Genomic DNA, 72089 nt, shown 5'->3' with positions numbered 1-72089 from the left:
GTAAGATATGCTAATCTTTTACATGTGAACGCTAATAGAACTGTTATGATTGTTAAACTAATTATAAAAGTAAGTTAATAAATTACAATAATAAGCACAATAAAGTTAAGGAAAATACATAAGGGTATAACATACTTTTACCAAGTAATTGATTAAAGCCCTCAATATTTTCTTAGCGATTAAACCCTTGGACTTTATTTGTGTTATTATAATGGGTTTAATCAATAAAATAAATAAAATTTAACTACACTTGAATAAGTCAAAAAAAGTATAATGATTTAATCATATTAAGAAATATTGAGGGACTAAACCGGGAAAAAGGAAAAAGTTCATTGTGCTTTTTCTAAATTTGCAGCATACCTAGAGACAAGAGTCTTTGCAAGAAAAAATTCAACATTATTTAACCAATGTTCTTCATCAACAACCATGTAAAATAATTGATTTTTTTTCAAAACTGCTTTGTCTCTCTTTATAAGATCATAGTGAGCGATCAACACATTAAACTCTCCTTCTGACAACTCTTCTCTCATCAAGATATCATAAAGACATACACAAATGCGGCTACAAAAATGAAATTATTTCGTTAAAAAAGTCATTGCTTTTGGATGAAATCCATATAAATTATAAATGATGGTTTTTACCTAGAATCCATAATATAGAAGTTGATAGTTGATACATAGCCAGAGTCTGGACATCTGAAAAGAAAATTGACAAAATGATACATCTTGATTTAGACATTTAGAGTAGAAAAAGAAATACATCTGAAAGCTACAGACACCAAATTATAGGCATCACTTGCAACATATTATTTCATAAACAAAGTATCAGTGTGCAAAAAAGATATTAAATAACACTAACAAGCTTCGGCAAAAGGTACATTAGTTTTCATTTTTACACATTAGGAAAAAAATGGAATAGATTCATCTATAGAATTAACAACTAAACGCAGTCACAAATGACTCTTTTGGTAAATACATCAAATCATGTAGATTATAAGAAACAAAATTCATGGTCCTAATCATATACACACGAAGAACATTTAACAATGGGTTAAATAAAGATAAATCTATGCCGCTTGCACATGAAATTTTTGGGTAAAGAAGATGAGAGAAAACGATGAGAGAAATTTACAGTATTAGGACAAAATTTACATAGAATGTTTTGGGTAAGGAAGACGAGAGAGAACGATGGTAAAGAAGAGGATAGAAAAGGAAGTGATGAGATAAAATGGAAAATGATAACCTCCTTCTTAGTTAAGGTAGGGAGTGGAGGATGTAGAGGGGAGACCTACAACACATAACGAAGCCAACATAAAACCATGTTTATGGTGTTAGAGACTGCTAGGGTTTTCAGAGAGAATAAAAGGAGAAAATGAAGGTCATCAGCTAGTGGAGAGGAGAGAATGAGCAGGTCTTCAAAAAATTACAAGATTTTGTTTCCTGCCGGCCCCTTAGCTATTGACGAGGGATCATGTATTAAAAAACTTATAAAATAAAATCTCTATACGACACCCATTTAATTTAGGTGCCCTTTATGTTTGTAATTTTTTTGTCGTACACTAATTTTAGGTTAGGGCACTCACAAATGTGTGTCCTCTATCCTTCAAATTTTGGAAAACTGATAGTACTTTTAGGACACACAAAATTTGCGTATTGTAAATCAGTGCGTGTCGTTGTTCGCGTGTCATTAAAGAGTTGTTTTTTAGTAGTGTAAGTTCATAACCAAAATATGATGTAACACCCGGAGTCTAGAAAGCCAAATAAGGAAAAATAAATCAGAATATATGAGGCCAACTCTTCGAGTCCAAGAGGGAGAACTCGACGTGTTGGAAATCTTAGGTGCTTGTTTTTGAGAATCAACTTGACGAGTTGGACAGGGTTTGGGAAACCCTAGATCCGAAATTTTGCACCCTATTTAAACTCCATATGCTTTAGGGTTTGGCCTCATTTCCAGCCTCCACTGTCCTAACCCTAGATCTCGAAACCCTAATGCTATTATGAGTGATTGTGAGCCATTTTGAAGTGTTCTTGTGGGTGTTTGAAGTCTTGGAAGGAAGGAAAGTTTGAAGGAAAAAGGAAGAATTACTAGATCCAAAAACCTCACTCCATTTTCGTCACTTTCTGGTAATCAAGTCTCAAACTTGAGTAATGGTTGATTAGATCTCTTTCTTAGCATCTTTTGCTTGTTTTGGTCCAAAATATATGGTTCTTGAGAGTTGGACGTTCCAAATGGAAAACACTTCAGATCTAGAGTCTTGAAGGACTTTCATGGCATAAAGGTGCCAACTTTATGGCCATGGAAGTCTCATGCAACTTCTAAGCCACCATTTTAGCCTTTGGAGCTTCTTATGGCCATGCATGAGGAAAAATCTAGGACTTTACATGATCATTTAGTCCCTAAAGTCCAGATCTATGATCTCATAGTCCATCTTGTAGTTTTGGTGATGTTAGGATTAAGACTTTGGCCTTTTGGGTTAGGGTTTGGACTTATTCCATTTAGGAAAAGGTATTAATGGGTAAATTTGGAAACTTTACCCTTATAGAGGCATTTTGAGTTGAGATCTGAAGTTTAGGGTTCAGATATGAAGGATAATGGCTTAATGAGTTGAGAAGGGTCTAATAGACTGAAGAACTCAACGAGTTGAAGTGGAGTGTCCCGATTCCATTGAAAGGGAGAACTCGATGAGTTCAAGGATGGCCTCGAAGAGTTGGATCGCGAAATCACGATTTTGTGATTCATAGGAACTCGGCGAGTTGAAGAGTAAACCCGACGAGTTGAGTCAACTCAGAGCGTTGTCTTTGACTTTGACTTGGATGTTGACTTTGACCTTGACCAAGGTTGATCTTGGGAGGGTGATGAAGTATGGAATGGATTCAAAAGGATAAGGCCTATTAGAAGGGTTGGGCCCAATTTAGAAATTGGGCCATGGGTGGGCCATGAATAGGCTTGGGAAGTCTACTTAGTATTGGTCCTTTCATGTTCTGGTTTTGGGCCTTGGGACCAATTAGATCAGGGGTAAAATGGTTATTTTAACCTAAGAAGGATTATTGGTTTTAACTAAGTGTTATTTTGGTAATGATAGCTCGGGGAGTCTCCAGAGCAACCGTTAGAGATTCCTCATCATGAGATTCTGCATTCCTCTTTGAGAGGTGAGATTCTTCCCGTTTGAATGGGTCAAAGGCATCAATGTCGGCCCGTATTTATGTTATGTGTTTCTAGATTATGATCCGATGCCGGCCGGGGCTTGAGGAAGGTTTATATGTATGATTCCGGACTATGGTTCGATGTCGGGTGGTACCCGATGACTATGTGCATGATTAGTTATACTTGTTGTCTTTGTGATACTTGTATGTGCCGGGTAGAGAGATGAGTTTGGGTGTGGGGGGGGGGTATCTCACCACTAACAGAGTGTGGACGGAGTTCCATATCTCATCATTAGCAGAGTAAGGGTGGGGGCTATGATAGGCGAGGCTTTAAGGATAGAACATATAATATTGTGTATGATTCTTTATGTGCTAGCATGATTATATGATATTGGTTGTATGTGTTTAACAGGCGGGGCCCAGTGATAGGCGGGGCCTAGGAGAAACATATATGTATACCGAGTGGAGCTCGATGCCAGGCAGAGCCTGATGCCGGACACTGTCCGATGTCGGGTGGGGCCCGATGAAGGGGCGGCGGCCCAGTATATGTGATTATATGTATGGTATGTGGTAGTTTGTGGAGACTCACTAAGATCCGTGCTTACAATGTTTAGTTTTGGTTTCAGATACTTCTGGTAGCAGAGGGAAGACCTCGGGATGACTGTATTGCACACACCACGATGCTTTAGCCTGGGATGTTACTCTGATATACATTTGACATATGTTTTGATATCGATATACTAATTTTGATGTTTTGAGATATTATGGTTCCTGTTTGATAAATGATTTTCAGTAACAATGGTTTATTAAATGATTTAAAAAAGAAGTTTTTGGTTATGATTTTTGGGATGTTACATATGCACTGAAAGAAGAAAATGCATGCATGTAGCTTGGAGCTATTCTTTGCAAGAGAGAAAAGTGAGAGAGGGAGAACTAGATACAGTTCCAGTGCAAGAGCAAAAGAAAGATGAAAGCCTCTTCATCAAGCTTATTCTTGGACCATAAGTCCTTAACACTTAAGCACATCATGTCCCTATACTCTACTTGTCTCCCATGCCCCGTAAGTCATGAATTAGATATATTTAAATAATAAAAAGGCCATGGCATGCACAAGGAATCCATGGTTACGGTTTTCAACAAAAAGAAAGGAAGCTAATTTATAAATTATATAAACTCTTTTAAATTTTATAAACTTTGGCTTTTGGCTAAACGACAAAAGACTTTCTAATCCAAAATAATGTACATGACTTAATAAATCATACCATATGATAAATTATGTTACTTGCCATTGAAAATTAATATTTCCATGAAATAAGTAATTTCCAATTAATTATACGAGTTTATTGAATTTTTATTAAAATCAATTTCTATTAAATAATTGTCACAACCTAGAAATTTTTGTGCCTTGTAGATTACAACAATTAAGCCAAAGTGTGAATCAAAGACTCAAGAGCATGTATGATTCATACTATATGACAATAAAATTTTAATCAAACACATCATACAAGCACTACAAATAGTCAACAAGCAATTGGAAACCCTAGAAGTACTTGTTTAAGTCCATTTTGGACTAGGACTTCCTTATTGGGCCCAATGGACCAATAAGCTTCCAATTTGACCATCTTGAGCTTAGAACTCTTAAATAGGCTCAAATTGGACCCACTTTCAGTTATTTTACCATGTTGGGCCATATTCGGCCTAGAATGAAATAAATTATTTAAATGAACCAAATTGGGCCATTGTAACAGCCTGGAATTTCAGGTATTGTCATAATATTGTTTTTGGGGTGTTTTAGGAGGGGACTCGGTGAGTTGGAGCCAGACTCGCCGAGTAGGACCGCAGACTTGGTCGCGGGTTCGCGACTGGACTCGACGAGTCCATTATGGACTCGGCGAGTCTGCGCTGTTCAGCGAAAACCCTAGCCGTTTGGTTTTGGAACGTATATAATGAACTTATAGGTCGTCATTGTCCGTCTTTAGCCTACTGAGAAGAACTCTAATCGGTTGTGTGCATCTGGAGCAAGGATTGAAGGACATTGGTGATCTTGAAGAAGTTATTATGCAAGGAAGAGAAGGGTTTGGCTAAAGGAACAGCAAGGGAATCAAGTTCTGAGGATTGGGGACACAGAGAGTGCATTATTCAGGTAACAATTCGGATTATAATCTGCTATGTTGAGGTGTGCATGGATTTAGGGTTTATGGAACCCTTTTGTGACTAGATTGATTGTTATCCTTGTTTCCCAAACGATTATAACCCTGTATTAGGACCTTTAGAGGTCCAGAATGTCCCATGCCTTTGTATTTCGGGAATTAAGAGAGGTTTTGGATTGGAATCCTTATGCCTTAGGTCAAAATGTAAATTATAGGCCTTGGGGTGTACCATGAGCACCTAAATGAAGGCCTTACGTGTTGTACCAACTTAGGAGGACCAAACCTATGAATGGTAGGGACAATACTGATCTCAGGAAGCAGTTTGATCGACTGCATGGCATGGACTCGCCGAGTCCAATGAACAGACTCGACGAGTAGCTTGAAGATTAACTGGGACTCGTCGAGCTGTTCTTCAGACTCGGCGAGTGGAGTCGGGGTGGCCCCACGATTCTTCCACGAGGAACTCGTCGAGTCAAGAAGGATACTCGACGAGTAGAAAGGAAACATCAGGATTTGGTGAGGACGTCTAGACTCGCCGAGTCGCCTTAGCACTCGCCGAGTCCGGTCAAGTTGACCGTTGACCGTTGACCGTTGACCTACATGTGATTTCTTAGGGTCAGTTGTCTTGAAAGATAAAATTATTAATAAGGGATATATGATATTATAGGGAGTCTGTAACTCGGCGGATCGAGTACGAGTGATTTCAGGAGTCGCTAGCTTTCATTACCCACGAGGTGAGTCTTCTCACTATACTGTACCCGGAAGGGTTTTACTGTGTGACCGGAAGGTCGGATATGATATGTGTTATAAGTGCTATAAATGGAAAGGTAATTGCTATGCGTGCTATGTATGTTTATGTAGGCCGGAAGGCAATATGTTATGTGACCGAAAGGTCGGATATGATATATGATATATGTGCTATACGTGTTAGGATAAATGTATTATGTGCTGTGTATGTTTATGGGCCGGAAGGCAATATGTTATGGGCCGGAAGGCGTATATGTTATGGGCCGGAAGGCGATTATGTTACGGGCCGGAAGGCGTTGTGTTGTAGACCGGAAGGTCAGGGCCTGGAAAGGCGTATATCTGTAAGTAGTATACTGGGGAACTCACTAAGCATTTATGCTTACAGTTGTTATGTATGTGTTTCAGGTACTAGCGAGGACCGTGGGAAGGTGCCGGCGTGATGAGTACACACTGTTGTTATTTTGAGATCTTGGGGATTTTATGATTGTATTTTGATATGAAACTTCGAATAATTATATTCAGTTGAATAAAATCACTTTATTTTAAATGAAAATTTTGTTTGAAAATTTGCGTTGTTACAATTGGTATCAGAGCCTTGGTTTGAGGGATTCGGGTGTACCTTCGGGTGTAACTGAACTCAAACCGAGGATTTGAGGAAAATCTTTTAAAAATAATAAAGGCATAAACTTTTATGAATGGTAAAGTGGTAAACAAGAAAGAAGCAGTGTGTACGATCAGCCAGCGCCCGAACGGTAAAGATCCCCAGAATACCTTACAATGTTATGTTATGTAATGAATTATGAATTGTTATGCATGCTAGAAGGCTAGGTATTCATAATAGGACTAGAGTGGCCTGATTTGTGATGCCTTAGTCTAGGGAGTTTGCCGATATGAGATATTTGATAGCGTGCAGATAGATAGTGCATATCAAAAGTAGAGTACTCACTTTTCGGGGTTTGGGGAGGAAGGTTTGGGACGAATGCTGATACGGTGTGGTCGGTAGTATTGGGCCCGTACTACCGAAGACACCGGGTCGGTGAGAGACCCAAGTAAGAATCCCTGGATATCGTAGACTGAGTAGGGTTGCGTATCAAGTGCAATTGTACTTGATGGAGTCTCTGATAATTTTATGTTGTATTTCAGAGACATCATGGTTACCACACGCCACGGGGCGAGTTCGAGCGGTGTGAGCGACGAGGATATTCGTCAGATGATTCAGGAGGAGGTAGCTGCAACGATCCGGGCTGAGATCCCGGAGATGTTTGGGTCTATTAAAACCACTCTGATGGAGACGTTCGAAGAGCGGTACGCCGCATTGACTGAGACTGCAGCCGCTGCCGCTACCGCAACCGTGGCCGCTGCTAGGCCGCAAGTGGGCGATTCGTTGCTATTCCGGGAATTCAGCAACACGAAACCCCCTGAGTTCGATGGGACGCAGGATCCGATTGCTGCGATGAGGTGGATCGCCGACATTGAAGGGTGCTTCTACACTTGCTCATGCCCGGAGCACCTGAGGGTACGGTTCGCTTTGAACCAACTCCGTCTGGGAGCGAAGGATTGGTGGAAGTTCGTGACGGCGAACTTCACTCTGGCGGAGATTACAGCAGTGACATGGGAGAGGTTTACTAACATGTTCAGGGATGAGTACGTTCCCCCAGTGGAGAGGGAACGATTGATTAAGGAGTTCTTGACCCTTAAGCAGGGTACTGATTCGGTTGCGGTGGTCACACGGAAGTTTCACGAGAGGGCGATGTTCTGCCCCGAGCTGGTGTCTACAGAGCAGTTACGGATGAGCCGATACTTAGGCATTTTGAGGAGCGATATCCGGGAGTTTGTGTCAAACTCCACCTATCGTACTTTCACTGAGCTTCAGGCGAATGCCAGGAAGCGCGAGATCGAGTTGGAGACCCAGGCCAGGGAGGAGGCCGAGTCTCGGCAGGTGGACCGGCGGCCGGCTCAGTCTCAGCCGGCAGCCAAGCGGACCAAGTCCGCTGATTTGAAGACGGGAGGTCCGAAGGGCCGCACTTGTGGAAAGTGCGGCAAGGGTCATGAAGGGACGTGCCGAGCTGGTGGTTGCTACAAGTGTGGCAAGGAAGGACACATTGCCAGGGATTGTCCTAAGGGATTTATGGTTTGTTTTCATTGCAACCAGACAGGCCATCGGAAGGCCGAGTGCCCGCAGCTTCGTCAGGGATCTACACCTACTACCAGGACTACTGAGACTCGACCGGCGAAGGTCGAGGCCCCGAGGGCTCGCGGGAGAGCCTTTCAGCTGACTGCGGAGGAGGTCCGCGTTGCGCCCGATGTTGTGGCAGGTATGCTGTAATCCATGTATTTATTTAAAGTCGAAATGTTATGCTTATGTTAATATATGTGTAGGTACTTTTCTTGTGAACTCTATGCCTGCTCTAGTGTTATTTGACTCGGGTGCGAGTAGGTCCTTTGTATCTTTAGCTTTTGGTCAGCATATCAGCAGTAGTCGTGAGCCGTTAAGTCGGCCTCTGAGCGTTTCTATAGCGGCCGAGAAGGTGATTTGTGCCACGGAGGTTCTTCGAGGGTGCGTACTAGAGATTTTCGGGGTTGAGTTTCCGATTGACCTAATTCCTATTGCGATGGGTGATGTCTGTGTCATCGTGGGCATGAACTGGTTGAGTCGATTCAGCGCTGTCATCGACTGTGAGCGTCAGCTGGTGACTATACGAGACCCTAGTGGGGGAGTTCTTACGGTGTACGGCGAGGGTACCCGTTCGGGATCAGCTTTTTGTTCGGCCACTAGGGCGAGGCAATGTCTACAGCAGGGATGTAAGGGTTTTGTGGCGTATGTGATGGATACGCGGGAGGCTTCCGAGAGACCAAGGTCAGTGGAGGAGGTTCCAGTGGTGCGTGAGTTTCCAGATGTATTTCCCGAGGAACTGCCGGGAGTACCTCCTGCGAGGCAAGTAGAGTTTGGTATCGACCTGATTCCGGGGGCCGCACCTATTGCGAAGGTGCCTTATCGTCTCGCACCTCCAGAGATGCAAGAGTTGTCCTCGCAACTCCAGGAGTTGCTGGGGAAGGGATTTATTCGGCCGAGCAGCTCGCCGTGGGGAGCACCGATCCTGTTCGTCAAGAAGAAGGATGGTTCACACCGGATGTGCATTGATTACCGGGAGTTGAACAAAGTGACGGTCAAGAATCGCTATCCGTTACCGAGGATCGATGATTTATTCGATCAGTTGCAAGGGGCATCTTGGTTCTCCAAGATCGATCTGAGGTCAGGGTACCATCAGGTAAGAGTGCGGGATGAGGACGTCCAGAAGACAGCATTTAGGATGCGATATGGGCATTACGAGTTTGTGGTGATGCCTTTCGGGCTCACCAATTCCCCGGCGGTGTTCATGGACCTCATGAACAAGGTATGCAGGCCGATGTTGGATTGGTCAGTGATTGTATTTATCGACGACATCTTAGTGTATTCGCGATCTAGAGAGCAGCATGAGGGACATTTGAGGGAGGTCCTTGAAGTACTGAGGTCGGAGAAACTATATGCAGAATTCTCCAAATGTGACTTCTGGTTGCGGGAGGTCCAATTCCTTGGACATGTTGTTAATCAGGCAGGGATATTGGTCGATCCGGCCAAGGTTGAGGCAGTGATGAGTTGGGAGGTACCGAAGTCACCTTCCGAGATCTGGAGTTTCCTGGGGTTGGCAGGGTACTATCGGAGGTTTATTAGGGACTTCTCCAAGATCGCAGTACCGCTCACCAGATTGACCCGGAAGGGTGTTGCATTCTCTTGGGGACCCGAGCAACAGACTTCTTTCGAGACACTTCGCCAGAGATTGTGCGAAGCCCCGGTATTAGCTCTCCCGGAAGGGATGGAGGATTTTGTCGTATATTGTGACGCATCGATTTCGGGACTGGGTGCAGTGTTGATGCAGAGAGGTCATGTGATAGCTTATGCATCGAGGCAGCTAAAGCCTCACGAGGCGAGATATCCCACGCATGACCTAGAGTTGGGGGCAGTAGTGTTCGCTCTCAAGATTTGGCGTCACTACCTGTATGGGGTTCGATGTACGATATACACGGACCATAAGAGTTTGAAGTATTTGATGGATCAACCCAACCTAAATATGCGTCAGAGGAGATGGTTGGATGTGGTCAAGGATTATGACTGTGAAATTCTATACCACCCGGGCAAGGCTAATGTGGTAGCCGATGCATTGAGCCGCAGGGCGGAGAGCACTCCATTGCGAGATGTATGTCTGAGACTGACGGTGATGACTCCGGTATTGGATGCTATTCGTGGGGCGCAGGCCGAGGCTGTGAGATCCGAGATGCAGAAGAAAGAACGGGTCATTGGGTTAATCTCAGAGTTCGTTAAGGATGGACGAGGACTTCTGACGTTTCAGGGTCGGATTTGGGTACCGTTCGTGGGCGGTACGCGTGTTACTTTGATGGAAGAGGCTCACAGATCGAAATTCTCGATTCACCCCGGTGCTACAAAGATGTATTTGGACTTGAGGAAGGAATACTGGTGGCCTTGTATGAAGAGAGACGTCGCCTGGTTCGTTGAGAGGTGTTTGACCTGCCGTAGGGTTAAGGTCGAGCACCAGAGACCGCATGGCAAGTTGTAGCCTTTGCAGATTCCTAAGTGGAAGTGGGAACAGATTACTATGGATTTCATCACCAAATTGCCGAGAACTGCCAGGGGAGTCGATGCAATTTGGGTGATTCTGGATAGGTTGACGAAGAGTGCACATTTCCTTGCCATCAGCGAGAGTTCATCAGCGGAGAAGTTGGCGGAGATATACGTGAGGGAAGTAGTATCTCGGCATGGAGTGCCGATCTAGATTGTTTCGGACCGTGATGTACGCTTCACTTCCAGATTCTGGAAGAAATTCCATGAGGAGCTGGGTACTAAACTGCATTTTAGTACCGCATACCATCCCCAGACAGACGGTCAGAGCGAGCGGACGATTCAGACATTGGAGGACATGCTTCGAGCGTATGTGTTAGACTTCGGGGGTAGCTGGGATGCGCATTTACCCTTGGCAGAGTTTTCCTACAACAACAGCCATCATTCTAGCATTGGTATGCCACCTTTTGAGTTGTTGTATGGTAGGAGGTGTCGGTCCCCCATTTGCTGGGGAGAGGTGGGACAGAGAGTGATGGGCAGTACGGAGATCGTACTTCAGACGACAGAGCAGATTCAGCAGGTTAGGCAGAGGTTATTGACCGCCCAGAGCCGACAGAAGAGTTATGCGGACAGACGCCGGTCCGAGCTTGAATTTCAGGTTGGCGACTTCATTCTCCTGAAGGTTTCTCCTTGGAAAGGAGTGATCCGGTTCAGGAAGAGGGGCAAGTTGGGGCCCCGGTTTATAGGTCCATTTCGTGTGATTGCAAGGGTAGGCCGGGTAGCTTATCGGTTGGAGTTGCGAGCAGAGTTGGGACAGATCCACAATACTTTTCACGTATCGCAGTTGAGGAAGTATATAGCCGATGAAGCGGCAGTGGTTCCATTAGAGGATATTCAGGTGGATGCGAGCCTGAATTACGCCGAGAGACCAGTAGCCATCAGGGATCGGAAGATCAAGGTTCTGAGGAACAAGGAGGTACCTCTGGTGTTGGTTCAGTGGCAACACCGGAAAGGATCGGAGATGACTTGGGAGTCGGAGCGTGAGATGCTGGAGCAACATCCGGAGTTATTTGCAGAGTGAGACTTCGAGGGCGAAGTCTAGTCCTAGTGGGGGAGAGTTGTAACAGCCTGGAATTTCAGGTATTGTCATAATATTGTTTTTGGGGTGTTTTAGGAGGGGACTCGGCGAGTTGGAGCCAGACTCGCCGAGTAGGACCGCAGACTTGGTCGCGGGTTCGCGACTGGACTCGACGAGTCCATTATGGACTCGGCGAGTCTGCGCTGTTCAACGGAAACCCTAGCCGTTTGGTTTTGGAACGTATATAATGAACTTATAGGCCGTCATTGTCCGTCTTTAGCCTACTGAGAAGAACCCTAATCGGTTGTGTGCATCTGGAGCAAGGATTGAAGGCCATTGGTGATCTTGAAGAAGTTATTGTGCAAGGAAGAGAAGGGTTTGGCTAAAGGAACAGCAAGGGAATCAAGTTCTGAGGATTGGGGACACAGAGAGTGCATTATTCAGGTAACAATTCGGATTATAATCTACTATGTTGAGGTGTGCATGGATTTAGGGTTTATGGAACCCTTTTGTGACTAGATTGATTGTTATCCTTGTTTCCCAAACGATTATAACCCTGTATTAGGACCTTTAGAGGTCCAGAATGTCCCATGCCTTTGTATTTCGGGAATTAAGAGAGGTTTTGGATTGGAATCCTTATGCCTTAGGTCAAAATGTAAATTATAGGCCTTGGAGTGTAGCATGAGCACCTAAATGAAGGCCTTACGTGTTGTACCAACTTAGGAGGACCAAACCTATGAATGGTAGGGACAATACTGATCTCAGGAAGCAGTTTGATCGACTGCATGGCATGGACTCGCCGAGTCCAATGAACAGACTCGGCGAGTAGCTTGAAGATTAACTGGGACTCGTCGAGCTGTTCTTCAGACTCGGCGAGTGGAGTCGGGGTGGCCCCGCGATTCTTCCACGAGGAACTCGTCGAGTCAAGAGGGATACTCGACGAGTAGAAAGGGAACATCAGGATTTGGTGAGGACGTCTAGACTCGCCGAGTCGCCTTAGCACTCGCCGAGTCCGGTCAAGTTGACCGTTGACCAGAGTTGACCGACATGTGATTTCTTAGGGTCAGTTGTCTTGAAAGATAAAATTATTAATAAGGGATATATGATATTATAGGGAGTCTGTAGCGCGGCGGATCGAGTGCGAGTGATTTCAGGAGTCGCTAGCTTTCATTACCCACGAGGTGAGTCTTCTCACTATACTGTACCCGGAAGGGTTTTACTGTGTGACCGGAAGGTCGGATATGATATGTGTTATAAGTGCTATAAATGGAAAGGTAATTGTTATGCGTGCTATGTATGTTTATGTGGGCCGGAAGGCAATATGTTATGTGACCGAAAGGTCGGATATGATATATGATATATGTGCTATACGTGTTAGGATAAATGTATTATGTGTTGTGTATGTTTATGGGCCGGAAGACAATATGTTATGGGCCGGAAGGCGTATATGTTATGGGCCGGAAGGCGATTATGTTACGGGCCGGAAGGCGTTGTGTTGTAGACCGGAAGGTCAGGGCCTGGAAAGGCGTATATGTGTAAGTAGTATACTGGGGAACTCACTAAGCATTTATGCTTACAGTTGTTATGTATGTGTTTCAGGTACTAGCGAGGACCGTGGGAAGGCGCCGGCGTGATGAGTACACACTATTGTTATTTTGAGATCTTGGGGATTTTATGATTGTATTTTGATATGAAACTTGGAATAATTATATTCAGTTGAATAAAATCACTTTATTTTAAATAAAAATTTTGTTTGAAAATTTGCGTTGTTACAGCCATGAGGCACCCTAGGAGTCCAATGGGCTGAAAAACAATCAACATGGGCCCATAATTTGGATTTAAGTACCAAAGGCCCAAGTCTCCATCTCTCCCCTTTATCTCTCGGCCTAAGTAAGTAAAAAAAAAAAGAATTTGAGAATTAAGGAGGATTAGCCACCTCCTTAATACCTATGGGATATCCAAGCATATCTCACATGTTTCCATGCATATCCTCTCACTTCTCTCTCTCTTCTTCTTCTATTACTCTCGGCCGAGAGTATCACACACCCACACATAATCATTCACTTAAACACTCTAAGGAACACACCAGAAATCCCTTCACTTTCCCTTCAAAATTTTCGAGATTTAAGGACTTTCCAAGGAGGATTCTTCACAAAAATCATCATCTTAGAACCCTCTAAGTTCGAGATCCATTCAAGAAACTTGCTAGGGCCAAAAATAGCAACAAACTCTTCTCTTTTCTTCTTCAAATCGAAACCACAACTAAAGGTGAGCTTCATACCCCCTCTTTTTCGGTTTTTATAAGTTTTATGGGGGAGAATACAAGCAAATGTGTAGATCTGAGTATATGTATGTCTTGTGTGATTGGTATGCTTATATGTATGATCTTGTGTGATTGTGATGTTTAAACTAGCCACATGAACCTAAAAACCGAGATCTATAATATGAAGAATGAAATAAGTATAACTTATACCATTTCACACTAATCAAGTCAAGAAAAATAATCTAGTTGGTTAATATGAACATTTTTGGACTTAAAAACCCATTTTTGGGCTCAAAATGCTAAAAATACAAAACTAAGGGGGCCAAAATGACAAAATATAAATTCTGAAGGTTGAGATGAGTCTAAACAGTTTCTAATATGTATTTTCTGAATATTAACACTTTTGAAGGGTTAAAAATGTGAATTTTAAACATAATGGGCCAAAATGGACCTTTCGGCCCAATAAAGCCCCAAATTGCAAGAATTTTGATTTGGAGGGGCTGAAACTGCACATTTCTTTAAAACAGAGGATTACTAGTGTACCAAATCTATTTCAAGGGTCAAAAATGCTTTTCAAATTAGAAAGGGACCAAAGATGCAAAAAATTTCCATTTTGGGTCAAAATTGTAAAAATTGTGAAAATGGAGGTTTCAACCGAGAAAATTTCATTTTTGAAGGACTTAAGCTGTTTATCAAGTAAATTTGTGCTAAAAATGTCTTTCCAAAAAGTTTTGATACGAAAGTGTCAAGAAAAATAGTTTACGGACTAAACCGAAAATTCTTTTATACACAAAGGGTTAAAAGTGTAAATTTTATCCGAGAAAAGGGCTTAAGAAGATAAACTCACATTCTTAAAACAATAGACCCCTTCAAATAAAAATACGAGTATTACGTCTACCGGCGAAACGTAATAATAAATACACCTTCAACACCAAAACCGTTACCAAACGAATTGATTCGGTCTCAAATCAATAACGAATCAAAAATCAATAATCAATGATACTTCAATACACACGCGGAAATTTACGAGAAGTCAATACACCATCTTTGGGCTCGAAAGTTTCAAATCGTGCTTGTTGGGCCTAGCTAGCCCAATGACATGATCTTTAGGCCTGAAGGGAACGCGCTTACATGTTATTGGGCTATAAATGACCTAATTCCGTGTAAAAGGACTTTCAATAGCTTTATTGTGCTGTTGGGCCCCAAGGGTCCTTTGGTACTGCTAGCAAAGTCGAGAAGTTAAATGCGAGTCGGGCCAAGTGCCTTTTACATTCACGATAGCCTTGAACGACTTATGGAAATAACGGGGGCTTCGCACCCTCCTTTCTCCTCGGTTGTGGGGCTATGAGAAGTCAGGGTGGTTGGATTAAGTGAGTAGTACGGACGACCCCTAAGGGATCGTTTGTATAGTTGTAAACTAGCCATTTTCATTAATGCGTGATTATAACGCCTCACAACCCATAATTAATCCAATGTCACCTACAATTATAGAAAACAACGTCGTATCGGGATAATACTAACTAAGCCACGTAATTTGATGTATTGGGGAAAACATCGGCTTTTCCCTGGGGAATTCAACACTCTTAACTATGTGATATATACAAAGTCTAAAAATTATTCACGTTTATAATAATCAACAAGCATACTTACGGATCTTCACACATTTTCTTATATACACCACTTTTTTTTTTTAGAAAATATCGGATTTTCTATGGTTTTCAAAATTATACAAATCATTTCTTTTCAAACCATACTTATGAACTCACCAACATTTCATATGTTGACGTTTTTCCAAAATACTTGTATTCTCAGGTAACAGGTAAATCGAAGCCAAATGTATCCAGTGATGTCATAATGTTTGTTTAATTAGTATCGAACGGTTTATGTTTTGGGAATGTAATGCTTTAAACAATGTACTGAATGTAAACAATATCGGTTGTAATATTTCAATGCATGGTGGTGAATGATGTTATGATTCATGTATATTCATTGTGATGGTATTCAATTAAGTCACAATAGCCCTCAGACGTTTCCGCCATCTGGTTCGGGGTGTGACAGGTTGGTATCAGAGCTCTGTTTATAGTGAACTAGCATATCTAACCACACATTGATATGAAACTATAAACCAAAAGAGGGACTAACACAACTCTGAACAAAACAAGTAAAACACAACAATAAAAACAGCCTTGCTTGTATTAGGAAAAAGAACATAATACCGAACCAAACAAGATAATGCTAGTATCTCGGTTGAGCCAGAACTGTTCTAGTCATATCAAGAAGTGGATGTAGCCTGATAAACTACATTCCCTCCAAGGTATAACTATCACACGTTATGAGGAAATCGTGATAGCTAGGGAACCTAAAAACATACCTGTTTATCACCAAAAAGAAAACATTCGTTTAGTCTGTACAATAGTTGTAGCATCCTAGGGGTGATGTTAGCATATTTACACACTCTCGCAGACCGCATGGCTGGTTTTCATCACCCCGGAGATCCTTACTTCCCTAACCAAGGGAATAATGGATGGTTAGACGAAGAGCCTGAGGAAGATCCCGAGGAGGAATCTGAGGGAGAACTGAAGGCAGAAGTTGAGGGCGAGCCTGCCGAACCAGAAGAGGAACAGGAGGAGGAAGAAGATGAAGGAAGCTTTGAGGAGGGACCCGACGACAGTGAAAAGGGTGATTCGGATGTGGAGTCCGAAGTCATCAACCCCCCTTACCCGATTAGGGTGCCTGCTTACCGGGTGGGCCCCACTGGTCCTACACCCCCTGGGGTATTGATCTTTGGAGGTGGAGCAGACAACAGGGATAGCAACCTCGCTCAGAGCACTGGTCCTACACCCCCCTGGGGTATTGATCTTTGACCTGAAGGACGGAGGGCCGACTGATCGAGCCCTTCCAGTCATGGTAAAACGATTACGGAACACTGGCGACCTCGCTCAGAGCACTGCCGATCAGGTACGCCAGCTGTGGACTAGGGTCGAGCGTGCAGAGCAGGAGACACGGGACGTTCTTCGAGAGTTCCATATGAGGCAGGTGAGGTGGGAGTCACGACTCCAGGACGCAGAACGACAGGTGGCTCGTCTTCAGGGAGCATCCACTTCCTCAGCACCACCCCCAGGCACATCTCACCGCAACTAGAGATAGACTTATATTACTAGGTCATTAGGAACTACGCTATGTACCCCCGACTCTATGTTTAAGTGACTACACTACTCATAGAGCCGTTATGCTGTCGAACTAGTACCGCTTATGTATGCTCTTTCGAGCAAAATTTTCATGTATCAAAGTGCGGATAATAGTAATGAAATATTTTATATTTTTTATTATGACGTTATAATCTGTTGTGTTATATCTCCATGATTGTATGCTCAATCGTAGAAGTACTTAAGTTGTGCCACGTACCTAGTCTATAGGATCACAACCTCACGAAAACCATATACACTCAACATCTTTCCGTTCTATGACAGAAAGATGCCTCCACGACCCACTCGCGGAAACCCGGGACCAACCCCACCCGAAGTTGACTCAGCCGCGTTCCAGGCAACTGTATCTGCTGCGGTCACCGCAGCAATGGCACAAATTCACCAAGGGAACAATGGAGGAGTCAACGGGAAAGGGGCCAGAAGTTCGAAAAACGGAATGAATCAAGGACCCACCAAAACATGTTCTTACAAAGACTTCACCAATGCCAAACCACGAACCTTTAACGATATTGGAGGAATGATCACCCTGAAACGATGGATCGAGAAGGTGGAATCGGTGTTCGAGATATACGATTGCCCTGAAGAGATGAAGGTGAAGTTTGCCGCATGCACTTTCGTTGACCAAGCGCTCAATTGGTGGAACGGACACGTGGAAGCCATGACACTCCCCGTAGCCAATTACATGCCATGGGGAGAAATGAAAGAAATGTTGATGGCCGAATACTGTCCTTGTGGCAAAATTCAGAAAATGGAACAAGAGTTGTGGAATCTCACTGTCTGGAACGCCGACATAGATGCCTACATATCCAGGTTCAGCGAACTGTCTCTGTTATGCCATGGCATGATTACCTCAGAGGGTAAGAAGATCGAGCGATTCATCTGGGGACTAACCTCCCCGATCCAGGGAAATGTAATAGCTGCAAATCCTGAAACTTTCAACAGTGCCAAGAGATTGGCCAAGAAGTTATATGACCACAACAACAAGAAGGGTGAGAAGCCAATGGAGACTGAAGTTAAGAAGGAAAATGATAGCAAGAAGGGGAAGAACAACAAGAGAAAGGGGCGTCAAGGCTCCAAATCGTCCAAGAAACAGCAAACAGTGACGGTTAATGCTGCGACCACGCAAGCTCCATCCACACCACATGCTCCAGCCTCAGGTGCACCAAGTGCTCCTAGACCTTATTCCGGTAATCTTCCCAAGTGCAACAAGTGTGGTCTCCATCACAATGGGGAATGCAGAGAGATGCAGTGCACCAGTTGCAATCTGAAGGGGCACACGGCAAAGTACTGCAGGACTTATCCTCCTCAAGATCAACAACAGGGAAGCAACAACAACAACAACCGCAACAACAACAACACCAACACCGGCAGCAACAATGCAGGACCTAGCCACACCTGCTATGGTTGTGAAGGATTGGGCATTTCCGTCGAAACTTCCCCAACAACAACAATCCCGGAAATGGAGGAACCGGAAGAGTGCTGACCATGGGTCAGGGGGAGGCGATTCAGGATCCCGCTGTTGTTACCGGTATGTTTCCCCTAAACTACACATATGCATGCATCCTATTTGACACCGGAGCGGAGTGAAGTTTTGTGAGCAATAAGTTTAAACATTTGTTAATACAACAACCCGAGAAGCTCAATGAAACCTTTACGGTGGAAATGGCCAATGGGAAAACCGAGTCCACTGGGGAAATCTACATCGGATGTACCCTAACTCTAAATCAACACGTCTTTCAAATAGACTTGATGCATGTTTCCATTAGGAGTTTCGATGTGATTATTGGCATGGAATGGTTAAGCCCCCACCATGCTGAAATTATGTGTCACGAGAAGGTCATTCTCCTTCATCTTCCCAATCACGAAAACCTAGTTATTTACGGAGACAAACCTAGCACGAACCTTCGCATCATCTCGTGTGTCCAGGCACAGAAGCATCTACGAAAGAAAATTTTCACATTCTTGGCTCACATAGTGGATAAAACCAAGGAAGAGGTTAACATTCAAGACATCCCAGTAGCACATGAATTCCCATATGTATTTCCTGAAGATCTCCCTGGAGTACCCCCAGAGAGACAAATTGAGTTCCGAATTGACCTCGTTCCAGGAGCAACTCCACTTGCTAAATCACCTTACCGGCTAGCTCCTGCTGAAATGCAGGAATTGTCCAGTCAACTCAGTGAACTCCTGGACAAGGGATTCATCCGACCCAGCTACTCACCATGGGGAGCTCCAGTCCTCTTTGTCAAAAAGAAGGATGGATCTTTTAGGATGCGTATCGATTATAGGGAACTAAACAAACTCACCGTCAAGAATCGCTACCCACTCCCACGAATCGACGATCTATTTAACCAGCTCCAAGGAGCTAGTTACTTCTCTAAGATAGATCTACGGTCCGGGTACCATCAGCTTAGGGTCTGGGAAGAGGATATAACCAAAACCGCTTTCCGAACTCGTTACGGACATTATGAATTTGTCGTAATGCCCTTCGGTCTAACAAATGCCCCTGCCGTATTTATGGACCTGATGAACTATCACACCCCGTTCTTTAAGTGTTTAATAATAAGTCCCTGAGATTTAAGAGGAAGGGTAATTCTGGTTCTTTTTCGAGAAATGAGTTCATCCAAGAAGGTTTCGGACTGGTTTACGTGTTAGAAGCATTTGGGCTTCCGTCACCCACGTATAAATGTAAAGTTATTTGGGAGCGGGTTTAGATTAGAGGAGTTGCGGTGTTTTGAATTTGATCATTGTTGTAGTTCTTGGTGGAATAAGAGGGAAATGGTCCCATGCATGCATGCTTTCAATTGTGAAGTCTGGCTGTGTACGCCCAGCGTAAGCTGGACGTACTCCCAGCGTAATTGGGTGATGATGCGGGTTGGTCGGGTGAGTACGCCCAGCGTACTCTCAGAAACTCCAACCCCTAATTTAGGGTCAGCCACTATATAAAGAACATGTTGGTTCACCTCATAGCCTCCTTATACTCATCCTTAACCTCAGAAAACCCTAGAAGACCCGTATTCCTCCATTGTTGGGTGTGTTTGACCTTGGAAAACTCTTTTTGGCAAAGGAAAGGCTTGAAGGAGAAAAGAGAAGTTGTCAAAGAAGAAGAAGAACGTGTGGGGCTTGTAGATCTGAAGAGATACCATCCTTTGGAGCTTGTTTGAGGTATAAAGCTTCTTGCTTGACCTTCATATTGCATAGATCTATGTATTTTGAAGCTTTGTCTCCATTCTTGTCCTAAAAGTCCTCACCTTGTTGCATATTTCGATTTGGTCAAGATTATCTGTCCTTTCAGACCTTTGGAGAGGTCTTGAGTGATAAAAATGAGGTCCCAAGGGCTGTAGTTGTTCCATGTATGAGATATATAGGTCTTAATGGATTAAGACCTTGGATTAAGAGCTTAAGGACTTCCCAAGTGATAAAGTCTGAGACATTATGAATTCTAATCATATTTGACCTATGGATCTGAAGTTTGGGCTTAAGAGCTTAAGCCATTAAGAGGTTAGAAAGACTTAATGGATCTCACAGTTATGCCCCGCGTAGCGGGCCAGTGTCCCTTTTTCTTTTGGTGATCATTACAGTACGCCCAGCGTACCAAGGAGGGTACGCCCAGCGTACTCCTCCTGTAGACTTTCATTTTGGGCCTTTTAAGTTTGGGCCATTTGTGGGTTGTTGGTGTTAGGGCACAGTCTGGAAATTATGAATAGAGTATTTTGGGCCCAATTAATGTTATGGACATTGGATCTAGGCCCATTTGGTGAGGTGGGCCCAATTTAGTAAATTGGGCTAATGTTGGACTTTATGTGAGATTTGGACTTTGGTCTTGGCCCGATAAATGGAAGTATGTTTGACCTAATGCTTATGCTTGTTATGTTGGTTAGTTCGGGATTTGTGGTGAGTTGGTGGTTCGAGAATCTGCTTCTTAAGTTCAGAGTATCGGCATTCGCGAGGTGAGTTATCCTCACTATATCGACAAAGGTCTAAGGCACCAAGACCGGCCCTTTATTGGATTGAGATTCGGATATGGTTGTTATGTTATTGCTTGATATGTCTGCATCCTGGTAGCTAGGATGGTATATGCTAGAGACCTTGTTAAGGTCGATTTCCCGATATGTAGAGTGATGCTATGCTAGGGACCGGTTAGGTCGGTATCTTGGTTAGAGTAATGATATGCTATGTTATTTGCTCGATCGGATTATGGACTATGACTGTTCTATGAGTGTATGTTATGTGCACATGGTTGTTTGGACTGGAGTTGGGTTGAGGCGGGTCCTGCTTTGTGTTGTAGGCCAAGATACCCAGGGCGGACCGGTTGTTCCGAAGGCCCAGCGAGCGGTCCGGATAGGCTGTAAGCCCCACGAGGGCGGACCAGACGTGCCAAGGCTCGGAGAGTGGACCAGGCGATGTGGAAATTTGGCAACGTGACATGAGAGGAGATACCATAACCTTGACCGACGATGTGGAAATTTGGCGATGTAGTCATCTACCAGAGTATAGATGGCGACCACGGACTATTCTAGATGACCCTGTGGAAACACCAGCAGGCTCATAACCTATAGGTGATGAATTACGAGTCCAGGCGATGTTGTGGCTACGTATTCATGCGATGATACTCTAACCCTTACTATAAATTACGAGTCCAGGCGATGTTGTGGCTATGTATTCATGCGATGATAGTCTAACCCTTATTATGACTTACTAGTCCAGGCGATGTTGTGACTACGTATTCATGCGATGATCCTTAGGAAAAAGTCCTTAGGAACAAACATACAAGGAAATGTGATGTAAGGAGATGAGAGGTAAATATGATGTAGGAGATGACCCTTAGGATAATTCCTTAGGGAAGGTACTTAAGAAATAAATGGAGATAACGGGGATGGGTATTTGGGTTGATTGTTTGATGATTGAATATAATAATTATATTATTGTGGGTTGAAAACCCTATATGCTCACCAGGCTCCCAAGCCTGACCCACTCAGTTTAATTGTATCACAGGTATCGATACGAAGCTGCTTTGCACTGAGAGATTAAAGGAGATGTAAATCATTAGTGTAATTGAATGTAAGTTCTGTTTATGCTTATATGTCTGTATCGGAACATGACATCCCGAGGTTTTATTATTAAATGAAAATACATTCTTTTTGAGAAATGTTTTGATAAGTTATTATCATATCTTGTTTTGGGAACAAATTCCGCAACCGTTTTCTTTAAAAGATTACTCTGATTTTATAAAACAAAGCATAAACAAATCGGTCTTTTCTAGCCGTGAAAATGGGGATGACACAGTTAACATCCCCCTCTGGCACGTATCACAATTTTGTCCGCTTTGGCCCACTCGGCACGAGGACTTCCCAAGGGGTCACCCATCCTGGTACTACTCCCGCCCGAGCACGCTTAACTGCAGAGTTCTTATGGGATCTGCTGCCCTCACGGCTTTAAAACGCGTTGTGATAGGGAAGATATCCACACCCCTTATAAGGAATGTTCTCCTTCCCAGCCGATGTGGGATCAGATCTAACCTACTTTCACCCCCCCCCCCCCCCATTATAGGGTTCGACGTCCCCATCGAACACATCGACCCGTGCCCTAGCTCTGATACCATTTGTAACATCCCCCTCTGGCACGTATCACAATATTGTCCGCTTTGGGCCACTCGGCACGAGGACTTCCCAGGGGGTCACCCATCCTGGTACTACTCCCACCCGAGCACACTTAACTGCAGAGTTCTTATGGGATCTGCTGCCCTCACGACTTTAAAACGCGTTGTGATAGGGAAGATATCCACACCCCTTATAAGGAATGTTTAGTTCTCCTTCCCAGCCGATGTGGGATCATATCTAACCTACTTTCACCCCCCCCCCCATTATAGGGTTCGACGTCCCCATCGAACACATCGACCCGTGCCCTAGCTCTGATACCATTTGTAACATCCCCCTCTGGCACGTATCACAATATTGTCCGCTTTGGGCCACTCGGCACGAGGACTTCCCAGGGGGTCACCCATCCTGGTACTACTCCCACCCGAGCACGCTTAAATGCAGAGTTCTTATGGGATCTGCCGCCCTCACAACTTTAAAACGCGTTGTGATAGGGAAGGTATCCACACCCCTTATAAGGAATGCTTAGTTCTCCTTATAAGGATTACGCGGGGCGTAATCTCAAATTACGCAGGGCGTACTCAGTACGCTGGGCGTACTCGAGTTACGTTGGGCGTAATTTGATGTCATTGCGTGCGTCGACTGGTGGCACTCGAGTATTGGTCAGACAAGTTGCATCCGACTGAGTACGTTGGGCGTACTCAAATTACGTTGGGCGTAATTGACTCGTCGAACTTCTAAATTGCGTAACTTTTGCATACGAGCTCCATTTTCGACGTTCTTTATATCCACGCGAAGGTGAGACTACGCTCTACAACTTTCATTTAGACTCTGTTGGCTAATTTTGAATTTTATTTTTATTATTTATTTTTAGTAGGCCGGGACAGGAAAACTCCGTTATAAAATCATAACTTCTTCATCCGACGTCCGTTTTTGCCTATCTTTTTATCGTTTTACTATAATTAATGAGATCTTCAATTCTCATTTAGATTGTTTCGGCTAAAAACCGCTCGGTCTCAAATCGAGCATTCGGGCTGCATACTACTAAGTCGAAACTTCAAAAAATCATAACTTCCTCATACGAAGTCAGATTTGGGCGTTCTTTTTATGCACGCTCATGGTTTAACATATTCTACGACTTTCATTTAGATTGCTAAGGATAAATATCGCTCTAACGTAAATTCACTTTTTACGTCGCGCTGTGTTGTGCCGGTTCTGTCGCGAAACTTCCACAGGTCATAACTTCTTCGTTATAACTCGGATTTCGGCGTTTTTTATATGTACGGAAACCTTGTAACATATACTATAACTTAGTTAAGATTATTCATTATAAATAATCATTCATCAAAAATTCATTTTTGATGCCTATCGTCTCTAAATTGACTAGCCCGAATCTACGGGCGTTACAATTATCTCCCCCTTAGGATGATTACGTCTCGGAATCATCAACGAAATAGGATTCGTATACTGACTCCATAAGTTATCTCTCCATCCTAAGTAATAACCTTGATGCTCAATCCTGCATCTACTCTTCGTACTATGTTGGACTTTCAATCGAAATCTTAAAGTTACAAAAATAAATCCTTATTGTGGACTCCTTCTTCTTCTTAGGGTAAATACATTCATTTATCAATTTTAACTAACCGATGGGTCGAGTCCCGATGACCTCTCATCGTAGTCGGACTCAATTTAATATGACCACTAGGGTCGGAATAACCATCATCCCACTAGCCATTACCGAAACAACGGTAATGATAAACTTGAATAAAACGAAATCAATTACTAGCTTCTTGGTAACCTTGTGAATTTCCCTGATCCAAGTGCGAGTCCTGTGCTTCCGGTAGTATAGATCTCTACTACCATTCACACCTACTCATACTCGTCCCAAGTATTGTCTCGCAGTTAACTAAGTCACCATACATAAATCATATAATCATTCAACACACCAGATAACAAAACCAGGGTTTATATTAATTCTTGAAACTATTACACAAAAGTTCAAGTTCACCCTAAACTATGCCTCTAATAGGCTACATCATAAGTTATTATTCACACTGTTACTTCATAAGTTGATCGTTAGATATAAAATCCTCATCCTTGATTCGCTTCGTCAAGGATCATGTGGAATGCCCTTGGCTGTGGCGGTACATTTTTCTTTGCAGCTTTGTCTTTCTTTGGGCGGTTCTTCGAAATATGACCACCATCTCCACATTCGTAACACTTCCTATTGTCGAACGTACAATCTCTGGAATAGTGACCGATCCTAACACACTTATAGCAGGTCACTTCTCCATCGCATCTTCCGAAGTGCTTCTTCTTGCACTTTTCACACCACTTGGTTTCATCTTTTCCTCCGGATTTCAAGAGTTTGGTTTCTTTGTCGATCATTGAAGATCCCTCGTGTTTCCTTTTCCCTCCAACTTCAACTCTCTCTAGACCCTTTTCCCTTATTTGGGTCTCAACATTCTTGGCTGCCCAGATGGCGGCTTTCAGAGTGGTTGCTTGCTTGACTATCGGACCAAAGTCCGCTGGTAATCCATTGGCAAACTTGTTGACCTTGGAAAGTTCAGTTGGAATTAGGTATGGAATAAGCTTCATCTTCTCCATAAAGCTTGTAGCGTATTCAGTGACGCTCAATTTTCCCTTCTTTAAATTCTGGAACTCATTGTTGATTTCCAGAAGATCCTGCTCAGAGCAGTATTGCATTTTCATTTGCTCCACGAACTCTTCCCAAGACATCTTGCTAGCTTCCCCCTTGGGTATTGAACCAGCCAGTAACTTCCACCAGCTCAGTACTCTAGATTTTAACAGAGGGATTGCAAGAGCGGTCTTCTGTCTGTTGCTACACTCGCAACTTTCAAACATTGTCTCCATCTCGTAGATCCAGTCCATGACTTGCACCGGTGTCGGGCTCCTAGAAATACATGGTGGTTTGGATGCCATGAAATCCTTGTACTTGCATCCACATCCATCATTGTCTCCATCCTGATTGTTTCGGCAAACTATTGGTGGGTTGGCTTGACCAATGGTCCCACTATAGTTCCCTTCTTCCGACTGCCCCTCATTCAGCTCAGGTTGTTCAACTGGTATTGAGGGTTCACTCCTGTTGTTCAGCAACAATTGTCTCATTTCCTCCTTTTTTTCAGCCATCATGGCTTGAATCATGGTTCGCACTCCAGCCATTGTAATTTGTTCAGGTGTTGCTGCTACAACAGCCACTCGCTCAACCACAGGTGGTTGATTCCTATTTTCGTTCACGTTTCCAGCTCCACTCCTGGTTCTTGTCATTTTTGATCTATACACCGAATAAGGTGAAATTAGATCCTTATTCACGATAGATATTCAAATCATCCTTATCACTCCGAAACGTTTACATGCTAGTTCTAATATCATAGACGTACGCTTAGAATCCTACACACATAAGGTTTCAAGATCCGGTCGGCAACAGACCATAGATCCGAACAAATAATATCATATATGGCAACATATAACATTTAGCACATAAAAGCATTTTAGGCATCACTCCTAAAATAAACTAGTGCTTGTGTCAATTTAGGTGTACTACCTAACATATTTTAGACATACTCCTCACAATCATTACTTAGCATTCTAAGTTTAAGTCTAGAAATTTCCTACAATTTCCTAGTTCGCTTAAACTAATGCTCTGATACCAACTGTGACATCCCCATTTTCACGGCCAGAAAAGACCGATTTGTTTATGCTTTGTTTTATAAAATCAGAGTAATCTTTTAAAGAAAACGGTTGCGGAATTTGTTCCCAAAACAAGATATGATAATAACTTATCAAAACATTTCTCAAAGAGAATGTATTTTCATTTAATAATAAAACCTCGGGATGTCATGTTCCGATACAGACATATAAGCATAAACAGAACTTACATTCAATTACACTAATGATTTACATCTCCTTTAATCTCTCAGTGCAAAGCAGCTTCGTATCGATACCTGTGATACAACTAAATTGAGTGGGTCAGGCTTGGGAGCCTGGTGAGCATATAGAGTTTTCAACCCACAATAATATAATTATTATATTCAATCATCAAACAATCAACCCAAATACCCATCCCCGTTATCTCCATTTATTTCTTAAGTACATTCCCTAAGGTATTATCCTAAGGGTCATATCCTACATCATATTTACCTCTCATCTCCTTACATCACATTTCCTTGTATGTTTGTTCCTAAGGACTTTTTCCTAAGGATCATCGCATGAATACGTAGTCATAACATCGCCTGGACTAGTAAGTCATAATAAGGGTTAGACTATCATCGCATGAATACATAGCCACAACATCACCTGGACTCGTAATTCATAGTAAGGGTGAGAGTATCATCGCATGAATACGTAGCCACAACATCGCCTGGACTTGTAATTCATCACCTACAGGTTATGAGCCTGCTGGTGTTTCCACAGGGTCATCTAGAATAGTCCGTGGTCGCCATCTATACTCTGGTAGATGACTACATCGCCAAATTTCCACATCGCCGGTCAAGGTTATGGTATCTCCTCTCATCTCACATCACCTATTTATCATTACCTAATTATCATCACCTTTCTATCATCACCTATCTTTCATCACCTAATTATCATCACCTGTTTCTCATCACCTAATTATAATCACCATTATATCCTCACCTTTCTCTTATCACATTTGTTCAACACACATCAACTATTTCATCTATCCATGTTCTACCCAACATATTTGTAGATATAAATTACATATATAGTTTAAAGCATTTAACACCCATATAAAAACATCAATTCCAAGCCCATCTCATTTAGACAATTAATATATAACACATAGCACGTATTTCATAGCTAATGCTTTATATTTATGCGATTAGAAGAGAGTAACCGCGCACTCACACATATAAACCACAATATATATACACATAACACGTATTTCGTATAACATACTTCATAATTATGCGTTAGAAGAAAGTAACTACACACTCACTTGATCAGAAGATGATCGGACAGCACAACGGCTTGTAGAAGTAGTATTCTTCGGTAGATCTGGAAGATCTTCACAAAAACCGGACTCCTCGCGGGCAGAGCTTCGGCTCGGGAATTGCACTTCTCGGGATCTTCGGGGCCTCAGGACTTGCTTCGGGTCTCGGGAATATTATCGGGGCTTCGGGGTATAAACGGCACGCAAAACGAGGCAAAAACTAGAGAGAAGAAAGAGTTTGAACAAGAGAAAATGGCTGATTTTGAGTTCTATTTATAGGTTGAGGATCTGGGATTACGCGGGGCGTAATCTCAAATTACGCAGGCGTACTAAGTACGCTGGGCGTACTCGAGTTATGTTGGGCGTACTTTAACTTCATTGTGTGCGTCAACTGGTGGCACTCGAGTATTGGTCAGACAAGTTGCATCCGACTGAGTACGCTGGGCGTACTCAAATTACGTTGGGCTTAATTGACTCGTCGAAGTTCTAAATTGCGTAACTTTTGCATACGAGCTCCGTTTTCGACGTTCTATATATCCACGCGAAGGTGAAACTACGCTCTACAACTTTCATTTAGACTCCGTTGGTTAAATTTGACTTTATTTTTATTATTTATTTTTAGTAGGCCGGGACAGGAAAACTCCGTTATAAAATCATAACTTCTTCATCCGACGTCCGTTTTCGCCTATCTTTTTATCGTTTTAATACAATTAATGAGATCTTCGATTCTCATTTAGATTGTTTCGGCTAAAAACCGCTCGGTCTCAAATCGAGCATTCGGGCTGCATACTACTAAGTCGAAACTTCGAAAAATCATAACTTCTTCATACGAATTTAGATTTGGGCGTTCTTTTTATGCACGCTCATGGTTTAACGTATTCTACGACTTTCATTTAGATTGCTAAGGCTAAATATTGCTCTAACGTAAATTCATTTTTTACGTCGCGCTGTGTCGTGCCAGTTCTGTCGCGAAACTTCGACAGGTCATAACTTCTTCGTTATAACTCGGATTTTGGCGTTCTTTATATGTACGGAAACCTTGTAACATATACTATAACTTAGTTAAGATTATTCATTATAAATAATCTTTCATCAAAAATTCATTTTTGACGCCTATCGTCTCTAAATTGACTATCCCGAATCTACGGGCGTTACATTAGACATGGAGGGTGGACTGAAGGCCGATACGGCGGACCAGTCACAAAGTAGACTGATATGCATGGCTGTTCTATGTTTTGTTATGTTATGTATGCTATTTATGTTATGGGCCGGAAGGCAATATGTTATGGGCCGGAAGGCAACATGTTGTGGATTGGAAGGTCGTAGCCTGGAAGGGCGTATATGTGGTTGGTATTTTGGGGGTATCTCACTAAGCTTTCGGGCTTACAGTTGTGGTTTAAATGTTTTTCAGGTTCTTCAGGAGACCGTGGCAAGCCGAAGGTGTGATCGTACCGCTCCTCGTGTTTATGTTTATGGCATGATTCTGGGAATACTCTGATAAAAAATGTATTGAAAACCTTTTTGCACTAACATTGTTAAAATGGATTGTTTTTGAAAAGTTTAAATTGTGTTGAAATTTTTGGTCGTTACATGAACCGAATCTGTCGACCATTCCTCGATAACTTTGTAATCGTCTTCATTGACGACATTCTCGTCTATTCCCGAAGCGAAGAAGAGCATGGCCGACATCCCCGACAAATCCTAGAAACCCTGCGAACAGAAAAACTATACGCAAAACTTTCTAAATGTGAGTTCTGGCTCCGTAGCGTGAACTTTTTAGGTCATGTTGTTAGTCGGGAATGAATTCATGTGGATCCTTCTAAGGTCAAAGTCGTCGAAGGATGGGCAGTCCCGACAACACCCACAGAAATCCGCCAATTCTTAGGCCTAGAAGGCTACTACAGGAGATTCATTCAAAACTTCTCTAAGATCGCCAAGCCACTTACCTCGCTTACACTAAAGGGCGTACCATTCAAATGGACGGACAAACAAGAAGTTGCCTTCCGAACCCTGAAGCAAGCTTTCTGTAGTGCCCCGGTACTATCTCTACCGGAGGGAACAGAAGATTTCGTGGTCTACTGTCACGCGTTGAATCAGGGTTTAGGTTGCGTTCTCATGCAGCATGGAAGAGTGATAGCTTATGCATCCCGCCAACTAAAGACACACGAAGTGAATTATACAACCCATGATCTGGAATTGGGAGCGATGGTCTTTGCTCTGAAGATTTAGAGGCATTACCTTTATGGTACGAAGTGCACCATCTTCATGGACCACAAAAGTCTCCAGCATATCATGAACCAGAAAGAGTTGAATATGAGGCAATGAAGATGGGTTGAACTATTAAACGATTTCGAGTGTGAAATCAAATACCACCCAGGCAAGTCCAACGTGGTAGCTGATGCCTTGAGCCGGAAGGAGTACTCTAATCATCTCGTGAAAACTCTCTTAATAACCATCAAATCTCACCTAACCACTCAGATCGGGGTAGCCCAGTCAGATTCCATGAAAACGGAAAACAGAGCAAGTGAAGCATTACGCGGAATGGAGAAGAATCTGGAGGTAAAGGAGAACGAAGTATACTACTTCATGAACTGTATTTGGGTCCCTAAAGTCGGAGGATTTAGGGAGGTAGTCATGAATGAAGCTCACAAAACACGATACTCCATCCATCCTGGTTCGGACAAGATGTACCTGGATATTAAACAACATTATTGGTGGCCTAACATGAAGGCATAAATTACCACCTATGTCAGCAAATGCCTTACTTGTGCCAAAGTAAAGGTGGAGTACCAAAAACCCTCGGGGTTATTACAGTAACCGGTAATCCCCGAGTGGAAATGGGAAGGGATTTCTATGGATTTTGTGACCAAGCTACCCAAGACGTCAGATGGATTAGACACCATATGGGTAATAATTGACCGACTGACTAAATCCTCTCATTTCCTGCCAATAAAAGAATCCTACAAGATGGAGATACTGACACGACTATACATTCAAGAAATTGTGAGACTCCATGGAGTACCAGTGTCTATTATCTCGGATAGAGACAGTAGATTCACTTCATGTTTTTGGCAATCACTTCAGAAAGCACTCGGAACCCATCTCGACATGAGCATCGCTTATCACCCACAAACGGACGGTCAAAGTGAACGAACCATTCAAACGCTCTAAGGGATTTCTATGGATTTTGTGACCAAGCTACCCAAGACGTCAGATGGATTAGACACCATATGGGTAATAATTGACCGACTGACTAAATCCTCTCATTTCCTGCCAATAAAAGAATCCTACAAGATGGAGATACTGACACGAATATACATTCAAGAAATTGTGAGACTCCATGGAGTACCAGTGTCTATTATCTCGGATAGAGACAGTAGATTCACTTCATGTTTTTGGCAATCACTTCAGAAAGCACTCGGAACCCATATCGACATGAGCATCGCTTATCACCCACAAACGGACGGTCAAAGTGAACGAACCATTCAAACGCTCTAAGACATGCTTCGTGCATGTGTGATAGACTTTGAGAAGACTTGGGACATCCACTTCCCCTTAGTGGAATTCTCTTATAACAACAGTTATCATTCGAGCATCAAAGTCGCTCCTTTCGAAGCACTATATGGACGTAAGTGTAGATCACCGTTGTGTTGGGATGAAGTGGGTGACACCCAGCTAGCAAAAACACTAGCATTGGACAAGGCGTTAACGGGACCGAAGATCATACGTGAAACCACGTAAAAGATAGTTCAAATCAGAGCTCGACTACAAGCATCGCGCGACCGAAAAAAGAGCTACACCGATAGACGGTGAAAGCCCTTAGAGTTTCAGGTCGTGAATCGAGTGCTATTAAAAGTTTCACCTTGGAAAGGAGTCATTCGTTTCGGAAAATGGGGAAAACTGAACCCACGATACATTGGACCTTTCGAGATCGTTGCCCGAATAGGTCCAGTGGCGTACAAATTGCAACTACCCGCTGAGCTAAGCAGTGTACACCCCGTGTTTCATGTCTCCAATATTAAGAAGTGCCTATCAAATGAAACACTCTTCATTCCCCTTGACGAGATTGAAATCAACGAGAATCTCCTGTTCGTTGAGGAACCAGTCAAAATCATGGACAGGGAGGTGAAGCGTACTAAGCAAAGTTGCATCCTGATCATGAAAGTACGGTGGAACGCGAAGCGTGGGCAGAAATTCATGTGGGAACGCGAAGACCAAATGAAGCAAAAGTACCCTCACTTATTCTAGCATTCTCAAATCTAGCTTTCAAAAGAATTTTGGGATGAAATTCCCTCTAACGGGGGGATGATGTCACAACCTAGAAATTTTTGTGCCTTGTAGATTACAACAATTAAGCCAAAGTGTGAATCAAAGACTCAAGAGCATGTATGATGCATACTCTATGATAATAAAATTCCAATCAAACACATCATACAAGCACTACAAATAGTCAACAAGCAATTGGAAACCCTAGAAGTCCTTGTTTAAGTCCATTTTGGACTAGGACTTCCTTATTGGGCCCAATGGACCAATAAGCTTCCAATTTGACCATCTTGGGCTTAGAACTCTTAAATGGGCTCTAATTGGACCCACTTTTAGTTATTTTACCATGTTGGGCCATATTGGGCCTAGAATGAAATAAATTATTTAAATGAACCAAATTGGGCCATGAGGCACCCTAGGAGTCCAATGGGCCGAAAAACAATCAACATGGGCCCATAATTTGGATTTAAGCACCAAAGGCCCAAGTCTCCATCTCTCCCCTTTATCTCTCGGCCCAAGTAAGTAAAAAAAAAATCGACAATTAAGGAGGATTAGCCACCTCCTTAATACCTATGGGATATCCAAGCATATCTCACATGTTTCCATGCATATCCTCTCACTTCTCTCTCTCTCTTCTTCTTCTTCTATTACTCTCGGCCGAGAGTATCACACACCCACACATAATCATTCACTTAAACACTCTCAAGAACACACTACAAATCCCTTCACTTTCCCTTCAAAAAATTTAAGATTTAAGGACTTTGCAAGGAGGATTCTTCACAAAAATCATCATCTTAGAACCCTCTAAGTTCGAGTCCATTCAAGAAACTTGCTAGGGCCGAAAATAGCAACAAACTCTTCTCTTTTCTTCTTCAAATCGAAACCACAACTCAAGGTGAGCTTTATACCCCCTCTTTTTCGGTTTTTATAAGTTTTATGGGGGAGAATACAAGCAAATGTGTAGATCTATGAGTATATGTATGCCTTGTGTGATTTTTATGCTTATATGTATGATCTTGTGTGATTGTGATGTTTAAACTAGCCACATGAACCTAAAAACCGAGATCTACAATATGAAGAATGAAATAAGTATAACTTATACCATTTCACACTAATCAAGTCTAGAAAAATAATCTAGTTGGTTAATATGAACATTTTTGGACTTAAAAACCCATTTTTGGGCTCAAAATGCTAAAAATACAAAACTAAAGGGGCCAAAATGACAAAATATAAATTTTGAAGGTTGAAATGAGTCTAAACAGTTTCTAATATGTATTTTCTGAATATTAACACTTTTGAAGGGTTAAAATGTGAATTTTAAACATAATGCGCCAAAATGGACCTTTCGGCCCAATAAAGCCCCAAATTGCGAGAATTTTGATTTGGAGGGGCTGAAACTGCACATTTCTTTAAAACAGAGGATTACTAGTGTACCAAATCTATTTCAAGGGGTCAAAAATGCTTTTCAAATTAAAAAGGGACCAAAGATGCAAAAATTTTCCATTTTGGGTCAAAATGGTAAACGTTGTGAAAATGGAGGTTTCAACCGAGAAAATTTCATTTTTGAAGGACTTAAGCTGTTTATCAAGTAAATTTGTGCTAAAATGTCTTTCCAATAAGTTTTGATACAAAAGTGTCAAGAAAAATAGTTTACGGACTAAACCGGAAATTCTTTTATATACACAGGGTTAAAAGTGTAAATTTTATCCGAGAAAAGGGCTTAAGAAGATAAACTCACATTCTTAAAACAATAGACCCCTTAAAATAAAAATACGAGTATTACGTCTACCGGCGAAACGTAATAATAAATACACCTTCAACACCAAAATCGTTACCAAACGAATTGATTCGGTCTCAAATCAATAACGAATCAAAAATCAATAATCAATGATACTTCAATACACACGCGGAAATTTACGAGAAGTCAATACACCATCTTTGGGCTCGAAAGTTTCAAATCGTGCTTATTGGGCCTAGCTAGCCCAATGACATGATCTTTAGGCCCGAAGGGAACGCGCTTACATGTTATTGGGCCATAAATGACCTAATTCCCTGTAAAAGGACTTTCAATAGCTTTATTATGCTGTTGGGCCCCAAGGGTCCTTTGGTACTGCTAGCAAAGTCGAGAAGTTAAATGCGGGTCGGGCCAAGTGCCTTTCGCATTCACGATAGCCTTGAACGACTTATAGAAATAACGGGGGCTTCGCACCCTCCTTTCTCCTCGGTTGTGGGGCTATGAGAAGTCAGGGTGGTTGGATTAAGTGAGTAGTACGGACGACGCCTAAGGTATCGTTTGTATAGTTGTAAACTAGTCATTTTCATTAATGCGTGATTATAACTAGAGATGCACACAAAAACCGGTTTCACTATTCAAAACCGGATCCAATCCGAAACCGGATTAGGTCAAAACCGGTTTTGACCAAACCGGATCGGATCGGATTTAAAACCGGATTTTCAATCGGATCCTAATCCTATATTCCAAATCGGATTTGATACCGGATCGTAAACCGGATTCGCTAAAAACCGGATCCAAATCCGCCCCAAAATCCGATTAAAACCCACTAAAATCGGTTTAAACCGGTTTCAAATCGGATTAGAATCGGATTCGGATTTTGGTTAGAACCGGATCGGATTTTGACCGGATTCGGATCGGATTTTGACTGGATCGGATTTTTGATGATGTAAGCGAAACCGGATCGGATTCGGATCCGGATCGGATCGGATCGGATTCGGGTTTTGTGCATCTCTAATTATAACGACTCACAACCCATAATTAATCCAATGTCACCTGGAATTATAGAAAACAACGTCGTATCGGAATAATACTAACTAAGCCACGTAATTTGATGTATTGGGGAAAACATCGGGGTTTCCCTGGGGAATTCAACACTCTTAACTATGTGATATATACAAAGTCTAAAAATTATTCACGTTTATAATAATCAATAAGCATACTTACGGATCTTCACATTTTTTCTTATAAACAACACTTTTTTTTTAGAAAATACTGGATTTTCTGTGGTTTTCAAAATTATACAAATCATTTCTTTTCAAACCATACTTATGAACTCACCAACATTTCATATGTTAACGTTTTTCCAAAATACTTGTATTCTCAGGTAACAGGTAAATCGAAGCCAAATGTATCCAGTGGTCATAATGTTTGTTTAATTAGTATCGAACGGTTTATGTTTTGGGAATGTAATGCTTTAAACATTGTACTGAATGTAAATAATATCGGTTGTAATATTTCAATGCATGGTGGTGAATGATGTTATGATTCATGTATATTCATTGTGATGGTATTCAATTAAGTCACAATAGCCCTCGGACGTTTCCGCCGTCTGGTTCCGGGGTGTGATAATAATTAATTGTATCAAGTTGTAGTATGACCCTTTAGGATCATATATTATCTAGCAATATCATTTTATAATGACTCTTGGGCATATATATCTTTCAATCTACCATTTGCCCAATACTCATTATAGATTGATATAAATAGTGATGAACGTCTAACAACATTTCATTGCCCCTAGTAATATATGACTTTCTGTCATTCTGTCAACATCCAATTCCCCATAACCTCAAAGCTACAATTTGTGTTTAAGGTAAGTTACTAGTTATCCATTTGTCACATACATCATGTTGAACATCATATACATATCATAATCAATCTCATTAGGTGTTCAACCTTTGGTAAGTCGCCTTCGGTGTCTAACTCTCAACACATAAGAGGCACACATCCCATCTTGATCACATAATCCTTTTGCATGGTTCACACTACACCCGGAAATAGCCTTTAGGATCATATATTATCTAGCAATATCATTTTATAATGACTCTTGGGCATATATATCTTTCAATCTACCATTTGCCCAATACTCATTATAGATTGATATAAATAGTGATGAACGTCTAACAACATTTCACTGCCCCTAGTAATATATGACTTTCTTTCATTTTGTCAACATCCAATTCCCCATAACCTCAAAGCTACAATTCATGTATAAGGTAAGTTATCAATTATCCATTTGTCACATACATCATATACATATCATAATCAATCTCATTAGGTGTTCAACCTTTGGTAAGTCGCCTTCGATGTCTAACTCTCAACACATAAGAGGCACACATCCCATCTTGATCACATAATCCTTTTGCATGGTTCACACTACACCCGAAAATAGCCTTTATAATTGACCGATTAAAGATCAACATTTAACTGCATTAAAATATAGCATTCCCTATACTTGGGTCCTACTATGCATCTCATGTATTAAGGAAACAACGATATCACCTTTTATCAAGTATCACTCACGTCAGCGTTCCATGAGGTAATCTTGATACGGGTCAGTTCAATACCAGTTCTCTAACAAATACTTATGAATCTTGGTTACAACCACTTGCCTACTTTCATATTGTGAGAGTAAACCAATCAAATTCATATTAGTCTTACTTTATAATTGCTCCTACAATTATAATTATAACAGACTATGAACTTTTAGAATAATAATATTATTCATGGATTAAACATGTTAATACATAACATAACAAGTATTGATATGATGATCATATCCCAATATATCAAAACAATATAATAGTTGTTGTCTTAATGTTCTAAGATCCAAATACTAAATCCAAATCAAATCTCATTTCTAGAATAACAAAGTCTTATAGTTGAAGTATGAACACTCATACTTAGCTTAAAATGAAAACTTTATTAATGAGTCTGACTAAATTTAATTTATATGAATTTTACGAATACTGTCATCTCCATATTGACTTACTCTAAGTATATAGTAAATATGTTGGAAAATATGATTGGTGTTCTGATATGATATAGAGTTGCTTGACTAGATTAAGTATATTCTTGAACTTACGAAAGATTTCTATGTGATCCTAGAATAGTAGGACTCATCATAGTTTTTCAATAAACTTTTTTATCCGATCATATTTGAGTACAACTTCTGAAGTAATGTGTATTCTTATTTTGTAGTAGACTAAACAATTTTGTTTTCCTTAGACCTTATTCCAACAAAACTTAATTTTCATTTTATAATGAAGTCATACAACTATTGTTATTCATGTACAACTTACCATCCACATGGTGGTCCATAAGATGGGTTCGATAGAAGGTATGACGTATCCCTTTAAACACGTACAAACAAGTCCAATCTTCGACTTGAGATATACTAATTTTAGATTGTACAAATATAGAATCCATGCCACGTTTCTACTCTTTTGGATGTAAACTTTTATAATATTGTTTAAAAAATAAAAATATAATACCTTCGGGTCACAATGACTTCAACAAATGTATCATTAATTATTTTATTAATTGCATTTCATATGCACAACCATACACGCCTCTTGGCCCCATTAACAATTTTACATGTCGATTTTTGGCCACCTACTTTCAACCAAGTAATGAATAGCTGATGGCAACACACATCCTCTCCAATACGTAGTTTATTACTACTAGTTTGTTTTGGGAGAAAATATCGGACTTTAAATGTCGCGTTTTGTTAACGGTTTTGGCGAACAAACAAAAGTTTAGAATTAATCCATGTCTAGAATATTAGTCTAGATAGGCGGATTGAGTAAATATTTCAAGGAAAAAGTCAAAAAATGTGTGTAAATATTAGGTTTATTAGTTAATTTTCAGAAAAGTCGTATTCTGCAGCCTTTGAAAGAGCCCCTTCCTTCATTTTCTTAGATATCCCCCTTTCATTTGTCTTCAATTTTCGAAGCATGACTAAAAAACTTCCCAGCCAGCTATCATTTTGTGGGTCTGCTGTAAACTGTTATGTTACACCAGGCCGCAGGTGATCAAGATTCTAAGTCGATCTACATTTAACATCAATTAAAACCCCACATCCACACAAATCTACATACAGATACGAGAGACCCCCACCCCGTTCTAGAGAGAGAGTTATTTGTGTCGACTTTTAGGGTCTAGAGAGAGAAACTGAAGCAGATGGAGGGGACAACAATGGTGGATCAGCCAAGAGAACGCAAAATTTACACAGAAACAGAGACTGTTTCTATGCAGAACGATAACGGAAGCTTTCAAGATGAACCCAGGAAAATTCTTCAAATGAGAGCCTTACTTGAAAAACATGATCCCACTTCCAAGGTCTCTCTCTCTCTCTCTCTCTCTCTCTCTCTCTCTCTCTCTCACACACACACACACACACAAAAACACACACATAGACAGACTAACACTCACACACATACACGCACTTTCTCTCTCAAGATCCTAATGAAACTGTTCAAGGTAGGCAATATGGCATCAGGACTAAATCTAGACCCGAGGTAAAGTTAATTTTAACTTTTAAGATTCTTTGTAATCTATTATATTATTAATATTATATATTCTTCCATCACATGGTGCATAGTTAAAGTCCCCATAATATCACTAAACAACAAGACTCATGATCCAACTTTCCAGTGAGAAAAGTCCATGACTTTGACTACTTCTATATCGTTAACTCTCATCCTAACTGTTCAAAAGTTGAATAGAGCTCAAAAACTGAAAGTCAAAAGCCTTCAACTTTGAATACAAAATCAATGATTTTTTAAACTTCGATTGCAATCCAGGAGTATGATGATCTGACAATCAGAAGGTTCCTTCGTGCTCGTGATCTTGACATTGACAAAGCATGTGCCATGTTTCTGAAATACCTAAAATGGAGGAAAACATTTGCTCCAGAAGGTTCTATCTGTGTATCAGAAGTCCAAAACGAAATAGCACAAAACAAGATGTTCATGCAAGGATCTGATAAAAACGGACGCCCAATAACAGTCGTATTTGGAGGTAGACATTTCTGCAACAAAAAAGGAGGTCTAGAAGAGTTCAAACGTATGTTCTTAAACTTATGTTTATGATCCAAAATCAAATCTTTTCATAGTTTCATCCATTAATCGCAATTGAAACTGCAGGTTTTGTGGTATTTGGCCTAGACAAATTATGTTCCAGGTATAATTTCACATCGAATTAAGGGTTAAATTAAGATAAATGTCATCAAGCATTAAGCGCATTATCTTTAATATGAATTTAGGATACCTCAAGGCCAAGAAAAATTCGTCGTTATCGGAGATCTTCAAGGATGGGGATATACATGTAGTGATATACGTGGATATCTTGCAGCACTCTCTATTTTGCAGGTATATATCTTTGTGTGTAGAGAAATAATGGTTTTTGATTCCTTATTATTTTTGTTAATTATATTCTAGAAGAGACACTTAATGAATGACTTAATCATGTTCACGCAAAAACGCACCTTCACCAACCTTTCAATTACGCACATTAATGGCTACCTAAAGTGGGCAATATATATCAATAATGTACAGCTGTTGTATTTATGACAGGATTATTATCCAGAAAGGCTTGGGAAGCTGTTTATAGTACATGTCCCTTATGTGTTTATGACAGTGTGGAAGATGGTTTATCCCTTTATCGATGAAAAAACAAAGAAAAAGGTAAGAATTCTTTTGTGTTGAGAGTATCTTTTTGTTATATTACTACATAGACACAAGAGTGTGACTGAATAATGAATATAAACTAATCTTGCAGATTGTATTTGTTGAGAACAAGCAGCTGAAATCAACATTGATGAAAGACATCGATGAAAACCAGATTCCTGAAATTTATGGAGGCAATCTGAAATTGGTTCCCATCCAAGATAGTTAATGTGCCTAATATTATTATTATATTCGTAAACTCTAGAATATGGGGATTGTGCCTGAATACACAAGTAACTTAGTTGGACGCCTTCCTTTCATTAATGGAGAAAAAATTGAGATCTGGTAGCCCATCTTAGATGGGCTCTAAGACTTGCATTGGGCTTTTTTTTTTTTTTGGGTTATGCACCCCCCCCCCCCCCCCCCCCAAAAAAAAAAAAAAAACAAAACAAAAACAAAAGGAAACAAAAACTCTCTCTCTTTCTAACAGTGTTGAGACAATTACTTATATTATGCATGCAAAGCCATGAACGTCTTGCAGATTGTAAAAAAACGACTAGTTAACACCACAAACATATATCAAAAGACATAATGTGTTGCGTTACGTTGGCCAACTAAAATATTTCGTGGTCCAGCCTCTTCTCACCGCCCTCTCTCAATTACACAAACACCCCTTTAAAAAGGTGAAATATACAAATTTTAAGACAAAGTTACATAAATGATCCTTGTGGTTGGCTGAAAATACCACATGTCCGTTTGAGGAATTTTTAACATGGGTTGGTTCTTTTTAAATTTAAAATGCGCATGATGGTCTTTTTGATGAACATCGTCAGTTAACAAGGGTTACACATAATTACATAAATGGTCCTTGTAGCTAACAAAATAAACAAATTTTAGTCTTTATGACGGACTGTTTGCATATACGGTCCTTGTGGTTTTAAAATATTACAAAGACGGCCCTTTTGTTTAACTGTGTTAGCTTTTCATTTAAGTTCTTTGTGAAATGATACATTTACCCTTTCTGTGATAGAGACCATTTATGTAATTTGTTCATACCACATGGATCATTTATGTAATTTTATCTATTGTTAATTATCTTTTATTTTATTTATTTATATTTTTTATAATTTTTTATTGATGTTTTGTTCGAATATAATGTTTATTATATATATATATATATATATATATATATATGTATATATATATATATATCTTTTGACGTATTTGTTCAAATAAATTTCTCTAAGTTTTTTCACATTTTATTCAAATACATTTATAAATGTCTTTTTGTGTGTTTTGTTTGAATAAATTTTTTAACGTTTTGTTTGCATACCTTTTTTTAGGTTGAGTAATCTAACAATTTTTTATTGTATTTTTATTTTAAAATAACAACTTTTATATTTTATTTTTTTTTTAAAATAACCACTTACTCTGGAATGCATACATTCTAATGGGTCAAATCTGATTCGCAACTGTGGTCCCCTGTCCAAGATACCAATTTTATGCTATGTTTTGGACTTCTCCGTTCGAGGCTACTTCAACATGGAAAAATGTCTTCTACCGATGAAGAGCTCAAACATTTATGCGTATGTGTCAAGTTTTTGTTTAATTATATGTTCAAAATAAAGTTGAAGTGCTTTTTGTATGATTATATGTGATTAATTGAAAATAATTCATTTATGTTCGATTTCGGAGGTTAATTGTGATTAATTGGCGTTTCTTTTACAGTAGTATGAATTTGGAAATAATTCGTTTTGTTTCGATTTTGTATGATTATATGTAATTAATTCCAATTAATCATAATTGACCACCGAAATCGAAGTTAAACGAATTATTTCCAAATAATAACATATAATCATACAAAAAACACTTCAATTTTATTTTGAACAAATAGTCATATTTAATCATATAAAAAGTTGACACATACCCATAAATGTTGGAGCTCTTCTCCAGTAGGAGACATTTTTCGAAGTTAGAGTAGCTTGGGACGAAGAAGTCCAAAACATAGTACGGGATGAGCATTTTCGATAAGGGGGGCCACAATACCGAGTCAGATATTACCCGTTTAATAATACGGTCCAGAATGTGCATTCTGGACTAAGTAGTCATTTAAAAAAAATAAAAATAAAGTGGTTATTTAAAAAAAAAAATACAATACAAAATTGCCGGATTACTCAATTTCCCAATAAAAAACAAAAAGTACAAAAAAAATGTATTTGAACAAAACTTCATAAAATAATTCGAATAAAACATAAAAAAAGACATTAACAAAAATATTCAAATAAAATGTCAAAAATTTAAGAAATTTATCTGAATAAAAAAAATCAAAAAATATAAGCGAAAAAAATAAAAAATAAAAAATTATATTTAAACAAAACTTCAAAAAAATTTAATTCATAAGACTATAAGTATATATATATATATATATATATATATATATATATATATATATATATATATATATATATATATATATATATAATAATTAATAGACAAAATTACATAAATAGTCCATGTTGCATGAACAAATTACATAAAAGGTCCCTATCATAGGAATGGTAAATCTATCAATTCACTAAGGACTTAACTGGAAAAGTTAACACCGTTAGTCAAAAGGACCGTCCTTGCAACATTTTGAAACCATAAGGACTATACATGCTAATAATTCACCATAAGGACTAAAGTTGATCTATTTTACCAACCACAAGGACAATTTATATAATTTGTCCAAGGGTTAAGTGTTTGTGAAATTACTATTATACCCTTATTGATTCTTTTCCATTTATTTTAAATGTTTTGTAACTAATAAAAGAAAAAACTGGCGCCAACCTCTCTCTCTTCTCTCTACCCCCCCCCCCCCTCTCTTCAAAACATATACACACACGAACACACACTCTCTTAAGAATACCCACACCCTGGAATTCGATATTAATATTTATCTATAGTTCTATAGTGTTTTTAGGGCGTTATATTGTTTATGTAATTATTATAATACAACATATAGGTGTACATCCCTTATCATCCCTTATCATTTTAGCACCCTGCTTTGAACCAAATTTGATGAGTTATTATCAAAATAAATCTATCTTCAACGTATCATATAGTGATTTCACACACAAATAAATATACTATATGCACAATATCAAATAGAAATGAAGTAAAATGATAGAACACCAAATCATAACATTTGGTGTAACATATTACAACCACAATTATTAATAAGTTTAGGATAAAAAATTGGCATGGAATTCATCATATTCCAAAGTAGATGAACTTCTTTCAAACCACAAAAAGCTAAATCTAAAATGTTATACCTTTAATTTAAGAGAACTTATACACAAAGGTCTTTCATGATAAATATAATGTCATTATACAATGCAAAAGTTCTCTAATTTATTCAGGCATATCGGGTACATAATAAATTCATTACATACATTAAGTTATAGCTAAATTTCCAAAAAAGAGAGATTCAATTTACTTGAATAAAAAACGACAGCTGTGACATCCACAAAATCTCGGCCAGAAAAGACCGATTTTCATTTATGCTTTTAAAATAATTTCAGAGTAAATCCTTTTGATTTGAAAGAGTTGCAGAATTTGTTCCCAAAAACAAAACGTGATAAAACAATGTTTACCAAAGCATTTCATAAAAGAAATGTATTTTCATTATATAATCAAAACTCAGGATATCATGTTCCGATACAGACCATAAAGCATAAACGATAACATTACAAGTCATTCAACAAATATATACATATATAGACTTGCAAACAAAACAACTTGATGGTTCATCCATCTTATGCCCTTGCGTCACTTCCTGTAATACAAATAAAGCTGAGTGGGTCAGGCTTGGGAGTCTGGTGAGCATATAGGGTTTTCAACCCACAATAAATAATTAAATTAATTTTCATCAACCAACAATAACCTAATTACCCATTCCCGTTATTCTCACTTTATGTCCCTAAAATAACTAACACAAGGGACCTAGTCTAAGAATATTTAATCGGGGTGACAACACATGCTTCGGGGATTCCTCAGCAATATAAGTCAAATAAGGAAACCATGAGGGGGATGGAATACAACGAATGAACACCCAAGTTCATTAACACCTACAGTTTATGAGCCTGCTAGCGTTCCACGGGACTGTCTAGAAAAGTCCGTGGTCATCATCTAAATTCCGCTAGATAACTTGATCAAAACAACATCGAGGCCTCTCATCTATTTATTACACACCAACTATCTACCCATGTTCTACCCAACATATTAGTAGATAAAACATACATTTTTATACATAGTTTCAAAACCTGTATAGCATGCTCAATCAATACATTTTCCACATAACAGATGAGGCACACACACATAACACGTATTTCATAGAGAAATAATCAGATCTATAAGATAGAAGAAAGTGAATATACACTCACACGTATAACAACAAAATATATACACATAACACGTATTTTATATAAAATACTTCATAATATTGCGTTGGAATGAAAATAACTACACACTCACTTGATCAGAAGATGATCGGGCAGCACTACGGCTTGTAGAAGAGGTGTTTCTCCGTAGATCTGGAAGATCTTCACAAAAACCGGCTCCTCGCGGGCAGAGCTTCGGCTCGGGAATAACGCTCTTCGGGATCCTCGGGGCTTCGGATCTTACTTCGGGGCTCGGGAATATTACCGGGACGTCGGGGTACAAACGGCATGCAAAACGAGGCAAAAACTAGAGAGAAGAAAGAGTTTGAACAAGAGAAAATGGTTGACTTCGAGTTCTATTTATAGGCTGATGGGTTTGGGATTACGTTGCGCGTAACTTCTAATTATGTTGGGCATACTCAGTATGTTGGGCGTACTCGGGTTACACTGGGCGTACTTTGACGTCATTGCGTGCGTCAACTGGTGGCACTTGAGTATTGGTCAGACAAGTTGCATCTGACTGAGTACGTTGGGCGTACTCAAATTACGCTCGGTGTAATTTGACTCGTCAACTTCTAAATTGCGTAACTTTCGCATACGAGCTCCGTTTGTAACACCGAAAATTTCAAACAAATTTTTCAATTTTTATAAAACATAATTCCATCGATATTCATAAAAACAACCATTTTAATTATCCAACAAAACAGTACAAAATCCCAAGATCATAATATCAAGCTCCGAACGTGTGTGTATACGGATCAAGCCGGCGCCTTCCCGCGGTCATCACTAGTACCTGAAACAAATAACATCAACACTGTAAGCACAAGGCTTAGTGAGTTCCCCAAAATACCACATATAACACATATTAGCCACTCTAGGCTATAACTCTGTGGGTCCGTGCACCCAAACTCTGTGAACCCTCAGGTTCTAGCTCTGATAAACATGCACCACATAAATCACATAGAAATCATGCAGTACAACACACAACATACATAGCATACAAATACCCTATCACATAACTCTGGTTACCTACTCAAGGTAAAGTATAGTGAGAAGACTCACCTCGCGTATCTCGGTATCTCACGAATCCTGGAAATCCCTCGTGCTCGATCCTCCGAGCTCTAATCCTCCTATAACATTATATGCTTCTAATTAACACTTTATATCTCTAAGGTTGACAATCAAAAAGGAGTCAACACTGGTCAACTCTGGTCAACGGTCAACGGTCAACTCTGACCGGACTCGGCGAGTACCAAGGCGACTCGGCGAGTCTGGGCGTATACACCAATTTCCCTGGAATCCTCCCTTGACACGTCGAGCATTCACTCAACTCGACGAGTTCCACCTGGCATGAGTTGTGGGGCCACCACGACTCAACTCGCCGAGTCTCAAAACAACTCGGCGAGTCCAATTTGACTCAATCCACCGATTCATTCTGACTCCCCCTTGACTCACTGAGTCTACCCTCCTCAACTCGGCGAGGCCACTCACTGTGTGGTCGGGCAACATTCATGCTACTTGCCGAGTCTGCTCTTCGGACTCGGCGAGTCCGTGCCATGCACTGACTCAATCTTGCTCTAAAGGTCAGATCCAGTTCATTAATTCATAGATCCAGTCCCTCCAAGCTCATTTAGCACGTAAAGTTACAATCTTGATGCACATACAACCTCTATATGACCATATATGATGTTTATGACTCAAATACTACAACACAAGGTCAAAGACTCTATTGTCACCCATAAAGCTTGATGAGTGAGGCTCTCTGGACCTCTATGGATCCAGATCCATGGCCTCAACTCAAAGAGGGAACCAATGGGTATCAAATCATCCCATAAATGACCACCACAAGCCCTAAATTGCATCATGCTTCACTAAACAGAAAATGGTCCGAGATAATACCTCTAGAGTGATGATCTAAGCTCCAAATCCACGAAATAGCAACCTCCTTTGCTTCCTCTTGCCTAGGGTCTCCTTCTTCTTGCTAAATAACACACACAAGATCAAGAATGGCTCCTTTCTCTTCACAAATAGCTCAAGAACACAAGGGTCACTCACTGAGGGTTGGGTGAGCACAAATAACGGCCATAAGGCCCTTTAAATAGGCCTCAAACCCGGAGATTTAGGGTTTCATTACACAGCGCAGACTCTCCGAGTCCATATCTTGGACTCGCCGAGTCCAGGCGCGCACCAATGTTCAATTCCGCGTCCCTACTCGGCGAGTCTGAGCTCCAACTCGCCGAGTCCCTCTCACAATATGACAAAATTAGATTCACAAGATACCTGGTAAAAATACGGATGTTACAACTCTCCCCCACTAGAACTAGACTTCACCCTCGAAGTCTCGCTCTAAAATAGCTCCGGATGCTGCTCCCGCATCATACCCTCCGGCTCCTAGGTCATTTCTGATCCTTTCCGATGTTGCCACTGTACCAATACCAGAGGTACCTCCTTGTTCCTCAAAATCTTGACCTTCCGATCCCTAATAGCCACTGGTCTCTCAGCATAATTCAGGCTTGCATCTACCTGAATATCCTCTAATGGAACCACTGCCGACTCGTCGGCTATACATTTCCTCAACTGCGATACATGAAAAGTGTTGTGAATCTGCCCCAACTCTGCTGGTAACTCCAGCCGATAGGCTACCCGGCCTACCCTGGCAATCACACGAAACGGACCTATAAACCGGGGCCCCAATTTGCCCCTCTTCCTGAACTGGATCACTCCTTTCCAAGGAGAAACCTTCAGGAGAACGAAGTCGCCGACCTGAAATTCCAACTCGGACCGGTGCCTATCCGCATAACTCTTTTGTCGGCTCTGGGCGGTCAATAACCTCTGCCTGACCAGCTGTATCTGCTCTGTCGTCTGATTCACGATCTCTGTACTACCCATTACCCTTTGCCCAACCTCTCCCCAACATATGGGAGTCCGACACCTCCTACCATACAACAGCTCAAAGGGCGGCATAGCGATGCTCGAATGATGGCTGTTATTGTAAGAAAACTCTGCCAAGGGCAAATACGTGTCCCAACTACCCCCAAAGTCCAATACACATGCTCGAAGCATGTCCTCAAGTGTCTGAATCGTCCGCTCACTCTGGCCGTCGGTCTGGGGGTGGTATGCGGTACTAAAATGTAGCTTAGTACCCAACTCCTCATGAAATTTCTTCCAGAAACGGGAAGTGAAACGCACATCGCGATCTGAAACAATCGAGATCGGCACTCCATGCCGAGATACAACCTCTCTCACATAAATCTCCGCCAACTTCTCCGCCGAAGAACTCTCACTGATGGTAAGAAAGTGAGCGCTCTTTGTCAACCTATCCACAATCACCGAAATTGCATCGACTCCTCTGGCAGTCCTCGGCAATTTGGTGATGAAATCCATAGTGATCTGTTCCCATTTCCACTCGGGAACCTCCAATGGCTGCAACTTTCCATGCGGTCTCTGGTGTTCGGCCTTTACCCTTCGACAGGTCAAACACCTCTCGACAAACCATGCGACATCCCTCTTCATACAAGGCCACCAATACTCCTTTCTTAAGTCCAAATACATCTTCGTAGCGTCGGGATGGATCGAGAATTTTGATCTATGAGCCTCCTCCATCAATGTAGTACGCGTACTGCCCACAAACGGTACCCAGATCCGGCCCTGATACGTCATAAGCCCTCGACTATCCGATACAAACTCAGAAACCAACCCAACGACCCGCTCTCTCTTCTGCATCTCCGGACGCACAGCCTCGGCCTGTGCCCCACGAATGGCGTCCAGAACTGGAGCTATCACGGTCAATCTCAAACATACATTTCGCAGTGGAGTACTCTCCGCCCTGCGACTCAACGCGTCGGCTACCACATTAGCCTTGCCCGGGTGGTACAAGATCTCGCAATCATAATCCTTGACCACATCTAACCACCTCCTTTGCCGCATATTAAGGTTAGGCTGATCCATAAAGTACTTCAAGCTCTTATGGTCCGTGTAAATCGTGCAACGAACCCCATACAAGTAGTGCCGCCAAATCTTGAGGGCGAACACCACTGCCCCCAACTCCAAATCATGTGTGGGGTACCTCATCTCGTGAGGCTTCAACTGCCTCGATGCATATGCTATCACATGCCCCTTCTGCATCAGCACCGCTCCCAGTCCTAAAATCGATGCATCACAGAATACCACAAAACCTTCCATCCCTTCCGGAAGAGCTAGTACCGGAGCTTCACACAACCTCTGGCGAAGCGTCTCAAAGGAGGCCTGCTGCTCGGGACCCCATAAAAATGTAACACCCTTCCGGGTCAATCTGGTGAGTGGAACCGAAATCTTCGAGAAATCCTTAATAAACCTCCGATAATACCCTGCCAACCCAAGGAAACTCCGGATCTCAGAAGGTGACCTTGGCACCTCCCACCTCATCACTGCGTCAACCTTGGCCGGATCGACCAATATCCCCTTCTGGTTAACGAGATGTCCCAGAAACTGGACCTCCCGCAACCAGAAATCGCACTTGGAAAACTTTGCATAGAGTTTCTCCGATCTCAAAACTCCAAGAACCTCCCTCAAATGCTCCTCGTGCTGCTCTCTAGATCTCGAATATACCAGAATATCATCAATGAACACTATCACCGACCGATCCAACATCGGCCGACATACCCTGTTCATGAGATCCATGAACACAGCCGGGGCATTGGTGATCCCAAAAGGCATCACCACAAACTCATAATGCCCATAACGCGTCCTGAATGCTGTCTTCTGGACGTCCTCGTCCCGCACTCTCACCTGATGATAGCCCGACCTCAAATCAATCTTGGAGAACCAAGATGCTCCCTGTAACTGATCGAATAAATCGTCGATCCTCGGCAACGGGGTAACGGTTCTTGACCGTCAGCTTATTCAATTCCCGGTAATCAATACACATGCGATGCGAGCCATCTTTCTTTTTCACAAACAGGATGGGAGCTCCCCACGGCGAGCTACTCGGCCGAATAAACCCCTTCCCCAGCAGCTCCTGAAGCTGCGAGGATAACTCTTGCATCTCTGGAGGTGCAAGGCGATACGGCACCTTAGCGATAGGCGCGGCTCCCAGAACCAAATCGATACCAAACTCCACTTGCCTCACGGGAGGCACACCTGGTAACTCTTTGGGAAAAACATCTGGAAACTCACGCACCACCGGAACTTCATCCACCGAACTCGGTCTCTCGGAGATCACTCGCGTATCCATCACATACGCCACAAAACCCTTACAGCCCTGCTGTAAACACTGCCTGGCCCTAGCAGCCGAACAGAAGGCTGATCCAGAACGTGTACCCTCGCCATAAACCGAAAGAACTCCCCCACTAGGATCTCGTATAGTCACGAGCTGACGCTCGCAATCAATAACCGCGCCGAATCGGCTCAACCAGTCCATGCCCACTGTAACACAGACATCACCCATCGCAATAGGAATCAGGTCAATCGGGAACTCAACCCCAAAAATCTCCAATACACATCCCCGGAGGACCTCCGTGGCACAAATCACTCTGTCGGCGGCTATGGAAACCCGCAGGGGCCGACTCAGTGCCCCACGACTAACACTGATATGCTGACTAAATGTCAAGGATACAAAAGATCGACTCGCACCCGAGTCAAATAACACTAAAGCAGGTACAGAATTCACAAGGAATGTACCTATGCATAGCATAATATAAGCATAATATCTCAACACCATAAATAAATAATGAAAAAGCAAGCATACCAGCCACAACGTCGGGTGCAGCGCGGACCTCTTCTGCAGTCAGCTGAAAGGCTCTCCCCCGAGCCCTCGGTGCCTCGGCCTTCACGGGCCGACTCTCTGTAGCAGTAGCTCTGATGGCGGCGGGAGCAGACCCCTAAGATTCTCCGCGCAGCAGCGGACACTCTGCCTTCCGGTGTCCGGTCTGGTTGCAGTGGAAGCACACTGCAAATCCCTTGGGGCAGTCCTTGGCCATATGCCCCTCCTTGCCACATTTGTAGCAAGATCCTGCTCGACAGACTCCATCGTGACCCTTGCCGCACTTTCCACAAGTGCGGCCCTTCTGGCTCCCGGTTCTGGGATCAGCGGGCTTGGCCCGCTTGGCTGCCGGCTGGGACTGTGCCGGCCGCCGATCCCTCCCTAAAGACTCCGCCTCCTCCCTGGCCTGAGTCTCAAGCTCAATCTCCCTCTTCCGAGCATTTGCCTGAAGCTCGGCAAATGTCCGATACGAGGAGTTCGCAGCGAACTCCCGAATATCCCGTCTCAGAATGCTCAGGTAACGGCTCATACGTGCCTGCTCGGTGGACACATGCTCAGGGCAGAACATCGCCCTCTCATGAAACATCCTCGTAATCGCTGTAACTGACTCGGTACCCTGCTTGAGGGTCAGAAACTCCTGTGTCAGACGCTCCCTCTCCACCTGAGGAACGTACTCATCTCGGAACATGGTAGTGAACCTCTCCCAGGTCACTGTCGAAAGCTCAGTCGGTGTGAAGTGTGCCGTCACAAACTTCCACCAGTCCTTCGCTCCCAAGCGAAGCTGGTTCAGCGCAAACCGAACCTTCAAATGCTCAGGGGACGAGCAAGTGAAGAAGCATCCCTCCATATCAGATATCCACCTCATAGCTGCCACCGGATCCTGCGTACCATCAAACTCTGGTGGCTTGGTGTTGCTGAACTCCCTAAACAATGTCGCATCACCTCCCTGGGGTCTTGCCGCAGCAATCGCTGCGGTAGCCGCTGCAACCGCAGCCTCAAAAAGAGCGGCATAGCGCTCGTCAAATGTCTCAATCAACGCGGTCTTAATAGACCCGAACATCTCTGGTATCTCAGCTCTGATGACCGCAGCCACCTCCTCATGAATGATCTGTCGAATCTCCTCATCACTAGCTCCGGCATCCTCTGGCATATGACGTGCCCTCACCATGATCAACCTCTGAAATACAACATGCGATAATTAGACTTCATTTGAACACTCTTACATTCGACAATCCACCCCTCCTTGATCCTTCGCATCCCAAGATTCTTATTTGGACTGTGTACTGCACCGGTGCTTTCAGTAGTACGGGCCCAATACTACTGTCCGCACCGTCTCAGTACACACCCCAAATCTTCCTCTTCGGATCCCAATCCCCAAGTACTCTATTATACTTAAATCACTTTGAAATAGATCTTACACAAAGCCCTAGCTGCTACCTAATTACTCTTAGCATCTCATAGCAGCTCACCCCTCCCTAGGCTAAGGCATCACAAAACAGGCCACTCTAGTCCTGTTAGCAATACCTAACCTACTCTAGCATGCAAACACATCACATTAATAATAATTATCACATAATATAAAGGTATTTTGGGAATTCACCATTCAGGCGCTGGCTGATCGTACACACGTTTCTCCCTGGCAAATCTTTTACTCTTAGAAAATTTTGGTTTTATTTTAAAATATCTCTTCAATTCCTCAGTTTGAGTCCAAATACCCCCGAAGGTGTACCCGAATCCCTCAAACCAAGGCTCTGATACCAAATTGTAACACCGAAAATTTCAAACAAAATTTTCAATTTTTATAAAACATAATTCCATCGATATTCATAAAAACAACCATTTTAATTATCCAACAAAACAGTACAAAATCCCAAGCTCCGAACGTGTGTGTATACAGATCAAGCCGGCGCCTTCCCGCGGTCATCACTAGTACCTGAAACAAATAACATCAACACTGTAAGCACAAGGCTTAATGAGTTCCCCAAAATACCACATATAACACATATTAGCCACTCTAGGCTATAACTCTGTGGGTCCGTGCACCCAAACTCAGTGAACCCTCATGTTCTAGCTCTGATAAACATGCACCACATAAATCACATAGAAATCATGCAGTACAACACACAACATACATAGCATACAAATACCCTATCACATAACTCTGGTTACCTACTCAAGGTAAAGTATAGTGAGAAGACTCACCTCGCGTATCTCGGTATCTCACGAATCCTGGAAATCCCTCGTGCTCGATCCTCCGAGCTCTAATCCTCCTATAACATTATATGCTTCTAATTAACACTTTATATCTCTAAGGTTGACTATCAAAAAGGAGTCAACACTGGTCAACTCTGGTCAACGGTCAACGGTCAACTCTGACCGGACTCGGCGAGTACCAAGGCGACTCGGCGAGTCTGGGCGTATACACCAATTTCCCTGGAATCCTCCCTTGACACGTCGAGCATTCACTCAACTCGACGAGTTCCACCTGGCATGAGTTGTGGGGCCACCACGACTCAACTCGCCGAGTCTCAAAACAACTCGGCGAGTCCAATTTGACTCAATCCACCGATTCATTCTGACTCCCCCTTGACTCACTGAGTCTACCCTCCTCAACTCGGCGAGGCCACTCACTGTGTGGTCGGGCAACATTCATGCTACTTGCCGAGTCTGCTCTTCGGACTCGGCGAGTCCGTGCCATGCACTGACTCAATCTTGCTCTAAAGGTCAGATCCAGTTCATTAATTCATAGATCCAGTCCCTCCAAGCTCATTTAGCACGTAAAGTTACAATCTTGATGCACATACAACCTCTATATGACCATATATGATGTTTATGACTCAAATACTACAACACAAGGTCAAAGACTCTATTGTCACCCATAAAGCTTGATGAGTGAGGCTCTCTGGACCTCTATGGATCCAGATCCATGGCCTCAACTCAAAGAGGGAACCAATGGGTATCAAATCATCCCATAAATGACCACCACAAGCCCTAAATTGCATCATGCTTCACTAAACAGAAAATGGTCCGAGATAATACCTCTAGAGTGATGATCTAAGCTCAAAATCCACGAAATAGCAACCTCCTTTGCTTCCTCTTGCCTAGGGTCTCCTTCTTCTTGGTAAATAACACACACAAGATCAAGAATGGCTCCTTTCTCTTCACAAATAGCTCAAGAACACAAGGGTCACTCACTGAGGGTTGGGTGAGCACAAATGACGGCCATAAGGCCCTTTAAATAGGCCTCAAACCCGGAGATTTAGGGTTTCATTACACAGCGCAGACTCACCGAGTCCATATCCTGGACTCGCCGAGTCCAGGCGCGCACCAATGTTCAATTCCGCGTCCCTACTCGGCGAGTCTGAGCTCCAACTCGCCGAGTCCCTCTCACAATATGACAAAATTAGATTCACAAGATACCTGGTAAAAATCCGGATGTTACACCGTTTTCGACGTTCTTTTTATCCACGCGTAGGTCAGACCATACACTACAACTTTCGTTTAGACTCCGTCGGCTAATTTTTATTTTTATTTTTATTATTTATTTTTAGAAGGTCGGGACAGAAAAACTTAGTTATATATGCATAACTTCTTCGTCTGACGTCCGTTCTCGCCTAACTTTTCATCGTTTCGCTACTAACAACGAGATCTTCGATTCTCGTTTAGATTGTTTCGGCTAAAAACCGCTCGATTTCAGATTGAGTATTCGGGCTGCATACTGCTACGTCCAAACTTCAGAAAATCATAACTTCCTCATACGAAATCAGATTTGTGCATTCTATATATATTCAGAAACCTTGTTTCAACTACTACAACATTATCCAATGATATCAAGTTTATTTTACACTTAAATTTTGATGCTCATTTTATTCTTAATTAATCATATCACATAATTAAGCAATTAAGCACAAAACGCATAATACTCAAATAATACGTTCTTATTATTTCAAATTGGGGTTACAAAGGTTAACCTAGAGTATTACATTGCTAAAAATGGCAAGCTCAGAGACACGGACGTTACAACAGTCGAAGAAGATGTTAAACAAAGGGTGGGCATATTGGAATTTCCAGTGAATTTGAATGAGAAATTCGAAGTTTAAGGTAATATACGGATATTAGAGATTGCAACGACCGAAAAGTTGCCACTTCGTTATATCAAGAAGCAAAAGGAAATGGTGTAGAGACAAACATGATGGAGAGGCATGGATGGGTGTCAAACACATGGCATGGGAGTAGATACGAAGCAAGCTTGTGGTATGGCACGTGGAAGCCACACATCCACCTTCCTGACACGATGCATGTCATAACAAGCTATAAATTTTTGAATTTTTCCGGTGATACGTTTTCCCAACTGAAACTCTGGATTCTCAAGCGAAAACTCATAGCTAAAAGAAGTGCATAGTGACGTTGATTATGAGGATATATTATAGAACGAGATAAGGTAGTTTTCTTTTATATGGTTAGTAAAGTCCGTAATAAGGTGTTATTATGAAATTAATGGTAAGTTTGACGGTTGAATTCCTTGATGGAATTCTTAGTCCGATTAGCAACAGTTATAAACCCTAATTTAAGAGATGATTAGAAATGAGTATTTGAGATGACGGTTTATGAGGTAAGCAGTTTGGAAGTTTTTTAAGGAACTAGTTGATTTTCGTAACAAATGATTACCAAGAACATTGGTGGTCAAATTGTAACATCCCGCTTTTTAATGGAGTAATTAATAAATAAAGCAGGAGTCCCGGAAAGTAATTTTATTATTGTTGTATATTTTTATTGTAACATACACGTTCTGAAATTGTGTCTTGTTATTATTAAAAGTGAATAAAATTAAGTGTTGAGTTCTAACACCTAGTTTTTACTAGAAATAAAGTAAAACTATGTTTAAAATCACTCATAAAATATTGGAAGTCTTATGAGATTCCAATTAATAGCCAAATAATGAAAATTTAGCGAAAATATAAAATTTGAAATAAGTAAAATTTTATTATTTGATGTTGTAAATCATCTCGTTAGAAACTTGTAGGCGAAACCTCGTCGAAATCCGAGTTATAACGAAAAAGTTATGAATTTTTAATGGATTTTCCTGTCCCGATCTGTTAAAAATAATAATATTAAAAATAAAGTCAAAATTAGCCGATGAAGTCTAAACAAAAGTTGTAGAGCGTAATTTGAGCTACGAGTGCATATAAAGAACCTCAAAAACGGAGCTCGTATGCAAAAGTTATGGATTTTAGAAGTCCGGGGCTCAAAAACCGAGAAATCTTGCATGAATAGTCACGTCAACTTGCACGAAGCAGGTGCGTCACCGGAGTCGTGGCACGTACGAAGAGCAACGTGTGTCGCATGCGTATCCGAGCTTCGCTTCGTCACCGCCGCCCCCTCTCGCATGCGAGCCACGTGCTACGTTTTGCAGACGCTATGTCCGAGCCTCGCAGCGGCATCGTGGCCTTCGCTCCTCCTGCCAGATGTCCGAAGCTCGCATGAGCCACGTCTTCTCCCTCCTGACTGAACCTCGCAGGTGCGACGTCTGGCCACCGAACCTCACTCCGGCTGCCGCGTGGTCTTCGCTGCTGCTGCCACCTGCCTCTCCGGATTCGAGCCTCTCGCCTATAAATAGGAGACCTGCGAGCCTTCCCGGGTAATTTTAGAAAATTGCCATTTTGGCCCCTTTTTCCATATTTTCTTCATTTTGACTTTCCTCGAAGCCCCGATATCAATTTTAGCACCCGAAACATGCCCCGGGACCCCCGAGAAGCCCGAAAATTTTATCTTTTCGGTTTTGAAGCCTTACCAGCGTAGAGCCCGGTTTTCAACATAGAAAGTCATATTTAAAGCCGAAATGTTGTTCAAATTACTATTTTAACCCCCGGTTAACTTAAGGTGAGTTCAATATATAGGAACAATTGTATGTTATGTGTTATATGTGCTATGTGCTTCTCAGTGTTATTATTCCGAGTTATTTTTCCGTGTTATTTTTATTCTGCTATTTTGATAGCAAAAGTAATACCTTTGACCATGTGAGTAGTGAAAAGACTTAGATTCACAATGGTAATGGTACGAAGCCTCTGGCCATGTAGAGCATGTTCCGTAAGTGGATGACTTATATTTAAATGGCATTGGCAGAAGATTAAACAGGGCGTGAAAACCTGAAATCTACTGAAATGTTAAACAGGGCGTGAAAACCTGAAATCTACTGCAATGTTAAATAGGGCATGAAAACCTGAAATCTACCGAAATGCCAAACAGGGCGTGAAAACCTGAAATATATCATATTGATAATCAGAAATTATATGTCTTCTGTACCATTTGGGCCAAAACTTTATTGATGCATATCAAGTATTGAAATCGTTATGTCTCATTGATCATAAATCTTTGAATCAAATCTTGAGTTGATATTGAAAGCTTGACATATGATACGCATATGCTATTGTTGTTCTTGTTCCCTTTTGCTTTTGTCATATTGTTATATATAAGGCATAAGATTATATTGTATCTATTTATTGAATTCACTAAGCGTTATTGCTTATCCCTCTCAGTGTTTAACAATTGTAGGTGATGAGTATCCAATATAGTTTTATACTGCTGAAAGATTTAGAATAGTTAATACTATTTCTCTGTATTTTAATGTTCATGTATGTATATGAATAGTAGATTCCTGGATAGAGATGAAATGTAATAAAACTTAGTTGGTTTGTATCCAATCTTTTGTAATCACTTTATCAATATAAAATATTGTTTTTATAAAGATGCATGTAGCATGTTTTGAGGAAGTAACTTAAGAATAATGTTAGAATAGTATGAAAGTTTGGGTCTTTCATAAATACGAAAGTTGGGGTCTTTCAATCATGGTATCAGAGCAATGGTTTAAGTGAACTAAATATCACGGATTGGTATTTAGACTTAAACTATTGGAAGCTCAATATATGAGCCGATTCATAATAAGTATATGGATACAAACCATAGGAAATATTTAAGTGGGGGATTGGGTAGTGATAAACCCTAGTATTCTAAGATATTAAATTACTTCAGAATTTTAAGAAAATTAGTTTAAGTGAACTAGAAATTTTAAGAATTTCTAAACTTAAACAAGAATTATTAAGTAAAGATGATACAATATATTTTAGGTTGAATACCTAATTGAGGCAAGCACCAGAATATTAAGAGGAAATATGTCTTATATTCTATTATGTGCTAAATGATAAATGAATATAGAGAAGAGATATGCCTTATATTCTATTATGTGAGAAAGCTTAAGGTCTGTAGCCGACCATGGTTTAGAAAATTTTAAGACTTTTCATAATAGAATTTTTCGAAGTAATAAAGAGACTTATGATAGTTGACATCCATAAGTTTATAAATAAACAATCGCGAGATATCGTAAAATAATAAATATGAATTGTTATCGTAGTAAGTGTATAAATACCAATAGAGTAGTAATATACATTTAAAGTATGTTTGATATATAATAACATCTTTGGAAGAAAGATGGGCGTTTCAAACACGTTTGGGCAAGATAAATGTGTTGGTACAAATCCACGAAGTGGTTCTACCGTTGTTCAGATTGAAGAAGTGATTGTTTAATAGAATCAAAAGAACCGAAGATGGTGATCAGTACTTCGACAGTATCACAATGAATGTTGTGCAAGATTTAGAAGAATTAAATGAAGATCAAAAGAAAGGCTATTGAAGTTTTCAGACTAAATAGGCCAAGACTTTGTGATGTAGTATGTAGTTCGAGTAGTAACCCTATAAAATATGTTCAAACTTAGTATTTAATAATACTAAGTGGTGATTTACTTCTATCCCATCCTTACAGAAGTTCCATTGTATGTTAATCCGACTTTAACATACAAGATTGGGATGGTGAATTGAGTCATTTAGTGGTAAATGGTTAAGCAACTTACTTGTTTAAGTAAGGTAGAATGCTTAATTAAAGAAGAAATACACCCATAGTATCGTATGAGAAGAGATGTTGTAGTCAGGAATAACAGAGAACCAAGTTGAAGCTAGTAGAGCTTGCTGAGATGCAGCTAAGATGCAGACTTCTTAGGATAGACTCCTATGAAGTAGACTTAGACTTACTCAGATACAAGAATAACGATGTTAAGGAAGAATAATGAAATGAACAAAAGTGCATGATGCATTTCATGAGTTAGAAGATGATGCAGGTAGTAGAAGACCGTTTGTCTCCATGCTGCTAAAGTAAATTTTGGAATAGTGTGTCTTGTAGAGTAGACACTACTCAAGAAAGAATTAATATGAAGGAATGGAAGTAAAATTTCTATTGACCTATGGATAAGTATTAGGATATATTAAATCGAGCATATGCATGAGAAGAATCCTAAAAAGCGAGTATAAGTAATCCAATATATGTTTGATAGAAACGTGAAAACCCTAGTTGAGTATAGGAGAAACTGTTGTACGTATTTGTTTGAACACATTCATGTATGATAAGTTACTTTGTGAAAACTTTTGAATGGTGACTCGGGAACTGCGAGACAATACTTGGGACGAGTATGAGTAGGTGTGAATAGTAGTAGAGGCTTATACTACTGGAAGCACATGACTCACACTTGGATCAGGAAAAGTCACAAGGTTACCAAGAAGCTAGTAAATGATTCCGTTTTATTCATATATGTCGTTACCTTCGATTCGGTAATGAATAAGAAGACAAGTATTGTTCAACTCTTAAAGAATCGAGTTCGACTAGTACAAATCCGCGAATGGAGTTAATTGGTTCAGAGAACCATGTCTTATATAGTGACAAAACTTCAGTAGGAATACTGAAGAAGTAAATGGTCGAGGTAGTCGATAAAAATATAACAATCTTCATTAAAGAATTAAGCAATCATTAGACAGAGATGTGAATTGCTATGTGGTGTTACTAGCCACAAGAAATGTATCTGCCCTACTCTTACTAGTTAAATGGCGGGGAGTCAAGATTTCATTCAACAATCAAAGAGTACTCCAACTAAAAAGGAGGAGGTTTCAAAAGCTAAAAGATGTGTATATCCGAAAGCATGAATTAGAGATACGTGATGCTATTCTTTCTATTCTTAAGCATCCACGTGTTGATCAAACTCTTTTTGTTTTCACTATTCTATCAGCTCGATTTATTCGATAGGATTCTAATACAAGAGTTTGGATCGTTATGTGTCTTGTGCGAGATAAAATCAAAGGTCATTAGAATATGACCATTCGATTTGTTGTTATAGCAAAAGTAAAGACCTTATCTTGGGTTTAGTCTATAAACCAAGAAAGAGCAGGAGTCTGCAATGAGAATTGAGTTTTAACTCAAAGATTAGGATCGAATGTTCAATAGAGAATGAAGAGCGGGTGCAAATTTGAACACCGCCAGTAACTAGGAAGTTTGAAGAATTTGACAATCGTTTGGCAAACTAAAATTTAAATATCATACATTTTAGATTACCACAAAGGAAGTAAATTAAAACTCGAATGTTGTGACTAGTAATTTTCCCGTAAATTCTAGATCTACTCACATCTTATTTGATTTCAATACCTCAGATTCTTCCGTGCCTTATAAATTCACATATTCTTTTCAAAATTCCTTGTAACATAATTGTCCAATAATTTCATATAGATAACATAGGAAATATATCATTACTTGCTGATAAAGCCTATAGAGTTAGTGTTATAGGAATTGAAAGTTATAATCTTCCTGCTAACCTAATTCATATCTTTGATATTATTTTCAACATGGATTGGTTGTTAAAGAACCATGCAGAGCTCTTGTGCTATAAAGAGATGATATGCATCCCTATCGAAAGGGAAGATTCTGTTTATGTTTACGGTGAAAATAATAAATTTCTTTCATAAAAACTCGTAAATTATTTCGAAGGGATATTCTACTTATCCGGCTTTTACAGTTAATACCTTGTTAAATGAGAAGAAAACTGTGAATGATAACCTTTGGATAATTATCGACCGACTGATAAAGAGTGTATATATTCTCGCCACATGTGAAACGAATCCAATGGAGAAATACGCATAAGTATAATTGGATGAAATTGTTACAAGACATGGTGTGCCACTAAAGATCATTTCCGATCGCAATACTCGCTTCACTTCTCACTTTTGGGCGAGTATGCAACGTGAATTAGGATCTCGAGTTGTTCTCAGCACCGCTTATCATCCCCAGACAGATGGTCAGACGGAAAGAACAATCCAAACTGTAGAAGATATGCTTCGTGCATGTGTCTTGGAGTTCGGTGGTAACTGGGATAAATACTTACCGCTTGTTGAATTTTTCGTATAATAACAGTTACCCCACTTCAATCAAAATGCCACCATATGAAGCATTATAGGGTCGCAATTGTTGTACGCCGTGATGTTGGCGTGATGTAGGACAGAAGATCCTTGGATCCCCTGAAATGATTCAGGACACCACCGACAAGATTCAAATCGTACGAGAAAGAATGAAAGCGGCCCAGGATCGACAGAAGTCCTATACAGAAAGGAGAAGACGACATATAGAATTCCAAGTGGGTGATTTCGTGATGCAGAAGGTATCCCCATGGAAAGGCCTTATGCGATTTTGGAAGAAAGGAAAGTTGAGTCCTAGATTTGTTGGTCCATTTAAAATCATCCAAAGAATTGGAAAGCAAGCATACCTGAAGATCTACGCAAATGCTTTAGCATCTACTATGAGATAGTTCCATTATCCGAGGTGAAATTAGATAATAAGTTAAGATATATTGAAGAGCCTGAAGAAATCGTGAATGAAAGAACAACTAAGCTACGCAATAAAGAAGTAAAATTGGTGCTTGACAAGTAGAAACACCATCGAGTCCCAAACTATACTTGGGAGAATAAGAATGAGATAAAAGCAAAATATCCCCATTTACTTTAATCGATGTGATTTCGGGGACGAAATCATCAAAAGGAGGAGGTATTTGTAACATACACATTCTAGAATTGTGTATTGTTATTATTAAAAGTGAATAAAATTGAGTGTTGAGTTCTAACAGCTAGTTTTTACTAGAAATGAAGTAAAACTACATTTAGAATCACTCATAAAATATTGGAAGTCTTATGAGATTCCAATTAATAGTCAAATAATGAAAATTTAGCAAAAATATAAAACTTGAAATAAGTAAAATTTTATTATTTGATGTTGTAAATCATCTCGTTAGAAACTTGTAGGCGAAAATCTCGTCGAAATCCGAGTTATAACGAAGAAGTTATGAATTTTTAACGGATTTTCCTGTCCCGGTCTGTTAAAAATAATAATATTAAAAATAAATTCAAAATTAGCCGATGAAGTCTAAACAAAAGTTGTAGAGCATAATTTTAGCTATGCGTGCATATAAAGAACGTCAAAAACGGACCTCGTATGCGAAAGTTATAGATTTTAGAAGTTCGGGGCTAGAAAAACGAGAAATCTCGCATGAATAGTATCGGCCATGTCACCTCGCATGAAGCAGGTGCGTCACCGGAGTCATGGCATGTCCGAAGAGCGATGCGTGTCGCATGCGTGTCCGAGCTTTGCTTCGCAACCGCCGCCCCCTCTCGCATGCGAGCCACGTGCTCCGTTTTGCAGATGCCACATCCGAGCCTCGCAGCAGCATCGTGGCCTTCGCTCCTCTTGCCAAATGTCCGAAGCTCGCATGAGCCACGTCTTCTCCCTCCTGACCGAACCTCGCAGGTGCGACGTCTGGCCACCGAACCTCGCTCCGGCTGCCGTGTGGTCTTCGCTGCTGCTGCCACCTGCCTCTCCGGATCCGAGCCTCTTGCCTATAAATAGGAGGCCTGCGAGCCTTCCCGGGTAATTTTAGAAAATTGCCATTTTGGCCACTTTTTCCATATTTTCTTCATTTTGACTTTCCCCGAAGCCCCAGTATCAATTTTAGCACCCGAAACATGCCCCGAGACCCTCGAGAAGCCCAAAAATTTTATCTATTCGGTTTTGAAGCCTTACCTTCGCAGAGCCCAGTTTTCAATTAAGCTCCCGTTTTTCGACATAGAAAGTCATATTTAAAGCCGAAATGTTGTTCAAATTACTATTTTAACCCCCGGTTAACTTAAGGTGAGTTCAATATATAGGAACAATTGTATGTTATGTGTTATATGTGCTATGTGCTTCTCAGTGTTATTATTCCGAGTTATTTTTCCGTGTTATTTTTATTCTGCTATTTTGATAGCAAAAGTAATACCTTTGACCATGTGAGCAGTGAAAAGACTTAGATTCACATTGCTAATGGTACGAAGCCTCTGGCCATGTAGAGCATGTTCCGTAAGTGAATGACTTATATTTAAATGACATTGACAGAAGATTAAACAGGGCGTGAAAACCTAAAATCTACTGAAATGTTAAACAGGGCGTGAAAACCTGAAATCTACTGAAATGTTAAGCAGGGCGTGAAAACCTGAAATCTACTGAAATGTTAAACAGGGCGTAAAAACTTGAAATCTACCGAAATGCCAAATAAGGCGTGAAAACCTGAAATATATCATATTGATAATTAGAAATTATATATCTTCCGTGTCATTTGGGCCAAAACTTTATTAATGCATATCAAGTATTGAAATCGTTATGTCTCATTGATCGTAAATCTTTGAATCAAATCTTGAGTTGATATTGAAAGCCTGATATATGATACGCATATGCTATTGTTGTTCTTGTTCCCTTTTGCTTCTGTCATCTTGGTATATATAATGCATAAGATTATATTGTATCTATTTATTGAATTCACTAAGTGTTATCGCTTATTCCTCTCAATGTTTAACAATTGCAGGTGATGAGTATCCAATATAGTTTTATATTGCTGAAAGATTTAGAATAGTTAATACTATTTCTCTGTATTTTAATGTTCATGTATGTATATGAATAGTAGATTCCTGGGTAGACATGAAATATAATAAAACTTAGTTGGTTTGTATCTAATCTTTTGTAATCACTTTATCAATATAAAATATTGTTTTATAAATATGCATGTAGCATGTTTTGAGGAAGTAACTTAAGAATACTGTTAGAATAGTATGAAAGTTTTTGTCTTTTATAAATACGAAAGTTGGTATCTTTCATTTATAGTCCAAAATCAATTAATATTATCGAAATGTTAGTTTTGAGGGTTAAAGAATGATACTAGACTTAATTTGAAAGGATCTTGAATGACTGGGGTTTAAAGAGTAAATTCTAGACTTATATTGAAAGGATTTTATGGAGTTAGGGGCTGTTTTGTAAATTACAGATTAGATTTGAATAAGATTCTTGAAGCCTGGGTAGAAATGGTAATATTGGATTAAGTTTGAAAGAAAATAGAGGAGGAGGGTCTAATTCTCTCATTATGGTTCAATGTTTCAAGGGAGTTGGTATAAAGTGTTAGCACCCGTAAACCCTAACCCTATTTTCACTATTCCCAGCTATCACCCTCTTCTTCTTCCCTCCTTCCAACCGTCATCACATGCCTCATTCGTCGCCACCTTGTCACCGGCCGACTCTGCCCTCAAGACACCGCCATCACTACATCATTGGACTTTGAGTGTGGCTGGAAGACCACCGGGATGTATCGTTGTCACCATTTCCTACCGTGGCTACTTGATCGGGAACCCAAGAAATCTTCGTTGTTGCCATTTCATCGGTGATGATGACCTTATCATGTCCATCTTGCTGTGGGACATCATGGACGATCAAGAGAGAGATGATCGGGACCGCCAACCCTGTTGTGGAGGTCGAAACCACCAGTCGCTGCTGTGCCGTCGCTGTTGCTAACGGAGCAGCCAACGGGGACAACAAACCGTTGGCTCTTCACGGTTGCCGCTGCTGATGCGAGTTCTTTTTCCGTGTCGCCTTTTCTCTGCTCTCCTCTCCGATAGACTGCCTCACGCCACTACAAGGGTGGCTGGAATCGGATGTTTCTTCTGTTAAGAAGCCATTGTTGTTAGAAGGGAGGCAGATGTAGGTTTGTTTGGCCAGAAAAGACTCGAGAAAAACCACCATGGCTGCCAGCCATCATGGCTGTCGTAGAAAGCATTGTTGTGGCTGCCTTCGTCCCGCCGCTGCCAACAGCCGCCTGCTGCTATAGTTTTGTCACCACCAGTCACCATAAGGTGGCTGTGTGTGTGTGTGTGTGAAATAGGGTTTAAGTGTATGTATTTCAGTCTAATGTAATCTTTGGGTGTAGTTTGGCCAGAAATGTCACCACCACTATCACCATATACCACCACCGGCCACCACAAGGGTGGTTGTGTGTGTGTGTTTATCAATTAGTGTATGTTTTATTTTCTTGATTAAAGCATTGTAGCATGTAATTAGAGACAAGAATAATGAAAAGAAAATTCAAACCACCACCGTGAAGTGGTGGCTATCGCCACCGGCCGCCGTGTCGGGTGGCGGTGTGCTTTGATTGCGTTTGGACCTTATTTGGGGGATGTTTGGACAATGTGTGACCAATGAAACCCTAATGGGCCCAAAGAAACTCTAGTGGCCCAATGGAACCCTAATGGGCCCAATAAGGCCCAATGTGACCTAAAAGCCCAAACAATGGACTAATGGGCTAGCGCTAGTATGGGGTTGGAAAACCTTAATTAGGGTTTGGAAAACCCTAATGGCATAAGACCCTAATTTTGAGAATTTATTGGGACACACACGAGCTTATTTAATAACTTGAAATATTAAATAATAATCACTGACAAAATTAACCTAAAAGAAATATTAGACTTAATGGATTAAGTCCTTAGTAAATTAAGTCCTTAATGGGTTAAGTAAGAAACACTTAACCCTAATTATCATTTCATGTGAAAGCCCTAATCTCACTCGGGCTTTGAGTGGGGCCTTCATGTTGGGCTTTCGCGATTGGACTATTGGTGGGCCATCCAAGAGCAAGTTAATGGACCAAAGTAATTAGATGGGCTATAAGGTATGGGCCATGTGAGGACTTGGGCCCAACTTGGAAAGTTGGCCCATAATTGGGCCATAATTGGGCCTTCATGATTATGTGATATTGGATCATGGGAATTGGATTGGAATAATGGGATGGGCCTTAAAGAAAGACCATGTAGAGGTATGGGCCCAATTTAGAAAATTGGGCCATGTGTTGGGCTTTGGCCCATTACTTGACTATTGGGTTTTGTAGTGTGAGTTGGACTTTGGGCTTGGAACCCAATTATTAATTGGGTGTTGTTTGATGTTGGCAGTTTGGGAATCTGTCAACCAGCAGTTGGAGTTTCATCCGCGGGACTTTAGCAGTGCCATGTGAGTTATCCTCACTATATCAATAGGGTCTAAGGCACCAAGGCCGGCCCTTATGGATTGTATTTGGTTATGGCATGATACGTTTATTGATTACGTCCTGGTTATAGTACGTTGTTATGATTTGTATGATATGTGCGTGTTATTGATTGATTATGTGTTATGAGTATGTATATATTTGGGTTGAGGTGGTCCTGCTTTATGCTGAAGGCCAACGTACCCAGGGCGGTCCAGATAGGCTGAAGGCCTGCGAGGCGGTCCAGTCAGGCTGAAGGCTCATTATGCATATTGTTTGATAGGAATAGTGATTTGTTAGTTCTGCCTCCTGGTAGATAGGATGACACTATGCTTGTTGATATGTTAGATTTGCATCCTGGTAGTTAGGATAAGGTTATGTTTATGCTTAGTGACCTGGTCATAGGATGTTGATGTGCTATATGATCTATTAGATCGGTTTGATTGTTATATATGTATGCTAGTGTATGATATTTATGTTCACATGTTTGTTTGATTGGGGGTTAGGTTGAGGCGGTCCTACTTTGTGTTGTAGGCCAACATACCCGGCGAGCGGTCCGGATAGACTGTAGGCCTTACGAGGCGGTCCAATCATGCCGAAGGTTTGGAAGCGGTCCGGATAGGCTGTAGGCCCTGCGAGGCGGTCCAGTCATGTTGAAGGCTCATGATGCATGTAGTTCTATATTGGATATATGATATGTTTATGTTGGTATGGTGTTGGTATTTTGGTGTATCTCACTAAGCTCTCGGGCTTACAGTTTCAGTTTTTTGTTTTAGGTACATCAGATAATCGCAGGAAGGCTAAGGCGTGATCGTACAGCACCTCATATTTTATGGTTTTATGAATTGATTCTGGGGATACTCTGATGTCTAAACTATTTTGAAAACAAACTATAATAACTTTATGGTTTTAAAATTTATTAAAAAGTTTTAATTTGGCTTGAATTTTATGGGTGATACACAAATGGATGATCATTCTGATAAAAATACACAATATGCTTTCTATATGTGAGTGATGATGTACTATACTCCAAGGGCGAGTACTTTGATCGTAGTTAAACTCTACAGGTGTTAAGAGATTTATGGGAAGATATTGTCCTAAGCCTATATGTGAATATAGGTTAGAAGCTTTATAAAAAAGCTATGTGTGGAAAGACATAAAATGAATTCTATGTGATTAACGATATTTTCTACACCACAAGCGAGTGCTAAGAAATGGACATGGATATTATATGAGCCTCATGAAAAGTTATGGTCACAAGTCCCTAAAATGACTCAACTATAGGCACCATAAGGGGAAGTAGCAACAACAGTCAAGATGGTACTTCTTGTAGATCGCAGTTTGACTTGCCTAATAAGATAGTAGCCTTAGAAAGATTTATTCTTCGGTGGTTTATAAGGAGGTGAATTTGTGCTAGCTAGGGGTATGAACTCCCCAGATGTGTGAAATATATTATTTGAAGCTAGTTATGTGCTAAAAATATTAAACTAGATTTGTGCTAGTATTATACTCCCTCCGTCCCAAAATTATTGTCCACAGACAAAAAAACACACAGATTATGGTATCATTAATTACCACTAACTTTATTCTATAAAATGACAATTATTTCCTTACTTTGCATTTAATGTTCCATTAAATTCTTAGTTGGTTAAGTAATAATGAGGGGTTATTTTGGTAAAAATGTTATTTATTTTTAGAAGTTGACTATTATTTTGGGACAAACCAAAAAGAAAATATGGACTATAATTTTGGGACGGAGGGAGTATATGAATTATCATGTTTAGAGTTGGTATGATTAGCAAGATTATTATAATAGGAGGCTAGAGCCAGATTCAAAAACTTATCGGAGGATAGTGCCATATTTAATTCTAACCAAAGGTACTATGTCTATGTTAGTATCCTATATAATAATGTTTAGAATGTTCATGACTTATTAGATGCTCATAAAATCGTGTATCGGATTAAGTTAACAGGTTGTAGAATCCTTTCTCTTTTATTATGGTTGTTGGTATTTATTTGTAACACCAAAAGCTGTAAAGTCTGATAATAAATACGAAAGTTTTTGTAAAACAAAAAATTGAGTAAATTACTAAAATCGTCCCTGTGGTTTGGTTAAAATTGCATGCTTGGTTCCTAACTTTTTTTTGCACTGGGATCGTCACTATGGTTTGATTTTGTTGCGTTTTTCGTCCCTATGGTTTGATTTTGTTGCATTTTTCGTCCCTTACATACATAAAGTTAGGGACCAAACATGCAATTTTTACCAAACCATAGGGACAAAAAATGCAACAAAATCAAACCACAGGGACGATCCGAGTGCAAAAAAAAGTTAGGGACCAAATGTTCAATTTTGACCAAACCACAGGGAGGATTTCAGTAATTTACACCAAAAATTTATTAATATATATTAGGTTTCAAAAATATGGTGTTACATTTTGGTATTAGAGTTGTGGTTTAAGCGAATTAGGCAAGGATTAACCTTCCTAGGAATAAATTTATAGGAGATAGGATGTGAGGCATTATGCAAATAACCGAGTTATTTAGACTAATATACCTAAATAGAAGTGATGAGAACTTCCTTTATAAATGTATGTATTTGCTGATGACTTTATAAATAATTACAATATTGTAATAAAAGTTAAGTACGAATAATCTGTCACACCCCCGAACCGTAAAAACAAACAGCGAAAATGTCCAGAGCTGGATGACGCCATGCGTAATATCATAACAATTGCATCATAATAATCAAAGTAAACACAACCATTACATTATAATATGAATATTTACATCTGTCTGAAGATATATTTGTATACATCAAAATGATACAATAGTAAAAGATGAGACTCCAAAATGCTCCGTCTTCTCCAAAAGCTGACAAGAGTACCTGTCGATTGTTGTCCTAAGAATACAAGCGATTTTGAAAACGTACCAGCATAAAGCTGGTGAGTTCATAAGCATGTTTTGTAATGAAAACTAGTCACTGAATTTGTATAAATCATTTATTCTCATTATAAGTAAAATATCGCTTGTATCGAAACCCTGGTTAGCACCAGTATGTAAAATGTATTGCGTTTGAAAACCCTGGCTACCACCAGTATGTAAAGTATGTTCTGTTTGTCTTGGAAATTCCATTATTTTCCCTGGTATGCATGTGTTTGTTGCTTTAATGGTTCCAAAACCATGAGGCATAAGGATCACCCTTATGTTATTAAAGCAATTGTTTATGAGAGGTATATTATTACGTAAAAGAGTCGTACGATTGGCGAGTTTTATGACCATACTTAAACTTGATACGATGTGAAACGAATGCCGATATCCTTTATGACATTTATCACCCGTAGATCTGCCAGTCCGACTGTAGCTAGCAGCCAAGTACGAGATAGTCAGTCACTTATAGATCTATACACAAAGGACACACTTTCCCTCCAGGAAACTGTGTTTCATAAGGGTAGTCCTCCACTTAGTTGACGTTGTAAGCACCCAAGGATGTGTCTCCCATATATGTCAACGACTTTACGAGTAATAATATGAAAAACGTAATGTTTTTTGGTACTTGAATTCTAGATTTGCCTTATAGATTAAAATAGTTATACTTAAATAGTTATTAACTATTGTACTCTTGTGATGTGTCATAAACTAAATCTGTCATAGTTTATTTGTTGAACCATGTACGTTTTTTGTATTTGTAAAACTGGTAAAGAAGTTCCCAAACTATACCTATTATAGTTTAAATGAAAGATATATTTGTGATATACACCGAAAACTATTCAATTTTGATTAGAAAATGACCTTCATGCTCTGCATGCTACAAGAGGGATGTAGTATTTAAATGATTTATGAAAATCCACTATTTCGTGTCAATTGCATAAGTTTTGTGTATTGAAAACATTTATATTTTTAGTTCGCAAAATTTCTTGTGTTTGGATTCTATTCCCCCTGAAAACGTTTAGAAACATTAAAAAGTGTAGGGGTATGAACTCACAGTTTGTTGGATGCAAAGGATTGAACTGGAAGATCCTCCAGTTGGTGTACGTGACCCTTAACGGAATCCTAATATCAATGAATATATATATATATATATATATATATATATATATATATATATATATATATATATATATATATCTAAATTAGCGATTTCGTTAGATAAAGTGTTATCAAAATACTTGTTTTCGGTTAAGGAATGTTACCGGGACTTGGTTGAATCGAGGGAATAAGCTTTTCACCACTTAAGAGTTGTTTACAACCATAAATGGGGGTTTACGGCCGTGAACTGGGTTTGCGGCCGTGTACAGGGTTTACGGCCGTGAACTGTCCTTTGAAGGATTTAAAGCCTTTGAAGATCTGGTGTCACAACTAGAAATTCTAATGCTTTTGTAAACATTAACAATGATAATATTTGTGGCTAAAACTTGAAAGTATGCATGATGTTTATTCAATGACAACAAAATTCCATCAAACACTCTATGCAAACACTTCAATGGTCAACGAAAGATTGGAAACCCTAAAAATCTCGATTTAAGTACATTATGGACTAGGATTTTCTTATTGGGCCTAATGGACCAATAAGCTTCCAATTTGACTATTTTGGGCTTAGGACCCTTAAATGCGACCTAATTGGACCCACTTTTATGAAACTTAACTTTTTGAGCCATAATGGATCCAAAATGAATTGATTTACCTGAATGGGTCTTATTGGGCCATAATTGATTCAATTAGCTCTCATGGACCATAAATCCATTCTCTTATACAAAATGGGCTGTGAACATCTCAAAGGGGCCCAATGGGCCGAAAACCATCAAAACGAGCCTCCTATTATTGGGACCAAGCACTAAAGGCCCATTCCATTTCTCTTCATTCTTACTTTCAGCCCATTAATAAAAAAAAAAGATAAAAGTATTAAGGGAAGGGTGTACTTTGAGAGGTGTCACCTCTACATTACACACCATATCTCCATGCATGGATCAACATACATCTATAAGAGTCACTTCACTTCTTTCTCTTGTCTCACTCTCTTCTTATCTTCGGTTAAGGCTACCCACACACACATCACCATTTCAATTTACTTTAAACTCTCTCAAGAACATCTTTATCCTTTCTCCAAACTTTCGAAGATCATAAGGGCTTCAAGAAGAGTTTCATCCCAAATCACTTCCAACAACATACTAGTGGTAACATTTTGCAAACATGTTTTCCTTCTAAACTTAATCACTCAACTTACAATCCTAACTTTGTGATCATGCTCCCTAGAACCCATCCAATTTCGAAATCCACTCAAGGAGCTTGCTAGAACCAAAAACAACACCATCTTCTTTCATTCTTCTTCAAAAACCGTGAGAAACTAAGCAAGGTGAGTTCATACCGCCTTGTTTTCGGTTTTTACTTGTTTTTGGGGGGAGAATACAAGTATTATGTGATGATCTATGTGTGTTTTCATGCTATATGTGATTTCTTTAGTTTTTGGTTGTGATAATGTGTAAAATTTTGTTAGATTTCGAGATCTATAGCAAAAAAGGTGAAAGAATCATAAACAAAAACAAAATAAACAACATACATCATAAATCTAAGAGTCCTTAGGTTTAAAAAGTTAAAAACAAAACCAAAAAAACCTTAGAAGTGTCATATTTGCAAATATAACAAAGATTGGGTATAAAATTGTAATTTGTTGGTTTTATGAGGTTTATAAGTTGGTTATTTGAATAAAAGCTGATTTTTATGAAAATAACACTTTCCAAAGGGTCAAAAACATAAATTTTAGCTTAATGGGCTTAAAAGTGGGCCTAATGGGTTTTGGGCCCAAGGTTGCGAAAAAATGAGGTTTTAAGGGGCTGAATTGGAAAAACTCAACAACCTATGGGTCTGAAATGCAAATAAAATTTTTCAGGGCTTAAAAATGAGTTTATTACCAAGTTTGGACTAAAAATGCAAAGTTTTTGATTTTGAGGTCGAAATTGTAAAAAATACGAAAATTGGGCTAAAATTGTAAATTTTTTACAAATAAAGGCTAGAAATGACAAATACAATAGTTTTGGATTAAAATTACCATTTAAACAAAGTTTGGGTCAAAAAGGTCAAGAAATGGTTTAAGGACCAAAAATGTCGATTTTCATAAAAAGGGACTAAAAGTGCCATTTTTATAGAAAAATGGCTACAATGGTCAAACTAAATATTTTTGGACCAAATAAACAATTATAAAATTTTGGATTAAAATATCAAGTTTATAACGCATGTTTATATATATATATATATATATATATATATATATATATATATATATATATATATATATATATATATATATATATATATATATATATATATATATATATATATATATAGACACACACACACACACAACTAAAGCTTCGTTATAAATCAAACGTTAAGATATTTTTGTTTTATCATTGCGAATAAACAATTAGTATACAACAAATACCAACACTACGAATTTAAACTCGACAAACCATGAATGATTCAATGATTGGGCTCAAATATCTTCTATTCGTGCTATTGGGCCTTATGACCCAATATCAAGATTATTTGGGCCCAATATAATCAAACATGTTTATTGGGCTTCCGGTTACACAATAGTATACCTAACGGACCCTCAATGGCTTTTACATGCTGTCGAGCCTTAATGGCCCAATTGCATTGCTAGTATGGTCCAAAAATCAATCATATGCATGATGGGCTAACGTGTTCGTCGCGTACTCGACAACCTATAATAACATACATGATTAGTGAGCCTCTGTTGCCCTCTTCTCTTCGTCTGTTAGGCTTATCTTTTGGTTCAAGTTAACATAAATCAGGTTGTTAAACAAGGTTATTAAAATTCATGTGGATTTAGTGGGAAATAATGGGTGACACCAATGAGTCGTAGTCTGTAGTTATAACCATAGTCTCCTGGAGGGAGAGCGAGAGTTTATGTATAGATCTATACAGGGGTGAGTCCACCACACCTAAGCCATTTGCTATGGTTAGACTCGGTCAGTCTAGGGTGATAAAATCTTAATTCAATACCGGCATTCACAAGAACGCCAAGACAGACGAATTAGTCATTATTATGCATGGTTATAAGGACTCACATAGAGATCCAACACCATCTAAGTAATCATGGGGAATCATATTCATTTGATTGTGACGATACAATAATACAAAAAAATCATATTATTTATGTCGGAAAACATCGGGTTTTCCTGGGGA

The 72089-nt window shown here is 40.2% G+C and overlaps 1 protein-coding gene across 1 annotated transcript; it reads left to right on the top strand.

The window, feature by feature from the left end:
* The first annotated feature begins 37587 nt into the window (after positions 1 to 37587).
* Positions 37588 to 39886, top strand: LOC145042636 (sec14 cytosolic factor-like). The gene is made up of 6 exons (XM_078991095.1): positions 37588 to 38170; positions 38635 to 38896; positions 38977 to 39013; positions 39096 to 39201; positions 39406 to 39516; positions 39611 to 39886. The coding sequence occupies exons 1-6, from the start codon at positions 38012 to 38014 to the stop codon at positions 39725 to 39727; spliced, it is 792 nt and encodes a 263-aa protein (XP_078847221.1). The 5' UTR covers positions 37588 to 38011; the 3' UTR covers positions 39728 to 39886.
* Positions 39887 to 72089: the final 32203 nt, after the last annotated feature.

Source organism: Lactuca saligna, chromosome 4 (genome assembly GCF_052625555.1).
Source record: "Lactuca saligna cultivar CGN05327 chromosome 4, ASM5262555v1, whole genome shotgun sequence".
In the NCBI taxonomy this organism is placed as follows: Eukaryota; Viridiplantae; Streptophyta; class Magnoliopsida; order Asterales; family Asteraceae; genus Lactuca; species Lactuca saligna.
Note: the sequence above shows the minus strand (reverse complement) of the source record. Positions and strands in the feature narration are given on the sequence as shown.

What these genes read in the sequence shown, in the direction of transcription:
- LOC145042636 (XM_078991095.1), top strand. Translation starts at nt 38,012, where the DNA reads ATGGAGGGGACAACAATGGTGGATCAGCCAAGAGAACGCAAAATTTAC. An exon ending in AGGTCTAGAAGAGTTCAAAC is followed by an intron (nt 38,897 to 38,976) that starts GTATGTTCTTAA and finishes TTGAAACTGCAG; the next exon opens with GTTTTGTGGTATTTGGCCTA. An exon ending in CAGCACTCTCTATTTTGCAG is followed by an intron (nt 39,202 to 39,405) that starts GTATATATCTTT and finishes TATTTATGACAG; the next exon opens with GATTATTATCCAGAAAGGCT.